This window comes from Spinacia oleracea, chromosome 1, assembly GCF_020520425.1.
Source record: "Spinacia oleracea cultivar Varoflay chromosome 1, BTI_SOV_V1, whole genome shotgun sequence".
Classification (NCBI taxonomy): Eukaryota; Viridiplantae; Streptophyta; class Magnoliopsida; order Caryophyllales; family Amaranthaceae; genus Spinacia; species Spinacia oleracea.
In genome coordinates, this window is record NC_079487.1 from 53,867,684 (window position 1) to 53,939,772 (window position 72,089).

The window sequence follows — 72,089 nt, forward strand, 5'->3', positions numbered from 1 at the left end:
GCTGTATATTAATAAATAATAATAATAATGACAATAATATTCTAAATTGATTTAAATTTAATTGAATTGAATATAATTGAACTAAATTTTGCTTTCCTGAAAATCAACCAAAAAGAACAGGTCCTATGTCTTGTTGTTACGATTACATGATATTTTAAACTAAGTTTCAACCCAATAGGACGACAAAAGGAAGTTCATATTTTTTGCAAGCATGTTTAGCAGAAACAATTATTAGTAGTTTATATGTCCAGACTTGTACTGTTTTTGTTGAATTGCCCTTTTCTTTGGTTAGTCACATTAAAAAAGCCACTGCATGAGTTGTAAACGTAGAATGAGAGCAGATTGAAGAAATGATCTCAAATCTTTATTTTACTAAAGCCTAATTGTTTGAAATTTATAAACGAGAATAGATTTAGCTACAAGGCAATTTATATATATGAGCACACGTGCACGTATTTACCGTTCAAATGTTTATAGCTGGTTCCGTGAGAATTAAGTCTTGTTGAGAACTACTTGTCTAAACAATGACTAGTTATTATTTAATATTAATGATATGAATGATAAATGATATGAACTGTTAAAATGTGTTCAGTTAGAAGGGACAATTTTATGCCATCTCCTCCATAGCAATGGCAACGGGTCAGATTCGGGTCAGAGCTTACTGGATTCGAATCCGGCCCGAATAACAAACGAACTTAAAATTAGCCTCCGGGTCCAACTCCGAATCCGATCCACTGCGGAGTCTGACCTTCGGCCCGAATTTAAGTTCGAGAAATTTGTTTTTTTTATTTCAGAATACTATATTACCAAATAAAAATTAAAGTAAAATTAGCAATCAAGAACTAAACGTATCAGTCAAAATTATAATTGGGTTCCTAAAAAATGCTTCTATATACTAATTACATCACAATTGCAATCTATGCGAAATTTTACAAAATTTAAGTCTTGAGAATGAGACGAGGGAAGGAATTCCAAAAATATTAATAAAAATAATACAATTAATTAACTTGATGTTGATGAACATTCATGGAGCTTTCTTTGAGTTCCCATTCTCTAGACCATGGTTGCACCTTGCATAATCATTAGTAGGAGAAAGGAGAGAGGAGAGAGAAAGAGAGAGGATGCTTGGTGGGAGAAAGTGACAACTGGGTTAGTGGGTCTATAGATTTTAGGGCTTAATATAGGTAAACCTGAGCGCTCCTTAGACAAGATCCGAGTCCAACCCGACTTCTATTTGGAGTCGGACTTTTGTTTAGAGAATTTTGATTGGACTTTTTCTTTCGGAGGGTCAGACTAGAGTCCTTGAGACTGAATTTCCATCCCTACTCCACCCGTAGGTTGGGTGGTGATGGCAAAGAGACAATATACAAGGAAAAACTGCAAGTAATGTGTTCATCACTTCATTTACCATGGTTCTTGGTAATGTTGGAAGGAAATTAGTAGAGAGTGTTGCTTTTACACCAACATTAACATCAAACATTAACATATTTTGAAAATGTATTTTGATTTTAACCCAATAGAATTGAAGATAAAAATTGATCTTACATATAATAATAAATGCTGTCAAAGGTAGTAAATGAATAGTGTGAAAAGTTCAATATGATGCATCAATTAAGACACGGAGGAAGTATTACACATGAAAATGAAACCAAACTATGATTATAATTTGAACTTACTGAATTTATTTTTAGCTGTAAATTAACTTGGGAGACATAAGGCCAAAGTCTTTAATTTCTTTATGCTTTAAATATTATGGATGAGGGTGATTAGGTGAGAAGCTAGCCCTTAGTTTAAAAAAGCGCGCCTTGGGCTCACCTAGGTGCAGCCTTCGGCGCCTTCAACTCTCCAGGCTCACTGATGTCAAGGCGCGCCTTAGGTAAGGTGCTCTTGCGCCTTGTGCGCCCTAACGTGATCTTTAATTTACTTTACACCCTATGTGACCTATCAACGGCCATATCTTTACAACTTAAGCTTTTTGGGTAGTGGCAGTAGCATAATATGAGTTAATTTTCATTTTTCCAACTTGTAATTACCATGGAAGGTCCTAATTCAGGCACTCCATCGACGGGATCACGCGATGCTTATGAACCGGCAAGAAAATATGGCACTCCAATAGTACTATGTTGTTTTGAGAATTGTGTTAATTTTGTTCTATACCGAATTTTAAGGTTTATTAGGAAATTATGTGCGCCTCGTATCCAAAAGGCGCGCGCCTGAGCCTTGCGCCTAGGCTCCATGACCCTCGTGCGCCTTGCGCCTTTTTAATCTAAGCTGCTAGCCTATAATCTTCAAGGCATGCTCTTGTAAGGCATGGAGAAAAGAATTCATATTGAGTGCCATATTTTTCATTATTTCTTACCAAATACGAACTGATTTTCACCTTTCAATTAGAGTACCATACTAGTAGGTCGTATTCACGTGCTTCAAGTGTACCTTGCCTAGACTAGAATAAGGAGAGGTTGAGTCAGATTTATCCAACCGTATTGATACAGTTGACAAGAGACTTTTACAGTGTTAGAATAAGGAGAGGTGGAGTCAATTGCTAAATGCTGTTTCAAAGACTCTTGACCTCAAGCAATAACTGGCCTCCTATTTCATGGTAAATAGAAAGTAAAGGATAACTTATTCAGAAATCAGTTTACTCCATAGTAGGCCAAGTCATGTTCATTTAGGAGTTTAGAACTTAACATATACTTCATTTGTTCTCTTTTACTCGCAATATTTTGACTTTTTGCACTATTCACAAACTTCTCTTTAATACTTTTTTGTGATTAATATATAAGGAAAAATAAGTCATGTGGAGTCTTGTTTGATTCATTTCAATGTATATTTTTAAAATATCATTTATTCTTAATTGAAGAATATCGATGGTTAAAGTTAAGCATCGACAAATGTGAAAAGTGAAAACATTGCATAACTTTAACCATTAAGAGAACGGAGGAAGTAAGTTTGCACTGTGAGTGTATTCTGCAGCCTGGATATCAATATCATAGTTGAGAATGATGTCGATTTCGTGCTTTTAATTTCTTACAACTATACAGGTGCTGCAATTGAAGGTCATTCCGTTTATGTTCGCAATTTGCCAATGAACGTGACAGTTACTCAGCTAGAGCAGGAATTTAAGAGATTTGGTCAAATTAAACAAGAAGGTGTACAAGTCAGAAGTAATAGGGTTAGTTGCTTCATTGCATCTATTTTATGTTTTTTTTTTTTGTATTTTTCTAATTCCTTTCTTGTACTGATTTTGTTGTTTTATTTGCTATGTATGCAGCAACAGGGATCTTGTTATGGATTTGTCGAATTTCTTTCTTCCAGTTCAGTGGAAAATGCAGTGCAGGTAAGTCACATGCTTCCAGCCCACTGGTGAAGCTTTGGTTTGTTTTTGTATATTTCCATGCAAGTTTCTCCGTGTACATGTACCTTATGTTTTAATTGTTTTGACATGTGTGATGCTTGTTCTCTTTGCCTTGATTCATTAATTGCATACCATTATTTGTATGTGCATCTCATATCTTCTGATATCCTTGTCTCACCGGCCATCCATTGCTGTTTATGACTGTGATTCAATGGTCAATCCCTTTTCAATTCTGATGAAATTCTGGTTTCTTTATGCATTCTTTGTGGGCATACAGCCTCTAATATCCGGATGTGAAATCATGTTCTGGACTCTTGCTGCATATGGGTTGATTTAATGCTAATTTATACAGGAAGCAATATTTTATGGCAATGTGCCCCTTTCTCTTATTATCTATGTTACTCAGACTCGGGTACGGGTGTCGGACACGGGTATGGATCCGAGGGTCGGACCCGGCAAAGCTAGAATTTCAAGACACGGGGACCTAGTCCTAATTTTAGACACGGGTATGGGGACACGGCAAAATAATAAAAAATAAATCAATACTCCTGTTATACTGTCATTAAAAGGGAAAAAGAAAAGAAGTGAAGTTCTCATTTTTTTTTTAAACAAAAGTTGCATTTGAAAAGTCAAAGAGTTAGATCAGAATAAAAGGACAGGAGAAGTAAAAATACAGCTGTATCTCACGTGGGTTTCCACTTTACACTGACATATTTTTTAAAGATATTTACCCCCTCACCTCCCCTTTCCAATTCAAAGACTGCAGGCCGCCTGAATTTAAAAAAAAAGAAAGCAGCAAGCTGTAACCTCTTCACTGCCCCCTCACTGTCGCCGGAGATTATCACCGGTGCAATGTCTATGGAAAAAAATCATAGCTTTAATTTCGGATTTACATTCTTAGCAAAAGCCCCATGGTTCAAACAAAAAAGAAGGTGAGTTTTACTCCTAATCAACAGATCTAGGGTTGACAAATCTTTAATTGTTTCTCCCTAGTGTCCGACTGACCAGCCAGGGATCGGGTACGGATTCCATACCCGGATCGGTGTCAGGTCGGGTTGACACGGGTATGGGCCCCAAATTGACGTGTCGAAGTAACATAGCTTATTATTGTTGTTCTGCTGCATATGAGTTGATTATTTGTGGATTTTGTTATCTTATGAACTTGAAAAGTTGCTTTTGTAATTAGGAGTATTCTTCATGAACTAGTCGTTTGCCTTTTGTATTTTCTCAATTTGTGGGACATGGATACACACATGTCAATTTTTTTCCCCACATATCCATACTCCAAAAACCAAAATTTGGCTCCTTCACAATCACTAACTCTATTCTTTATTATCTATCTACTTCACCAACTTTTCTATTTCATATATCCGTGTTATGAGGAGAGAGAGAGAGAGACCATAAATCAAAAGGGTAAATGCTTCGATTCTAAGCAACAAAAAGGGCAAGTATTGCACATAAAGAAGAACAAAGGAAGTAATTAATAAGTCTTCGATTGTGCAAATTCTTGAAAGACACTTGTTATAGTTCTTTTGGTGGCATATTTTTCCCTTTGGCAAGCTAGTAATTATACATTTAGGGGGCTTTTGGTTGGGGGTAATAATCAAAGGGAATGGGATGATATCATTCCCTCTGTTGTCGTTTGTTAGGTCTATTTCATCATTCCCTTTACCCTTTTTCATTTTTGAGTTTACCCCAAAATCCTCTACACGCATTCCCAAACCCCCCCCCCCCCCCAAAGGCTTTCCATTCCCTTTCCCCCCTTCTCCCTCTCCTCTAACCCTATATCTTCAACCCACAACTGGACCACCACCACCTCTGGTGCTGATATTACCGTCCACCGCCGCTCATTCTTCGCCACCTGCTCCGGCTTCCTTCACCACCTACGTTCGATCACGAGGCGGAGGGGAAAGGAAGTGTGAGGTGATTGATAGAGTGAACGCTGCGTTTTGGTGGCCAGAGATGCGGTACGGGTACGAGTGCAAACACGGGCATGATTGCAGGCACGAGTATTATCCGATTGATGATTTGAGGAAGGAGACGAAGAACCGAAGGTGTTGTTGAGGAAGGAGACGAAGGACCAGAAGGGCCGTTGTCTTGGTCATCGTCTCCACCATGACCGCCGCCCCAAGAAACCCCCCAAGATGGAACAGTGCCACCATGGGTAAGAAACTAAGAACCTTAGTACAGTTGTTAAATTGCTAATTCCGATGCACCTCACCATCAGAACTGCTGATTCGAAGGGATGATAACCCAAACAACATTTTAAATCAAAGGGATTTATTCCCATTCTCTTTCTTTCCCTTTGTTGATTCCATTCCCTTTACCCCATGCGAACCAAACGCCCCCTTAAGGTTAAAAGTATAGTCAATTAGGGATGGTTAGCCATATTTAGGTTAATAGCACTATGATCCAGTTCTTTTTGGCTTAATTGCAGTTTTAGGACTTATCTGGCACTTCAGTTCAATTGTTAAGTTTAGTTAAGTTCAACTTATTATTATTATCATTATTATTACTATTATTTATACTTCCTCCATTTTTTTTAATTGCACCATCTTAGCTTTTGGCACTATTCACATATTCTTATATAGTTATTTTTTGGGATTTATATGTAAAGAAAAATATATTCATGTGAGATCTTGTTAGATTCGGCTCGAAATATACTTTCAAATTATCAAATTTTTATAATTTTTTCAAATGTATAATGAGAGATATTGACCCCAAATCATTTTGGGACTAAGGCTTTGTTGTTGTTGTCATAGAAAAAAAATGCGGTATCGATTACGGTTGCGGGATCGGTCACGGAGTCTCGGTATCGGAAATGATGCGTTAGTCCCGGACCGTGTCGCGGTTGTCGCGTAGGAATTTGAAAAAGAAGCTCCATGTCAGCCCCATTCACTACCTACCCTAGTCCCCCTCCCCTAAACTGTACATGTGACATAATTAAAATGAATTCCTTTGTCTACCTTCTCTCTTGTTTTAGATTTGAAAATGGAGTTCTCTACTCTATTTCAATGGAGTTTCTCCATTTCTTTCCTTTTTCCTTTTCTTTTTGTCAAAAACATGGGGAATTCGGCTGAAAACCGAGTAGATGTGAGGTTTATGATGTTTAATGCGGACAAAATTCGTTCAGATCGGTTGAACCGGCCGAGATCGCGCCGTTTTTAAAACACCTTTACAACTCGGGATATCTCGTATCGCCGGACTCCAAAACCTTGTTAACTCGGGCGATACGAGTTAACTCGGGCGAGTTTTTACACCATGGTTGTTGTATAATGAGGGATATTTATGTTAAAATAGTGCATTGGCAAGCGTGAAATCTAAGATGGTGCAATTAAAAAAAATGGAGGAAGTATTATTTATTATTATTATATATAACTTATTATTTACTATTAATTTATTAATTACTACGAGAATAATTTGTTATTTATCATTTATTATTATTATTTAGTACTCCCTCCATTTCTTTTTGATGTATCCATTTGGAATCTGTTGTGGTTTTTAAGAAAATTGGAATATTGGTTTGTATGGGTATAAGTGTAATGATTGGGTGTAAGAGAAGTGATTGGGTGTAAGAGATTATAATAAATAAAGGAGTGAAAAAATAATAAAGAAATAAGGTAAGAGAGAGAAGTGATAGTGATGGGTGATAAAGGAGGTGAGAGAGTGGGTATATAGGGAAGGGAAAAGAATTAATATTATGGGTGGGGAAAATTAGGTGGGAATATGGGTAGAACTTTTAGCTATTTTGGTAATTAGATAGAAATGTAAGGGTATTTTAGGATAAAATGTATGTCCAAAAATAGAATAGATTCTAAATGGATACAACAATATGAAACGCTTAAAATGGAAACGGATACAACAATAAGAAATGGAGGGAGTAATTAGTAATTATTACGGATTATTAGTTATTAATTATTATTTATTAATTAACAATTACTAATTACTAATTATATTAGTAATTATTTATTAATTATTAATCATTTATTATTAATTATGTCCATTTCCGATGGAGCCAAAGATTCATTTGTTCTTTTGGCTGTGGGATGAAATGGACTAAATCAAAATGGCTCTTAATACCTCTTCGCTTCGTTTCCATGAAGTAGAAGATGGTTGTCCCGTTGTTGTCCCGTTATCGCTTTTGGGTCAATTGGAAACAACCTCTCTGCAATTGCAGGGGTAAGGTTGCGTACGTCCGACCCCCCTTTACCCCGCTTCTTGCGGGAGCCTCTTTGAGGCAATGGGGTAATGATAATGATGATAATGATGAATCATTTATTATTTATTATTGTTTATTGTTTATTAATAATTAATTATTAATTATTAACTATTAACTATCAATTCTTAATTATTAATTTATTAAGTAATATTTAGTTCAGTTCAGCTAATTTCAGTTCAATCCAGCTTTAAAGAACAGGGCATGTCTATTAATCTATAATTCAAGTTCACTCCATAAAATGCTATATTTTTCCTTCCACGGAGTAGAATTTCCTATTAAAATTTCAATTTCTGAATTCAAATTCCCACGATTTCCCAAACAACGTATTGAATTTGAAATGATATATTTAGAATTCTTTTTTCCCAAACTTGTAATTTTAAATTGAATGTATGGATTCCAACTTCCAGAATTGAAATGGATACTCCTATATGAAAATGAAATCAATATTCCAAAGTAAACCCCAAGGCTAGGGGTGCAAACGAGCCGAGCCGAGTACTACCCTGTTCATGTTCATGTTCATTTAATTTAGACGAGCTCGATCCCGAACCCGAGCTTTCAACCGAGCTCAAAAATATATTCAAGCTCGGTTCGTTTAAGAGATTTTGTGTTCGTGAATGGTTCATGAACTTCTTGTTTATTAACTGAGCCGAGTTCATAGACGAGTTTTTTTTTTCTTAAACGAGCTTTGCACTTTAAAGTTTAACCATTGGATAACGTAATTTTGAATGTGCACTAATTTAGCCATTTAAATTCAAAATATTTTTATTAAATGATAGTTTTTTTTTGGTTGTTAAAATTAAAGGCAGAATAAGATTTTTATCTATGATCATACAATTATGTATGAAAAATTTGATTATGACCCAAATAGATGAGCGTGTTCATGAACATAAATAAATGAGTTGTTCAAGAACATAAATGAACGAGCATGCGCATGTTCATGTTCATGTTCAAGCTTGTTTGTTTAACGAGCTTCAAAAGTTGTTCAAGCTCAGCTCATTTATTAAATAAACGAACATAAACGAGCTTTAATCGAGCCTGAACCCGAGTAGTTTATTGAGAGTCTCGGCTCATTTGCACCCCTACCTAAGGCAATGTTTGGGAATCAATATTTACTTTCAAATTCTTCATTTCAATTCTTGAAATTGAAATTCTAACATTCAAATTCAAATATAGTGTTTGGAAAGTTAGTGGAATTCAAATTCCAGAATTTCAAGTATACCTTATTGTTTGGAATATTCAGAATTTCAACAAATTATTTAACGCAGAAAAGAAAAAAAAGAAGCAATTATATCTCAAACCTGGTTTGCCCGACCAAAAATTATGAGCAAAAACATCAATTTTAAATCTAATTTCAGGAAAATAAACCGTAACTGTAGAAATCTCGCAAAATAAAACTAATTCCCCTTTCTCAATTCAAGATGAAATCACCATTTTTTTTGGGAGATTTCTCATGGGCTTCTCCTACAAACACGATCGCGAATGGGGCTCCCCTGCAACCTACTTCTCCCGTTTCTATATAGTTGCAACATACCCCTCTACACGGTATTTAAGAAAGTGGTACTAAAGTGGGGCCACAGCCACTTTAGTCACATTACTTACTTCATTTTAGGTGTAAAATTGTAACTTTGGGTTAAAAAATATTTCCGTTTTAGGTGTGTTGCAACTATTGTGACATTTCCAGTTTAAGGAAGTGTTGCAACTATATAGAAATGGAGGAAGTAATTCTTTTCCTTTCACCTGAGTCTTGGTCTCAAAGATAAGGAATTGGCCCTGATACAGCTTCGAAGACTGTATAATTCTGATATGCTATATCTTTTCCTCTAATTTCTCTCTCATAGAACTCCAATGAATAGAATACGGAAGAACAATCTGATTCATAAAGGTGTGAAACCTTGGTGGTGGTGGGTTAATGGTGGTGGAGGGAGTAGGTATAGGAGAGGAGACAGAAATAGCTACAGAGTTTTGAGCTACTGCATAACTAATGTGAAGATATCAGTGAGGAGAGAGAAAGAGCTACAAAGTTTTAGAAGAAGGTCGACGACCTTGACGCTCTACCAGTGACAAATGGCACACTCAAATAATTCTTTTCCAATTATTTACTTTTGAGCTTTTCATAAGTACTTTTGGAATTGAGCAAATTCCATAATGTTAAATTCTTTAGTTTCCAAACAATGGATTTGACCAATTCTAGAATTTCATTAATTTCAAATGAAATTCTGGTATCCAGACACAGCGGTATTGTGTTTTCTCTATGTGAGCAAGCTATCAAGATTTTCTCATCGCATACAATTTTAGTGTAACCAGCGTTTTTCCATATGCTGAGGGTGTTGGCTGCACTTAGGGGTCGGTGTTGGGTATGGTTATTGACCCTGGTATATGAATTTCTTACTAAAAAATGTGGGACATGAACCTTATATCTAAACTGGTCACAGTTGTGGAGGCATGCCAGTCATAAACCCGTCTTAAAGTTCAAAACTCATATTGGATTCCTTTCTTTTTAATTTTGAACCAAGGACACAGTAAGACACTATAAAACTTAACGTTGTTTTGAGCATATATTAATAGTTAAAATTAATACAATCTGAAATGGGGTTAAAAAGCTGTTTCTACTCCACCAGTTTTAGTAATAAAGACATCCTAAATAATCTTCAGCTGCAAGTTAATACTTTTTATGAATTAGAGAAATTGTATTAATAGTTCAAACTTAATACATCTTTGAGAATTATGATACGTGACCTATTATGTCAGATCAACTATGACAAATGAATGAATAGAAAATTGAAAACGTACATTAATATTCCAAACATAAACATTTGAATTAATTCTACCGCTCAGAATGGTTAACTCCTAAGTCTTAACCCCTAACCCATAACAAGCTTTTTCTAATTTCTTCATAGTTTGTACTCCCTCCGTTTTCTTTTATAAGTCCTATTTGGAATCTTGACATTATTCGAATGAAAAATGGAATCTATTACACTGTTACTTTGTCGATTGATATGTACTTCAAAACATATTCACGCGGAATCTTGTTTTATTCGTCACGGTATAAAGTTTCGCAATATCAACTTTTTATAACTTTTTATCATACATATACAAATAGGAATAATAAAAGAAAATGGATGTGAGTAATTGAGAGTTCAATTAAGGAATAAAGATAATCTATCCCTCTATCTGTCATTGTACGATTCTCTCTATCTTACAGATTTCTCCACATATTATTTTCGGGTGTCCCTTTGAGTTTGGCACATACCTTTTTTGTGTGTGTTACTTTTTCCTTTCCCTCTCTCTCCTTTATGTGCACAACTTTACCAACACATGTACGCAATTTTACCCAAGCCTTAATAAAGTGAAAGTTGGGGTGTGGGGAAATTTTTAAGGGACGGAAGGAGTAAAAGCAACAAATTTATATCGAAAAGGAACTTAAATCAAATAGACATGGATCAAATACTCGGACCTGGGTTCAATAAAGGTGTGCATCAGCCTGTTTGCCTCCTTTAAACCATTAAAAAGGAAATATTTTTTAGGAATAGGGTGCTATTATTACCATAACCTCTTAAAATGGCTCTTAAAACCTCTTCGCTTCCTTTCCAATAGAAGATGGTTGCCCCGTTGTCGTCCCGTTATCGCTTTTGGGTCAATTGGAAACAACCTCTCTGCAATTGCAGGGGTAAGGTTGCGTACACCCGACCCCCCTTTCCCCGCTTCTTGTGGGAGCCTCTTTGAGGCAATGATAATGATAATGATACTGATAATGATAATGATAATGATGATGTGCTATTATTACCATCGACATGGCCTTCAATGACGGGCTTGTTTTTGGCTACCTAAACCCTAAGAGTGATGATTTTCCTATACTATGGTGGCAGATTCTATACTTATTCAGTTTCTTTGGGCTTGCATCACTGAGTTAATATTTGTTTTCTTGCTCTTACCCCCACCTGCACTGTGTAAATATTCATTTCCATGATATGTGTCACTGTGAAATTGAGATAGTTGACCCGGCTGGTACAATCTCTAAACACTCTCTCGTATAGATTCCGAGAATATTGTGTTTCCTTAGTGTACTTTTATACTTGTATAAGTTGGACTATTCTGAACTAGAGTGTCATCGTGTATCCCAACTTTGAATTGGTTACTTGTGATTCTCCGGTTAATTGATTTGAGTTCTTTGTGATATATATAGGCTGCTCCAATTATTATCGGAGGCCGACAAGCATTCGCTGAAATAAAAAGGAGTGGTACTCGAGGTAAGTCATGCTGCAAAGTTCTTATTTTCCTTTATCTTTCTCTCCCTTTTCCCCTTTTTGATCTAAACATTTTGTTCAGGGAATTTTTAATTTTTTTTTATTATATTAAAGGAGGGGTGGGGATTGGTTATCCTCAATTTTGTTGCTTAGGGTTTTGATTTGAAATTGCATGTGTGGATGTTTAGATACCTATTCATTTGGTTTAGTTGAAGTAGGAATACCTTCCTGTAAATTCCTGAAATATGTTTCTAATGCAAATAAAATTACTCATGATTTGTAGTTGATGGTGGGAGGGATAGGCTCCCTTTTGGAAGAGGAGGATATCGTGGTGATAGTTTCAGGGGCCATGGAGGTTATGGTGGTGGTCGTGGTTTTGGTGGTGGTCGAGGAGAATATTCTAGTCGAGGAAGAGGACAGGCAGGCCGTGGTGCTGATGGCTATCAACGAGGCAGGGGAAGGTCTGGTCGTCAAAGTGGGGTCAATCGATCTAACATTGCTCCGTGACACAGGCAAGGATGCGATTCTTTTTGACAATTGCGATATCAATCAACAATTAGGGGCCTAACTAGGAGAATTGATCCGTCATTAGATTTAGAATGACTTTTGACATCAGAGTAGAGCTCTAACATTTGATATAAAAAGGAGGGTGGGAAGGAGGGGACCTTTTTATATCTGTTTTTGCAGAATTTTACCATAACTTCTATATTAGCTAGATTATTTACTTGGACATCAAATGTGTCAATGCTTGTTTACGTTAGTGAAAAAAAGGTTTGTGCTCATTGTTCCTCTCATGTAGTTGAATTTATTGTCTTTACATGCCGATTTAGTTACATAGAGAAGTTGCTGGCAATAGTTGCATTTAGGGCCTACGTTGGTGTCGGTGAGTGTGTAATTAATCAATTTTTTTGAGGGAATAATAATGATGAATCATATTAATCCTCTTTAAAAGTCAAACGATGCAACTATTTTAAAACAGAGGATTTATTTATTTATTTGCAACGGTTGAGATGACAATGGATCCTAGACCTAATTCGGATCTGGTGGATCCATATCCGTTTACAGATCTGGATCTTCAAATTTAAGACTCGGCGGATTTGTGACGGAAGGATCTGGATCCTATTTTTGAGGTCCAGATCCAGTACATGGATGGATCTGTTTTTAAAATAAATTTTATTTTTAATATATAGATTTACACTCAAATGAAAAAGGGAACTTAAAATGAGAAGACTGAGAAGAAATCAGAAGCATTAAGCATTAAAGATCCGATGGCTCGTGTGATCCCAATTTAATACCGCAACAAAAAAAAAAACCTAAACCCACAAACAATTGTAATTTTTTCTGGGCCAAATTCTAAAACTCATTAATTCATTCTCTCCTCAAGGATTCATCCATATGGCATCAACACTCTCACGCTCCTCTCGCCCTCCACCTCTCCTCCACCAGACTACCTGCCTCACAACCATCGTATTCCCACCTGCTGCAATCCACGTGCCACTGCAAATTTGATGGTGCAGGCATGTGCACCAGGCTCTAGGTGCACCGGGAACAAAAACGACATAAAAAATTTACAAAACGCGCGTTTTTTATTAAATCCCGAGAAAAAAAGAACAATTCCCTTGAACAAAAGAACATTAAAGGCTTTGTTCTTTTCAGCTATGTTTATCGCGTTTTTATTTGATTTGTTGCTCTACTTGCGATATATATTTGTCTGGATTTTATGTTTTGAATTCAAACTGTGAAGAGGAGAGAAAGTGTGAACTAGGTTTTCTAAAATGGTTTTGAGAGAGAGAAAGTAGTGAAAATTCCCAAAATTTCGTTGATTTTTCTGCTTCAACATCAAATTAAATTGATTCTTCTTCAAATATGAATTCTGCAGCTGATAATCATATTTTGGGAGGTAATTTTTCAATTTTGTAATAATAAATTGTATTTTGATGATTTTGATTTTGTAATAATCGTATTTTTTATGATTTTGACGATTTTGTTTTTGTAATAATCGTGTTTTGATGGTTTTGATGAATCAAATTATGTAATAACACGTTGATTTCGTTGAAATCGTTGATTATGAAGATTTTGATTACTCCGTATGTAATTACGTTTTTTTTTTTACTAGAAAAGAACAATTTAACGTATTAAAAGGACAATTTCATTATAGTAGTAGAAAAATAGACCATTTGCGTTTCATGATTTGTTCTTTTATGTTATCGTGTTCTTTTTTATTACTTAATTTAATTTTATCAAGGTTTTAATTTTAGTAAAATAATTAGTATAAATAAATTTATAATAATAAAATTTATCAAAATTAAATTCTGAGAGAAAAAAAAATTACGAAATTAAATTTAATTAAAATCGTTTTCAACCGAAACATAAACTAAACGGCCTAAACGTACCAAGGCAAGGCCTTAGGCCGAAGCCCAAGCCTCACCCAAGCACCAACATCCGCAGCGCCATGGGCCACGTGCACGAAGCAGCGCCCAAGGCCCGCGTTGCTTTGGCCGAGTGACGCACCCGCAGCGCAACAGCCCTTGTTGTGCCTGTTGCCTGCTCGTGGCTGGCTGCGCGCTGGGTCGTGGCTTGTGCAGCGGCACGCGAGCTCCCTTGCTCGTTTGCTGCTGCCTTGCCTCGTGCCTAGCGCTACGATGCATCGCTGCCCCTTTTGCTCGACCATCCACACAGCACACACGACACAGGCCTTGCCTGCCGCGCATGCTTGCTTGCTCATTGCCTTGTACCGCATGGGCGACGAGCTCCCTTGCTCGTCGTCGCATGCCCGCACAATGTGAAGGAAATAATGCCCTTGGTCCAAGTATGCATTCAATGATAAGTCTAATAAATGCGGTTCAGTATTAATTAACAAGTTAATAATTCAGTGAGATCAAGTGAGCTGAATGCCTAGCTAGAGGCCGCTTCAGTTCAAGTGGAATTAATGATATTAATCCACAGCTTACTCTTGACTGAACCCGTAGGGTCACACAAATAGTACGTAAACGGATCAAGTATTTAATGGCATTAAATACTCTATCTATGGATATTCGGAATCGACGGATCTTGGTTTCAGTGGGAGCTGAGATTGTCACAAGCAAGTGAATACTCCGGAAACGATGATATTGCCGGAAACGGAAATATGGATCGCATCGGAAATATAAATATTATCCAAGTCGTAGATGTTGCCGGAAACGGAAACATGGTACGTATCGGAAAATATTATCGGAAATGGAAATATTGCCGGAAACGGAAATATTGTCAGAATCGGAAATATTATCGGAATCGGAAAATAATTCCGGAAACGGAAATATTAAATATTTGTTCGAAACGGAAATTAATTCCGGAATCGGAAATATTAAATATTGTTCGTATCGGAAATGAATTCCGGAACCGGGAATTTAATCGGAAGCGTATCGTACGAATTAGCATCGGACGAGGTCTGCCGGACGAAGGCCCAGCACGAAGCCGGGCCATCGCCCAGCAAGCAAGACGCACGCCAACACGCACAGCCCATGGCAGCGCCAGGCCCACCGCAAGGCAGGCCCAGCGCGCCAAGGCGTGGCTGCGTAGCGTGGGCCAAGCGCACGCACGCGTGGGCGCCCTCGTGGCTCCGTGCGTGTGTGTGTTTGTGTCCATGCACAATTCCTAAATCTATTAGGATTTGGTGTATGATTAAATTCCTATTCCTAAAAGGATTATTTAATTAATTAGAGTCCTTGTAGGATTCTAAGTTTAATTAAATCGTATCCTACTAGGATTCCAATTCTCTTTCCAAACCTCTATAAATAAGGCCCTAGGGTCATAATTTATGGACATGGGATTGAAGTATTCTAAGGGTAAGTTTTGAAAGAAAAATAAGCCAAACACTTGCAAACACTTAACCGAATTTCCTAGTAACCTTAAGGGCGATTCTAGTTGGTCTAACTTGAGGCGGATTCGGACGTATTGTGGACTATCTACGGAGGGACGACATTTGGAGTCCTAAAGGCTTGTTCTTGTTCGGTTCGGGCGCAGCTAGGGAGGGCACGCTACAAAGTGTATGCTCCTAAATTATGCTAAATGACTATGTGTAAATAATATGTTTCCTGGCATTAAGGTTTTTCCGCATGATTTATGTTTTGTCATATGTATCATAACCTAACACAATGCAACACCCCTTAAGGGTAACACTTAGCTTCCATTGCTTCGTGCGTGCAAGATTGGTGATCGGTTTTATAACAATTAATAATTTTTATACTTTAATTTAATTGACGAATTAATAAATCATATAATTTCATTAAATTTGGGCAAAAATCGAAAATTTATTATTCAAATTAATTTCCGATTACATTTATTTAAGGGATTCAAATCTAGGTCATAAAATTTTAAAGCTTTTCAATTTTAACAAATTTTATGGAAAATATAAACAATATAATTCATGCGGATAAAACCATAAAGCCAGGAATCCAAATTAATTGCCACATAGTCAATTAGCATAATTAGGATACATACAATGTGATGCGTGCCTTCCCTAGCTGCTCCGGAACCGAACAAGAACAAGTTTAGGACTCCAAATGTCGCCCCTCCGTAGATAGTCCACAGCACGTTCGAATCCGCCTCAGATTCAATTAACTAGAATATTATCTAATGTGCACTCGGAAAGCTTATTATTAATTTTAGGCAAATTATTAAATTCTCTCTTAAACTTAATGTATGTGAAGACGTATTGAATTGCATTATAAATTGTGATCATGAACCACATATTTATAGGGTGGAAATAACGAAGTTAGAATTCTACTAGGATTCCAATAACTAAATCCATTAGGATTCTAGTTAAATTATATCATTAGAATTTTACGTTTAATCAAATACTTAAGTATTTCAGATTTAACTAAAATATCCAATTTGAGTAGAATTAGGAAAACGCGATTACTTGACGACGAAGTAATCCTAACTGGCCAAGGGAATGGCCATGGCACGCACAGCCCGCCCCTTTGCACAGCCCGCAGCACGCAGGCCCACGAGTGGCGCTGCTGCTTGCTCGCTGGCCCAAGAGCGCTGGCAGCATGCACGCGGCCCACTTGGGTCTTTCTGCTGCTCGGCCTGCTTTGCTCGGCCTGCTTGCCTCGCTGTTTTGGCGCGCGGGCTTGCTGGGCACTGGGCCTGGCTTCGTGCTGGGCCTTGCGTCTTGCAAGCTCGTTCGTCGATCGTTTCGTGCGTCGCGCTTCCGATTCGTTTTCCGATTCCGATATTCATTTCCGATTCGAACAAATATTTAATATTTCCGATTCCGGAATTTTATTTCTGATTCGAACAAATATTTAATATTTCCGGTTCCAGAATTTATTTTCGATTCCAACAATATTTCCGATTTTGGTAATATTTCGGTTTCCGGCAATATTTCCGATTCAGGCAATATTTCTATTTCCGATAATATTTTCCGATACGTACCACGTTTCCGTTTCCGGCAACATCTACGACTTGGATAATATTTATATTTCCGTCATGATCCATATTTCCGTTTCCGGCAATATCATCATTTCCGGAGCATTCTATATTTTGTCTTTTGACGATTTCAGCTCCCACTGGAACCGAGATCCGTCGTTTCCGAATGTTCATAAATAGAGTATTTAATTCACTTAAATACTTGATCCGTTCACGTACTATTTGTGTGACCCTACGGGTTCAGTCAAGAGTAAGTTGTGGATTAATATTATTAATTCCACTCGAACTGAAGCGGCCTCTAGCTAGGCATACAGCTCACTTGATCTCACTGAATTATTAACTTGCATAATTAATTAATACTGAACCGTAGACTTAGCATTGAATGCATATTTGGACCAAGGGCATTATTTCCTTCAGTTCTATCATCCTTAGCAAATTTAACCTCAAAATCACGCAATTCAGATTCATCATTAGGTTTAACAACATTAGAAATAACATATACAACATCAATTTGTTCCGAATAAAATCTCATCCTAACAGCCCAACGTTTATAATTATTTCCATCAAGAGGTTCTAACTTAGACATGTCAAGAATCGGGAATTTTGAATTGAAAGCCATAATTGTCTTCTAGATTGTTAGCTAAATAAATAATTGGAACAACTTAGCTGGATAATGCGTATGTACGAACTGAACACTTTGTCTCGTCGTGGCCGAGCCACTGCTCTAAAAGACAATTCCGCGCTACCTCCGATGCAGTAGAACACTTGCGGTTGCCCTCCAGGGGTAACACGACACCAAGGTTTGTGTGCACTCACAAGGCTCGGTTGGAGACCATAATACTTGCCAAGAAGAACAGGAAATAGTGTTTGAGAATTTGAGAGAGAATGCAGAGAACTGTTTCTGTGAATTGTGTTTTGTGAAAAACGGAAGAGGGGTATTTATAGGAATAATTGCAACAGCCATAAAACAGCTAGTAATGGGAAAACGGGAAGTAGTGTAAGTACCAAGGCCCAAGGCCCATGACCCACGGCTCGGCCCGCGCGTGTGTGTTGTGTGTGCACCCATGCCACTCTCATGCTTTCTTAAACAAATGATTCCCTCAAGTCCCCAAATATAAACAATAAATGTAGTTTGTATTTTCACCAAGTAAAAGGCCCATGGCCCGGCCCCCGTGCGCGCACGCGTGTGTGTGTTGTGTGTCCACCCATGCCACTCTCATGCTTTCTTAAACAAATGATTCTCTCAATTCCCCAAATATAAACAATAAATGTAGTTTGTGTTTTTCCCATGTGGGACTTTTCATATTCCCACTTTCCCATTTCCCACTCATTTTCTTTTGTATTCTCCCTAGGATTTCCAACAGTTATATCACAAAAAGGTCATAGGCACATCCCAAAGGAGAGTACATCTTAAGGCTTTGTTCTGTTCTATTTGACTTATTTTGACTTATTTCAGACAAAATAAATTTAGTTAAATTCAGATAAGTCCAGTCAAGTTCAAATAAGTTCAGATAAATTCAAATAATATAAGTTTTTTTTCCAGACATTTTAACACACAAATAAATTTATTTCAGATAAAATAATCTTTTATAAGTTCAGTAAAAATAAGTCCAATAGAATGAAACCTACATGTTCCCTTTCATCATGACACGAATTATTTTTTATCGAACATTATTTAAATATTTTACCCATTTTCCCTTCACTAGTACTGTGCATCGTAAATTCGTAATAGCTACATCCTTGTCAAGAGAACTCCAGTCCCGACATTCAATAATATAAACTACAATGTGATGTGCCTGTCCGGACTGGCCAAGAGGCCCAACTTCCCAAGACTGATTACCATAAACAGCAGGCCAACCTTTGTTTTACTTTTAACTACGGGAAGAAGAGGGTCGGGGGTATATTACAAAAAGTATTTGCATATGCAAGACCAAGGAAGAAAATCTTGCACAGAAGATACCTGTACAATGCTCTCTAAGTTTGACAGATTAATACACTCCATAATTTCTTGCACATAGGATACATGTACAATGCTCTACCAATTTCCTATTCAAAACTATAAATTATATCACTCCACCATATGTATTTAACTATATACGTTATTTCTATGATTTACCAGCAAGTGGACTTGGCTTCAGATAAGCGCCAGTACTTAGCCCCGAAGCTTTCTGTATATTGTGCCTGTAGGACTGTACTCCATTAGTTTGGCGGCTAAGTTGGCCTAAAAGTTGAGTCTCTCTTCTTACATTCCTTGTAGGCTCCTGTGGTACCTGAAGCTTCTCTAATGCTGTAACTAGCTCGTTCATGCTCGGTCTTAACTTTGGATCAAATGATAGGCATTTTAAACCAAGGTTAGCCACCTTTATTGCATGATCCAGGGAGTACTGCCCTTCAATTCTTGGATCCAGAACACGAAATATTTTACGTTTGTTGCTCAGATAAGGTTTGGCCCATTCCACCAGCTTCTGTTCACCAGTAGGACGGTTCTTGTCTATCACACGCTTCCCGGATAACATTTCCACGAGGACAACCCCAAAACTATATATGTCACTCTTAGGAGTCAGATGACCTACATTAACACAACACGATGCATGTTAGCAAGGTTAACATGACATGAAAACAAACATTATAACAGTAGAGTTCCTTGATCTTTATATATAGTTCTATACTAATGTTCTATAACAGGAACATTTGCTTGCCACATGTCCTCTTCTTGCTTTTCCATCTTATTCCTTTCTTTTAGGCCTCCTTCACTCCCTATGTATTATCCTCTCCAAATGAAGGAATTATGTCCTAAGACATTCCGGCAATTACTAAATATAAATAGGAATTAATTATGAAAATAATAAGTTAATTATTTTAGTAATCATATTTGCTTGCTAGAGAATAAATGTGATTAGTAGGACAATATTGATCGGGCCTACAACTAAATTACATTAATCCTATGAGGTCACGCAATGCAACACTAGTTGAATAAAAGTAAACAACTAGTGTACAGTGGTCCTTGTACCAATCGGCCATAAGGGAAAGGGTATAGAGATTTGACTCTCCTAGTTAACCTAAAACTCTAATATTATATATTGATACAATATTAAGTTTTACATACATCAAGTTAATCACTAACTTTGAAACAAAAAATAAACCCAAAACCCTTCCCAGGAAAACGCCGTTCATACCACCATCAAAAGCAAGAGAAGTTTTTCTCTTCCGTTCTAGTGTTCAACTGGTGTTCGTGGACTAAATAGAGGAGCAACACTTGGGGCTCTAACATCTTCGAAGCTTGCATACAAACAGGAGAACACGCTACAAAGGTGATTATGCTTTCATCATAATCTGATTCATATTATTGTTATGCATGTGATCCTGTGGTAGATGTTAGGAAATTGTTTCCTGAAATTCCGCTTTATGCATCTATATTATCTACAGTGGTATCAGAACCATTTCATAGCTCTAACCAAGTTTTCTCCGGTTTTGATCTTTCACCAAATTTCAAAGGTCTCTAAGTTATGTATCCATATCGATGTTCTCTCATTCTGATAAGGTGTACCTATTGAATTGCTTTCAATTTTGGTCATCTTCAAGTGCCACACACCGGCAGGCATTCATGGTCAAATTCGATAATAAAACCACTCCAGATCATGCTTCTGGATTCTCACTACCATGGTCGATGGGTGACAACATCTGTCACTCTTTCATTCTCAAATTCCCTCACGGATTTGTAATTAGGTGATTTTGCATGTATGAAATTTGTAAAATTTGATTTCTTCTTTAAGATCGGCAATATTATTCCTGTCAACTAGTTGTAGGTAAACATGGGCGATATTGATGGTGAATTTGACCGGTTACGCTCAACGGCTATGAAGGCAACACTTTGGGGGAGTTTGGATGGGTGGAACCAGAAAAGCGAAAGGGAATACAAACCCCTAACGGCCCGTTTGGTAGCCGGTACTAAATGGTGGGAATGAAAATAAATCCAAGTGTTATCCGGCAAGAAAATAACATCATGATGTTCATCGTAATGAAATTTTGTCTCAAACTTGGTGTTTTTATTCATAAATTTGCATTCCCACCTAATACCATTCCCAAATAGTGATGGATGGTAATGAAAATTTATAAAGAAAATGAGATAATGTTGAGTGAACTAGCATTACCACTCCCATTGACATCATTTATGATCGGTCACCAAATGGATGGTGATACCCTTAGTGATTGTTTGGTTGGAAAAAAATTTAGCATTCCCTTACCCCACATTTCTGTTTTGAGTTCCCCAACTTTGGTTTATCACCATTCCAACACCCCTCTTAGGACTTGGATTCCCCACCCAACTTGAGCTTCACATCTCAGCCCCAACCACCTACCAACTGAACTTCTACCAACCACCGGCCTTCAGCCCATCTCCGAGTACCCGGCGTCTACGACTCCACCGCAGTCACGGTGACCAAACAACCCAATCCTACCACCACTCACCTTCTTAACCCTACTTCATCCCTCACAACAAGTCACTAACAACTCAACCCACACTTCCACCGGCCACCACCACGGCACCAGACTCCCATAAAATACTCACCTTCATACTCTGCCCCCATAAATAGCCACCAGCAACACCTTAAAAAATTACCAAACTAACCCAAGAAAAAAATTCGAATAAAACTTCAAATCTGCTAGTTTTTTGCCATTAACATTGAGAGAAAGAGATGATTGTGAGATGGTCAAATTCGACTATTGAAGCTCTCGATCTAGAGTTTCAATGGTCAAATCCGATAACCAAAGCCAGATGATGGAAGATGGTGGGGATGGAGGAAGATAGCAGTGATGGACAATGGAAATGGTGGAGATGGAGAAAGGAAGATGGTTGGCAATATATTTTATAGTAGTTAGCTCTGTAGATGACGACTGAAGATGGTGGAAATGCTTTTCAATTTCCCTTTCTTTAGGTGAACCAAAAGCCCCTTAGTGCTTTTCACGACAAGACTAAATTATTTTTTTGTATTTAAAAGGACTATAAATTCGAATTTTAAGGTAATTGAGGTTGTAACTTTAAAGTTTAACACCATTGTAACTACAAGATTTTCTAGATAAATTATGGGAATCACGTGCCAAACTACCATAAATGTAAAATCCTTATGGAACGACGCAAGTAGATTTTTATATAGTAATGTATTTTGGAGATAAAAATACATTTACTAGTATATAATTTGGCATTTTTCACGGAACTTAATTCTATCGATTTGAAGGTCTTGCAACCTGCCAACAACTGGCACTAAAAACAACACCCAGCAGCAAAATGTATTAGCCTATAGCACCATGCAGGTAGCACTCAACAACGTAAGCTGCAAACCTGTTAATTCTGCAGTTCTTCAGTATTTCTTTTTAAACCATTTCATTAATATAGGAAATTGAAAAGATTTAAGAAACAGATTAGTATTTCCATATTGAATTTTAGGTAACTCATTACTTATTCCTAAGCATTCCCAATTATTGACATTTTCAGTTACATTTTTTAGTATTCCCCCTCACTGCATTGACTATTGAGATTTTAATGCATGTATGTATATACTCTAGTTATGTGATTCCATCATTCCCTTGTTCACACTTCACAACTGTTCAAATCACTACAAATGGCAAGGATCAAGCACAACAATGTATGCCTCAAAAACAACTTGCAAGGAACAAGCACCAAACAAGAGGAGGGAAGAAAAGTAAGAACCTAGCAACAAATTGATACAAACAGCCAACATATAAGTAAAAAATAAAATAAAATACTATGGAGTAATACTGTAATACCAATGAATAACATCATTTGCAGATCCCATGGACGGGCACAACAACATAAGACGCATTCATTGACATTATATCAAGTGGATAGGTTCACAGATGGTGAAAAACCCCCAAAACCAAAACATGGCTATTTCCTCAAGGCATTTGCAGATACATTGGAATGGAAAACAATAAATTTTTGTTTTGTTATGTATAAATTTATGTTTGACTCAAACAAGGATGTGTTTTTAACTATGTTAAAGAATCTTTTTCTATGGAAACACTACCTCATTTTATTGTCATTTATTTTGATTGGATGGAAACACTACCTCTTTTAGCAAATGAACAGATATTTTTAAAAAAATATCCCAACAAAAATTTACATCTAAAACAAATTGCACAAGGGAAAAAAAATCAACAACAACAAAGCCTTAGTCCCAAAATGTTTTGGGGTCGGCTAACATGAAACGTCGTAGGAGATCGTCATTGTCACCAATCAAACCAGAAAGGAGCGGTAAGTTAAAAGAATAAACAAGGAAGAGGGTGCATAAGGGAAAATATCTATAAATAAAATATCCGTGCATCACACAAGCTGAAAACTTAGCAGGTGCATTAATGGACTATGAGACAATTAAACTCCAAAAATATACTCAACCTCTCAACAATTCCAGAGCCATAGAACTCAACTAGTGGGACCACTGCTGACTTAAGGCATATGGAAAAGCTAGAACTTAGAGTATGATATTTGATCTTAAAGAAAGGCACATGACTTTATGTTTTAGAAAAAATCATGTACAGTGCATAATTTTAGCAATGTCTTTTTCACCCCACTTACGTTCAAGAACCAAAAACATCTGGAATAGGGTTTCAAAATTTTCAAGTATTGTACCAATGTTGAGGCTCAAGATCTTAAAAGTGGTTCCTGTGACGAGGCTTCTTTCTCTGTTTGGGGCTGCATAGGTGTTTCTTCTGTTCCTTGTTCTCTAGTTGTACCGGTAAACGAACTCTACTTGTTTCGGAAATATTACATTCATTTTACTTCGTTTTACATTTATTTGCAGAGCCTTGTTTCATGTAGCTTCCAGGGGAAAATCTTAGTAGATAAGGAGTTACTTTTTTTTTTACTTTTCCTTTAATCGGCATGGAAAACCACCAAACTTGTTCTTTATGTTACTTCGATACTTCATTTTGTCTTACGTTCCCCAGTCCAGTGTTTGTTTGAAATTGAACCCCAAGGGGATTAAAATGCCCTAGGCAAGTTTTTTCTGATGAGATACATTGAGGCTCATACTTAAGGTACATTGGGCCTCATAGTTAAGAGCAAGGTTATCAAAATCGGGATTGTACTTTGAATCGAAAGGGACTCTTAGAATCGAACGTAAAATCGTAAGATTCTACGAACAAGTGTAATCAAGATTTTATTCTCAAATTTCAATGGAAGTGCTTAGATTAAAGGTAAAAAACTTAACAACTGAAATAATTTCAATGGAGTAGCTAATTAAGCAATAATTAACAATATTTATCTATTAATGACTTTCTCAGCATGATTCAAATTTATGTGGTTTTCGCTAGACAAGAAAGAAGTGTAGAAGTGTAAGATCATATTTGGATCGTAGAATCGTAGGATCTACGAATTGAATAGCGATTTTAATAACCATGCTTAAAGCATTAAGATGCAGTGACTACTAATAATCAAAAGGATATGCGACAATGTTAAAATGCATGGCATTCGCAAATAGGAACCTTAAGACACTAACAGAACTTGGAAACTATACCTGTTGCGACATATTCTGGTGCAGCGTAGCCATGAGTTCCCATGACCCTCGTAGAAACATAGCTTTTGTCATCAGAAGGTCCATCCCTGGCTAACCCAAAATCAGATAGTTTTGCATTGTAGTTCTGGAAATTTGACAAAATAATAAATAATCAATCACAAAATCTAAGTCCTTTATTCAAACAAAATGTCATGAAGTAAGCACAGTATCTTGTATACCACGTCAAGTAAGATATTTGAAGTCTTGAAGTCTCGATAAATAACTCTGGCTTCATCACTGTGAAGAAAAGCAAGCCCCTTGGCAGCGCCAAGAGCTATCTTCATTCTTAGGCTCCAAGAAAGAGGCTGGAAATGTGCAGACCCTGTCACCCAAAAATATTATAAACGCAATCAGTAACTTACAGATTACAGCAGACATTTAGACACGAAGAGAAAAATAAACATGAGTAAAAAAACTCACTTCTAAATAGATGGTTCTCCATGCTCCCACGAGGCATGAACTCATACACCAGTAGCCGATGCTCCTCTTCTAAGCAATAACCAATCAATCTCACAAGATTTGGATGACGTAATTGCCCCAAATAGTTAATTTCCGTCTGTCAATTAAAACATTACTGTAGAAAGTCAAGTTGCTCACTCATTCGGCATACTCTAGGAACCCAAGGAAGGTACACAAGTTGCACAATTTTATTTGCAGATATTTAGAATTGAGAAACCAAGAATTACTTAGTTATATCAGACAATGATACAAGCAAGTTTTTCAGAGGAGCAAGAAAACAACAAAGGTAGAGCAGTTGAGACCACAGGGATTGTAAAGGGTAGCATTCACATAAAGAATAGAATCAACAGCTAGACAAAAGTGATGATTTTTCATACTCACCAGCCACTCTTTATGACCTTGAGGCCCTTCTTGGTTAAGCCTCTTAACAGCAATCACCATACCGGTTCCAGGCTTACTGGGAGTAAGAGAATGCTCATCAATCCACCCCTTGAACACGGCACCAAACCCACCTTCTCCCAGCACACTATCAGGACGGAAGTTCCGAGTTGATGTCTTCAGTTCATTGAAGCTGAAGTTCTTCAAATTCGAAGATTGTAAAATCTCACCCTCACTTCGAGGAGTCTGGGGCGTTGATGCAGTCGAGATTTTGCTGTTTGACCCACTACAATCATTTCCATTCTTGCTACCAGTTCTCGAGCTAAACCCTGCAACAGATCCAGAGTAATTTATTTACACAAATTAATGTTCATAAACTGTCAATCATACAATTATTATCTATGCATCATTATGGAAATACCATCATACTGTTGAAATCTACATTACCCGGCTCATAGTTATACCTTAAAGTATCTATCATATGTTGGATACTTGAAAAACTTCAATTTGGACAAAAATCATGCAAATTTCCGTATAAAAGTCATGTCCAACACTTGGTCGCATACCCGTTACCCGTGTGGTTGTATCGGGCATGTCCGAGTAACATAAGTTACAATCCAAAAATATGGATTATTCCTCTTGTGAAAACTAAAGAAAAGATTCCAAATGATGAATACGAAGTATAACAAAGGCAAAGCAATAACAATAACAAAATTTAATCTAAGGTCTACTTCATGAGTCATGACAGCACAATTTATTAAACTATAGAACATGATTGTTATCAATATTAAATACAAAATTCAACAAAATCATGCAAAACAACCGACAGAATATATAAATAAAACTTCTAAACTTATCCAATATCAGTATAAATCAACAATAATAAATAAAAAAAAAAAATAAAAAAAAAATGAAGAACATAAATTTACCAGTGTGAAGGGGGCTTTCAGCTTTGATCCGATTACTCCAGCAAGCTCCCATAGAAATTCAAGAAATTGAGCAAACTTGTGAACAAACTCCACCTAACAAAACACCCAAGTTGAGTATACACACTAATCTTGTGTTCTATAATTAAAAATAATAATACAGTAATTTAATTAAATAAAACCCAAGTTGGTTCACGAAGATCAGGTGGAAAAACACTAACTGGGTACAACTTTTATGCAGCACCCTAAAAATTAGGTAGCCATGTCTCTCGTTTAATCTCTCCTACAACTCTGAACTTTCTCTCTCTAGAAATACTTTTCTCTCCAGGCGTGGGTGTTTTGACTAGGAATGCAGTTCGGACACGAAAAAGATTCTTCTATTATTTATTTTCTTGAGTTGATTGAGATATTATGGGGATTTTCGGTGAAAGTTTGGGATTATTTTTTTTAATTCAAGAAAAAAAAGGGGGGGTTTGCCGTTATTGTTCTCATTTAGTTGGGATTGTAAAATGGAAAGTGTGGGATGTAGTGATGTAGGTGGAAAGTTCTTTGGCTGGCTTAGGGAGGTGCGTGCGCGTTTGGATCGTCTACAGTCTAAGACTTTTTAATCTACAGTCGGGTTAATCACAACCCTTGTTTTATGGAGCGTTTGATATATGTGAAAGGGAATAGAAGGTGGGGTATGGGTTGCGACTTGAGAATTGTTGATTAGAACTTCAATGCAATATTACATTTTCATTGTTTATTAAGTGGCGGATTGATGGGAATGGAGTGAGAATAAAAGATAAATTACTATCCTTCAAAAAAATAAAAAGATAAATTACTAAAATCTTTTCACAATTTTCTTTTCTTTTGGTTTCATTAATGGTTAATTGGTCATTTGTATATTCCATCTTAATTCTCATCTCATTCCTCTGCCACCATGTTGACGCTATAAGCTAACAAGCAATAGCACGTTATCTTGAAGTGTGATCAAGGTGACTAAGAGCACCATCAATTGTGAGTTACTTCTAACTCACAACACCTTCTCAGCTCACCATTGAGGAGGGTGACTCACAACAATACCATAGGAAGGGGATGCAACCTCTGAAGGGGAACCTAATGCGCGGGACCCACGTTACATCCATCTTGAATCGTCGTCGTTAATCGCTGAAATTTTTTTAAAAAAAAAATTATTACATGACACTGCTGACGCGCGTCAGCATTATTCTGCGGTCCAACCAAAATTTGACAAGTGTCCCTTGCAAGAATCATTTGGCTGGGTTTATTTGATTTCAACGGTAACAATGCATGAAACAATGGTAACAATGCAACGGCTATTATTTTTCACTCGTTAATTTTATAACTTTCACTTGATAACTTATTTAAATTTTTTTCAAATAAATAATTACACCAAAGGCATTCTTGTAATTTTATCTATAAATAGAGTCTAATATTGATATATATAGTTTTGCATCCTTTAAATTTTACCCTCTCTTTATCATTGTAAAATCAAATTTATATAGTATTCACATATAAAAATATTTCGTAATTATGGATCTTAATAATCCTAATTACGAAAGTGGTTCCTCTCAAAATAATCCAGACTACCAATCTTCCAATTCTCCAAATTTCCAAATTAATTTCCTTTTGATCCAAATAACCTTACTAATCCAAATGCTCAAAGGATGTTATTTTATAACATGCCTAACCAACCAATGCATCCAAACCAACAATTTGTACAACAATTCCCAAATCAATTTTCAAACCCAAATTCCCACAACAATTCCCAAATCAATTTCCAAATCAAAATTTTCCACAAATTCCCCAAAATTATCCATTTGGTTTTATGTTCTCAATGTCACAACAATATGGTGTAAACCAAATAATTCAAAATAGTCCAACAACTCCCGGGGGAGAAAGAAGCAGTAACCTAACCCCACCCGAAGATCCAAGCTAAGGGGTTCACAACAAGCTGATGATGATGTTGATGGTGCTAATGATGATGCTGATGATTATGTTGTTGGAACTCCGTATAAAAGCAACACCATTATGTCGAGAGAAAAATGGGGTGCAAAAGAAGATGACGCACTCATCTCGGCTTGGATAGAATGTGCAGTTGAAGATCCAGAGACGGCAACGGATCAAAGTTAATTGGCTATAATATGGAGAAACATTATGGCCTTGTATGATCAAGCTAGAGAAGATAATCCATCCACCATGCGCCCTAGAAGTTTGAGATCTATGAAAAGTCGGTGGGGAAGAACAAATAGATATGTGAGTACATGGGTTGGTTGCTATGCTGAGGCAATAAACGGACATAAGAGTAGCACCAACACTCATGATGAGATGACTGAAGCTCATGAAATATATAGAGGGACGTGTAATGGTTCACGCTTTGGTTTAATTGGTTGTTGGGAGACGTTGAGAGACTTAGACAAATGGAGACCAATAGACCTAGAAGTACCTTCTAGTGGTGGTGGCAGTTCGAAAAGATCAGAACCTGATACTCCAATTGATGAAGGTCCAATAACTCGTACTCGTCGTCGTCGTCGTCCTGATGGGGTGAAAAAAGCAAAAAGGAAAGGTAAATCTGTTGCTAGTTATGGAATTCAAAATGTTGGTAGTTCTGAAATTCAAATTTTAGAATCTTTTACTACTCAAGCCCTGTCAAAGATGAATGTGATAAAAGAAAAACACAAAGATGTTGATGAGAGGCGTATTGATTTAGCGGAACGTATGCTCGAGTATCAAAAGGAACGAGATGCCATCAAAGCTCGGAAAAAAGAGGGGGAAATGAGGTTCAAGTTATTCAGTGTCCTTCTTGCAAAACCAAATCTATCTGAAGACGAAAAAGAAAGTTATCTGAAATTAACGCAAGAATTTGCACATCCTTTAGGCTAGTTTAGACATCAATTAAGTTAGCCAAACTATCTATATTATGCTAGTTTTAATTGATGTAATGTTACCTTTATTGTTTTAAATTTCCTTTCTAACATTTTATTGTTATTTCTTAATGTAATGAAGTTCATGTTTTTATTATAATTTCTCTATTTCTATTAACTTTAAAAATTATTTCTTGCAAATAATAATATTATTAATATTAACTCCACAATGAGAAATATTCTATACACCTGCAAAATTTACTGCATGCTACATTGAAATGTCACATTTGATACATTGAATTGTCAGAAAATTATCATCTTTTACAGTTATGTGTGCCCATACATTGAATTGTCACATAAAAGAAATCTACAAACCTTATCAGAAATCTAAACTTTTGGAGTTGGTTCCCCTTTTATTGAATTATCAATGAAGAAAATCTGTAAACCTTATAAAAATCACATTTGTTATACTTTTGTGCCCGTACATCATAAACAATAGTTATTTGCTTTGAATTATTTTCTCAAGGTCTATATAAGGGGGTTTTACTTCATAGTTCAACACACAAATATAAGTATCATTTCTGCAACAAAACACTCTCCTCCTCTCAACAAAAAATATCATAAATGAACTCTGATTCAAATTCTTCTAGTTCATCTAGTTCGGGGTTATTTGACTACATGGTGAACGACTTTGTAGAGTGACATGAATCAATTACTGTAAGGCGAAAAGAAGATGAATTGATCGAGGAAGCGATCAATACATCTGTTGTTCCCCTTGTAACCTCTACTTACCAGGTCCCCTTCACTCCTGAACCTACGTACCAAAGGTGGTATGTACCAAAAGATCGAGAAGATGCTGATATACGGTTATATAATGACTACTTTAGTCCCCGACCATTGTACATAGACGATATGTTTCGCCGACGATTTCGCATGCGTAAAAATGTGTTCACATGCATTGTTAACCAGCTAAGAGAAAGTAATGTTTACTTTCAACAAAGGCCAGATGCCACCGGAAGATTAGGTGCATCCCCCCTCCAAATATGCACTGCAGCAATTTGAATGTTAGCATACGGTACATCAGTCGATGCAGTTGACGAATATCTTAAACTCGTGTCAAGTACTGCAAGGGAATGTCTCTCTCACTTTGTTGAAGGGGTCGTCTCTGAATTTGGACCGGAGTACTTGAGGAGGGTAAATACTACGGATACTGAGCTACTCCTCTGGGAAAGTCATATTCGTGGATTTCCTGGCATGATGGGAAGCATTGATTCCATGCATTGGGAGTGGAAAAATTGTCCACGTGCATGGAAAGGAATGTATCAAGGGAGAAGTAAAACAACGACTATAATCTTAGAGGCTGTTGCTTCACAAGACTTGTGGATATGGCATGCTTTCTTTGGTACACCAGGTTCTTGTAATGATATAAATGTCCTCTAGCGGTCGTCAGTGTTATCTGATATTTGTGAGGGTAGAGCTACAGAGGTTAGCTTCAATGTCAATGGAAATACATACAATATGGGATATTATCTTACCGACGGTATCTATCCAAAATGGGAAACATTTATCCCAACAATCAAACATCCACAAACCGGCAAGCACAAATTATTTACCAAGAAGCAATAGAGTTACCGAAAGGACGTTGAACGTGCCTTTGGAGTGTTACAAGATTTGCAATAATACGTCAACCAGGTCTAGCTTGATCGACTGAAATTTTATGGAAATCGTAATGGCATGTATTATCATGCACAATACGATTTTCGAAAATGAGCGAGATGGATATTTTCATTACGATGCATTGAAATTTATCAATGATCAACCTCAAAATGTAGTCGGATCATGAAACGGTAACAACAACCAACCATTTACCGGGAGAAATGGACGATTGGATAGGCTCAATTTAAGTGGTTATATGGCGAACAGAAATAATGTTCGTGATAGGGAGACCCATATTGCATTAAAAAATGACTTGGTTGAGCATATATGGGGTCGTTTCGGCAACGAATGAAAAGATTAAGAAGACCAAAGTCGTTGTTAATGTAGATTGTATTTTAAAAGTTTATGCATTTCATTGTTTTATAAATTATGTGATCTAAATTTTATTTTATTTTAATTTTCATTTCGAATTCAAAATAAATAAATTAAATAGATTATATATTTAAGTGCTTATTAATATTAAACAAAATGCTTTAATTAAAAAATAATAATTAACGATGTCATTAGTTTTATTAATTAATTATATAAGCTCAACTCTTCATTGATTGTTCCTTTAAGTCATAGTGTTCTTTTCAGTCTACATTTACTATTCGTTTACTCTTCCTCCATTGTTCTTTTTTAATAGTTACTATTCTTTTGATTCTTTATTGGTTAGAGAATAAATGGTGGGGTATTGATAAAATTAGGAGAGAGAGTGGTGGGCAATCTCACCATTGTAGAAAAATAAATGAGGTGACTCATAATAGTGACTCAAGATAGTGGAAAGTGATGTGGATGATGATGCGGAAGAGAGATAAGATCATGTATGATTGTGAGTAAGTAGGGTAGTGACTTACCACTACTCATGCTCTAAGGGTACTTGTGAGGGGGTCGAAAAACACGACGAGCCTTTAAAAAATACGGTCTGCACGCCTTTCCCTTTTGGATGTGGCAAGCATATTAAGTATAACAGGGACTAACTGTGGGCATTAGCCTCTTTTTACTAGTCTGTAGGAGTCGTCATTCAGTTTTACAACAACATTGAAGAAAACTGACAAAACCCGGTTGTCGTGATATGCCTGAAGTGTAAACATATTTGACTCACAACGGCCATAGGTTCCCTTGTGATCCTTGTTGTGGAGATCGCTCAACGTACATCCAACGAAGCAGAGATTGAGAGTTCGGGGTGAAGGAAATAATGCCCTTGGTCCAAGTATGCATATAATATTAAGTCTAATAAATGCTGTTCAGTATTAATTAACAAGTTAAGAATTCAGTGAGATCAAGTGAGCTGAATGCCTAGCTAGAGGCCGCTTCAGTTCAAGTGGAATTAATTATATTAATCCACAGCTTACTCTTGACTGAACCCGTAGGGTCACACAAATAGTACGTAAACGGATCAAGTATTTAATGGCATTAAATACTCCATCTATGGATATTCGGAATCGACGGATCTTGGTTCCAGTGGGAGCTGAGATCGTCAAAGGCAAGAAATGAATACTCCGGAAACGATGATATTGCCGGAAACGGAAATATGGATCGTATCGGAAATATAAATATTATCCAAGTCGTAGATGTTGCCGGAAACGGAAACATGGTACGTATCGGAAAATATTATCGGAAATGGAAATATTGCCGGAATCGGAAATATTGTCGGAAACGGAAATATTGTCAGAATCGGAAATATTATCGGAATCGGAAAATAATTCCGGAAACGGAAATATTAAATATTTGTTCGAAACGGAAATTAATCCCGGAATCGAAAATATTAAATATTGTTCGTATCGGAAATAAATTCCGGAATCGGGAATTTAATCGGAAGCGTATCGTACGAATTAGCATCGGACGAGGCCTGCCAGACGAAGGCCCAGCACGAAGCCGGGCCATCGCCCAACAAGCCAGCGCGCCACACGAACAGCCAAGGCCACGCCAGGCCAGCAGGCCATGGCAGCGCGCGCAGCTGCGAGCAGTGGGTTGCGAGCATTGCTGCTGCTCGCGTGGGCTTGTAGATCGCGTGGGCCGAGCGGCCGTGTGGGCTGTGCGCGGGCATGGCCTGCACGCTTGCGGGTCATGCTCGTGTAGAGTTTGTGTTCACATACGAAACCTAAAGAGTATAGGATTTGTTTAATGATTAAATTCCTAATCCTAAAAGGTAATTAATCAAATAAGAGTTCTACTAGGATTCTAATTTAATTAATTCGTATCCTAGTAGGATTCGATTACTTATTCCATGGCCTATAAATATGTGTTAAGGGCTCATAATTTATAGAGACAATTCAAGTATTCAAAGTGATTTTTGAGAGCAAAAATTCAGTCACATCATTGCCTACAATAGCCGAAAATTCTAAGTACCTTAAGGGCGATTCTAGTTGGTCAAGTTTAAGGCGGATCCGGATGTGCTGTGGACTATCTACGGAGGGACGACACTTGGAGTCCTAAAGACTTGTTCTTGTTCGGTTCGGGCGCAGCTAGGGAAGGCACGCTACAAAGTGTATGCATCTGAATCATGCTAAATGATTATGTGTAAATAATATGTTTCCTGGCTTTATGGTTTTTTCCGCATGATTTATGTTTATTCATATGTATGATAACCTAACAGTGGTATCACGAGCCTCTTATTATTTTCATAATCTAAATTGCATAAACATGGTTAAATTTTACAAATTTGCAAAGAATTTGCAAAGAGTTAAATTTTTCGGCCATACCCAGAATTCCCAAATTCGAAGCCTAACTATGACTTTTCGGAGGTTTTAGTTTTTCGAACGCAAAAGTTTGTAAATTTAAGAAGTTAAATTAAGTATTTGCGATTCTTGTTGATAAATCTTGAGTTTTTGATTGACCTACTGTAAATGTTTAACAATTATGAATGCCTAGACTTGTTAATTATACAACCTAATTTGTAATTATGATTAATTTGTTGAAATTCGAATAATTTAGAATTGATTTGTTTTTCATAATTAATTAATAATTTAATTAGGTATCCATGATTAAAATCCACCATAAAAATTGTTAATTTATGTTAAATTTTTTATTTTTATGACCTAGATTTGAATCCATGTTAATCGGAAATTAATTGATTTATAAATTTTCGATTTTTCGCCCTAAAATTATGAAATTAATATGTTTTATTAATTTGTCATTAATTTTAAATTAAAAATTTTAAATTTTTATGAAAACGCTCATGAATGTTGCACGCACAAAGCAATGGAAGCTACGTGTTACCCTTAACGGGTGTTGTACAGTGCGGGCACGAGACGATGAGCAAGGGAGCTCGTCGCCCGTGCGGTACGAATGCAGCGAGCAACGAGCGTGGCATACGCAAGGCTATGCGCCTAAGGGGTGTGTGCTACGCGTGTGGGCGATGGGGGAACGGGCGAGCAAGTGCAGCGAGCAAGGCAAGCACGCGTGGGCAGCGATGGATGCTGCGCCACACATGCGCTGCCTCGCTCAGCAGCACGCCAAGGCAGCGAAAAGCGCAGCACAACGTGCACGCGGGCAGCGTTGGCTGGCCTGTCCAGCGAGCGTTGCCCAACAGCGCGCCAAGGCGTTGGGCGAGTGGGCTGCGCGCAAGCGTGGCTCCCTGCGCTTGACACATTGATGCGTTGTTGCTTGGGCTTTGCGGTACGATCAATCGAGTGACAAGGGGTTTGTTGCTTGTTGGACTTGACGAGGTATGGGCGCAAGCCCATGGCCTTGTCTTGACCCGATTGGTTCGTTTTAAATTTTAATTTGAAATTTTCAGTTCGGAAATAATTTTAATTAATTTTAAAATTAATAATTTAAATTTTTTTCTTGGATTTTAATTTTGATTATTATAATTATTATAAATTTTAATTTATACTAATTATTTTACTAAAATTAAACCTTGAATTAATTTAAATTCGTTTAATTCAACTGAAATAAATTAAATTTATGGATTCGATTATAATTTTATATGAGGTTTAAATTTTAATTAAACTTGTATGTTTTCGGTTAGACTAGAAATACATTTTTATGTTTAAAATTAGTAAAGCATATAAAGTTATTGGTATAAGTGGAGCATTTTTAGTCATAAACTCTTGATTAGGTCTACAAATCCTTTAAGGTTAAACAACTTGATTATAATTAATAAGGACTGAATAATTGGTAGATTATTGGTGCCCTTAATTAATTGCTGCAAATATTTATGTGATGCATACAATGTGTTTTAACTAACCAATTATGTGGGCCATTCATGATAATGAATGGATGAATGGTATATATTGTATATGTACTGTTTTGCATGTTATGAAGTGACTAGTATGGCCCAAATAGGATAGAAAATATGATATGCGTACCATTAATTTGAATGTAATTGGTCTAAAGCACCAAATTTGTTTTTCAATTCAAATATGGTATGCGTACCATCAAATAGTTGTAATTAGTTTAATTATAGCTTATCCTATTTGAAGAAAATGGCGCCTCCCACGGAGATTTTCAAGACGGACTTTGAAGTTGAAGCTTCAAGATGAAGTCGAGCCATACTAGATCACATCTATCTTATGCATGCTTTAAGTAATTTATTGCTTTTAATTGTCTTAAATATGCATGAGATTGTGGCTTGACTATGTTGCATGATTAAGGATTTTAGTTCACTTAAAATCTAACCAACATAGTAAGAGCCTTAAGTTCCAAACTTAAAAATTGAGTAAAAAGGTGCCATGCCAAAATAACACTTACTTGGATATCCTTTTTTCATCGATCTTAGTAATAGTTTTCCGCCATAGCGAGGTGTTACTTATCGATACTAAAGGGGTAAGGTACACAAATAATTGTGAGTACATGTTAGTTTTGGTGAAACTCAACGATATAAGTAAGGAGTCCTTTTATGTCGTGGCAAAAACGATAGGTTTACCTAATAAGTTCTTAGACGTACCTATCAACCAAGAGTAGTTTCTAGACTATTAGCAAAAGGCTTTTGCTTACCTAAAAAGATTTTAGAATTGAGTCTAAATACATAATGTGCTTAATTCTTCAATGGATTTTAGGATCTTGGAATCATTTTATTCACACCTGCCGGAACACATAACTTGAATAAAATGCTTAATGAACATTAAATTATGCATGTATGCTAGAATTTAAGTTTATTAAGAGAAACTGTGAATGATTATTTATTTGTTTATTCTTTTCAAGTGTAGTTTTACTATGGCAAACAACAATCAAAACATCATCATGGGTTCTGAGCTTATGGTCAAGCTGAACCTAACAAATTTTCTTGAATGGGAAGCTAAGCTAGTTGAAATAGTCAGACTCAATGGACTTGAGTATGTACTGTTACATCCCATGCCAAGCTACTATTCCAGAGACATGACCCCTGAAAGATTTTCCGCCTGGGATGCGGATCTCAAAAAGGTTATGAGTCTCATGCTGAACAATATCCCTGATGAATGGGCTAGAAGGTTTGTAGCTTATGAACCTTTCACGCTCATCAAGAATCTGAGGGATATCTGTCGTGGAAGCACGGAGGACAGGGACCTGAACGTCCATGAGTTGATTGAATCAATGTCTGGTCTAAAGGTTAGTTCTCCCAACAGGTGTTATAGGATGGAGGTCCAAGAAACACATGTTCAGCTCCTTCGCACTAAACAAAGGGTAGGCGTCCCACTAAGGTTCCATGTGGATCTTATGCTTTCATATTTTGATCGCCTAAGTCTGCTAGGAACACCAATAAGCGAAAGGATGGCAGTCTCTATCTTGCTCAATTCACTGCACAGTGGGTTTGGTCGCTTCAAGCAACTATACCTAAGTGAACCAAGAGAAGAAACAGTTGCAGAATTTGTTCACCTTGTCAGAAAGGCTGAGATAATACTGGACTGTGAAGCCAAAGATTTACTCAAGGCTAAAGGGAGACCGTTGAAGAAAAGTGGAAAGTCCAAGGGCAATGCTAAATCAAAGCAGGACAAGTCCACATCAAGTTGTCTTTATTGTGATGGAATAAGCCATTACAAAAGAGAGTGTCCAAAGCTAAAGGAAGATCAGAAGAACGGAACAGTCGTTCCATCTTCAGGTATTTTCGTTATAGACTGTACACTTGTTAATTCAACTTCTTGGGTATTAGATACTGGTTGTGGCTCACACTTATGTTCCAATTCACAGGGACTAAGAAGAAGTAGAAAGTTAAGCAAGGGTGAAGTCGACCTACGAGTGGGAAATGGAGCACGGATTGCTGCATTAGCTGTAGGAACTTATTATTTGTCGTTGCCCTCTGGGCTAGTTTTGGAACTGGAAGAGTGTTTCCATGTTCCAAGTCTTACTAAAAACATCATTTCTGTTTCTTGCTTAGATGCTAAGGGATTTTCCTTTTTAATAAAAGACAATAGTTGTTCGTTTTATTTTAAAGAGATGTTTTATGGATCTGCTAGATTAGTCAATGGACTTTATTAATTAGATCACGACAAACAAGTTTATAACATAAATACCAAAAAGGCCAAAAAGGATGATTCAGATCTCACCTATCTGTGGCATTGTCGATTAGGCCATATTAACTTGAAACGCATGGAAAGACTTCAAAAGGAAGGAATTCTAGAACCATTTGACTTAGAGGATTATGGTAAGTGCGAATCATGTTTACTTGGCAAAATGACAAAGCAACCTTTCTCTAAAGTTGGAGAAAGAGCAACTGAACTATTGGGTTTAATCCATACAGATGTATGTGGACCAATGAGTACAAATGCTAGGGGTGGTTTCAGCTACTTTATCACTTTCACTAATGACTTTAGTAGATATGGTTATGTCTACCTAATGAAGCATAAGTCTAAATCCTTTGACAAATTCAAGGAATTTAAGAGTGAAGTAGAGAATCAATTAGGCAAGAAGATTAAGGCACTGCGGTCTGATAGAGGCGGTGAATATCTGAGCTATGAATTTGATGACCATCTGAAAGAATGTGGAATTCTATCAGAGTTGACTCCTCCTGGAACACCATAATGGAACGGTGTGTCGGAATGGAGGAACAAAACCTTGCTAGACATGGTTAGATCAATGATGGGTCAGGCCAAACTTCCAATAGAATTTTGGGGACATGCACTAAATACAGCCGCACTCACTATAAATAGAGCTCCGTCTAAAGCTGTTGAAAAGACTCCATATGAGTTATGGTTTGGAAAGCCTCCAAAAGTGTCTTTTCTTAAGATTTGGGGATGTGAAGTATACGTCAAACGATTAATTTCAGACAAACTTCATCCAAAATCTGACAAATGTATCCTTGTGGGCTATCCAAAGGAAACAAAGGGGTATTACTTCTACAATACATCTGAGAACAAGGTGTTTGTTGCTGGAGATGGTATCTTTTTGGAAAAGGATCACATTTCCAAAATGACAAGTGGGAGAAAAGTAGACCTCGAAGAAATTCGAGTCGAACAACAAACCTCTAGAGAATGCTCAAGATGACATTCAAGATGAAACTCAGAGATCTTTAGAAGTTTCTGGTGAGAATCATGGTCAATCTAGATATATAACCCCGCGTAGATCGCAGAGATATAAATCTCAACCGGAAAGATACTTAGGTATTTTGACGAACGAGAGCTATGACGTTCTATTACTTGAAAGTGATGAACCTGCGACTTACAAACAAGCTATGACGAGCCCTAGCTCCAAGCAATTGAAAGAAACCATGCAATCTGAATTAGACTCCATGTCTGAAAACCAAGTATGGGATTTGGTCGATTTGCCAGATGGCTACCAAGCCATTGGAAGCAAATGGGTTTTCAAAATGAAAAAGGACAAGGATGGGAAACTTGAAGTTTTCAAAGCTAGATTGGTTGCAAAAGGTTACAGGCAAGTCCACGGTGTGGATTACGATGAAACCTTTTCACCAGTTGCAATGCTAAAGTCTATTCGGATAATGTTAGCCATCGCTGCATATTACGATTACGAAATATGGCAGATGGATGTCAAAACCGCTTTCTTAAACGGTGTTTTAACAGAAACTGTGTTTATGACACAGCCTGAGGGTTTTGAGGATCCAAAGAATGCTAAAAGGTATGCAAGCTAAAGAAATCAATCTACGGATTGAAGTAGGCATCCAGGAGCTGGAATATACGTTTTGATGAAGCAGTCAGTGACTTTGGTTTCATCAAGAACGCAGACGAATCTTGTGTATACAAGAAGACCAGTGGGAGCAAAATTTCTTTTCTAGTATTATATGTCGACGACATATTACTTATCGGAAATGACATTCCTATGTTGAACTCTGTCAAGATTTGGCTTGGGAAATGTTTTTCGATGAAGGATCTAGGAGAAGCACAGTACATATTGGGCATCAAGATTTACAGAGATAGATCTAAAAAGATGATTGGACTTAGTCAAAGCACTTATATCAATAAAGTACTTGATAGGTTCAAGATGGAAGACTCCAAGCGACGCTACCTACCCATGTCTCATGGAATGACTCTAAGCAAGACTCAGTGCCCAAAAACACTTGATGAGCGTAGACGAATGAATGGGATTCCATATGCATCATTGATTGGTTCAATAATGTAGGCTATGATATGTACATGCCCGGATGTTGCGTACGCACTCAGTGCTACGAACAGATACCAGTCAGACCCAGGAGATGCACATTGGACTGCTGCCAAGAATATTCTGAAGTACCTGAAAAGGCACAAAGATGACTTCCTGGTCTATCGTGGAGATGATGAATTAATTGTTAAAGGCTATACGGACGCAAGTTTCCAAACCGACAAAGATGATTTCAGATCACAGTCTGGGTTTGTCTTCTGCCTCAACAGAGCAAAGCACCATTGCGGATTCTACAACTGAAGCGGAGTACATTGCTGCACATGAAGCAGCAAAGGAAGCTATATGTCTAAGGAAGTTCATAGGTGAACTTGGTGTAGTCCCCTCCATTAAAGGACCAATAGCCCTGTATTGTGATAATAACGGAGCTATTGCACAGGCAAAGGAGCCTAGACACCACCAAAGAGTCAAGCATGTACTTCGTAGATTTCACCTTCTACGAGAGTTCGTTGAAAGAAAAGAAGTCGAGATAAGCAAGATTGGAACTGATGACAACATATCAGATCCATTGACTAAACCTCTGCCGCAGGCGAAGCACAACTCGCACACTGCAGCTATGGGAATCAAGCATATTGGAGAATGGCTTTGATGTTCTTGTTTAATGTTTTAAACTTTTAGAGTTTAATACTTTGTAAAACATTATTGGTTAATCATTCACAATAAATGAATAGAATTCATTTTCCATTTAATTTGTGGTTTATTAAATGATGAGTCCCTTCAATTTGACGATATATTCAAGATAGACTGTTAGGACCAGTCCTGTGACTAAGAAATGTCTATCAAGTGAACTTGAATGTCAAAAGTTGAAAATGGTCCCTGGTCGTAGTTTTCTATAAAGATGGACGCATAGAAAACGTTAGACGACTAGAATGCAAGATGACTAGTAGTTCTGTTTCTTGAACTGTGTGGACATAGCAATGTCGTAATCATTTGCATAGATACTTACTTTGGGAAGACTAGTATCGGACAGACCTATGAAACTTTACTGTAAGAGATGAAAATCTGTCATAAGTAATTTTCATTAAAATTATTAGACACTAAATCCTCAATACCTGAGTGATTTGAGATTACTTGTTTGAAAACTGGTTACTTTGACGTTGACCAACCATCGCACCGTAAAAGGAGGCTATAAAGGCAACCCTCAGGTAATCACCTATCAAACGAAGTCTAATCTCAAGATCGCAAGATTGGGATTGTCCTCCCATAAATCGGGATGAGATGCTTAGAGGTTGTACAAGGCCACTCGGAGAGCTAGAAACTGTGAAATGCATGGCCGTGCTCGGATGAATCATAGGATATGATTATCTGTTTATTTGATCAGTTGAATTCTGAAACCGAGAAACACCTCTGGACATAATAAGGATGACAACTCTTACCTTATGTTCAAGAGCAAGCATCAAGCGACAAAGGAATTAGGAAATGCACACTTGTCCCTAAGGACAAGTGGGAGACTGAAGGAATAATGCCCTTGGTCCAAGTATGCATATAATCTTAAGTCTAATAAATGCGGTTCAGTATTAATTAACAAGTTAATAATTCAGTGAGATCAAGTGAGCTGAATGCCTAGCTAGAGGCCGCTTCAGTTCAAGTGGAATTAATTATATTAATCCACAACTTACTCTTGATGAACCCGTAGGGTCACACAAATAGTACGTAAACGGATCAAGTATTTAATGGCATTAAATACTCCATCTATGGATATTCGGAATCGACGGATCTTGGTTCCTGTGGGAGCTGAGATCGTCAAAGGCAAGAAATGAACACTCCGGAAACGATGATATTGCCGAAAACGGAAATATGGATCGTATCGGAAATATAAATATTATCCAAGTCGTAGATGTTGCCGGAAACGGAAACATGGTACGTATAGGAAAATATTATCGGAAATGGAAATATTGCCGGAATCGGAAATATTGCCGGAAACGAAAATATTGTCAGAATCAGAAATATTATCGGAATAGGAAAATAATTCCGGAAACGGAAATATTAAATATTTGTTCGAAACGGAAATTAATTCCGGAATCGAAAATATTAAATATTGTTCGTATCGGAAATAAATTCCGGAATCGGGAATTTAATCGGAAGCGTATCGTACGAATTAGCATCGGACGAGGCCTGCCAGACGAAGGCCCAGCACGAAGCCGGGCCATCGCCCAGCAAGCCAGCGCGCCACACGAACAGCCAAGGCCACGCCAGGCCCAGCAGGCCGTGGCAGCGCGCGCAGTTGCGAGCAGTGGGCTGCGAGCATTGCTGCTGCTCGCGTGGGCTTGTAGCTCGCGTGGGCCGAGCGGCCGTGTGGGCTGTGCGCGGGCATGGCCTGCATGCTTGCGGGTCATGCTCCTGTAGAGTATGTGTTCACATACGAAACCTAAAGAGTAGAGGATTTGTTTAATGATTAAATTCCTAATCCTAAAAGATAAATTAATTAAATAAGAGTTATACTAGGATTCTAATTTAATTAATTCGTATCCTAGTAGGATTCGATTACTTATTCCATGACCTATAAATATGAGTAAGGGCTCATAATTTATAGAGACAATTCAAGTATTCAAAGTGATTTTTGAGAGCAAAAATTCAGTCACATCATTGCCTACAATAGCCGAAAATTCTAAGTACCTTAATGGCGATTCTGGTTGGTCAAGCTTAAGGCGGATCCGGACGTGCTGTGGACTATCTACGGAGGGACGACACTTGGAGTCCTAAAGACTTGTTCTTGTTCGGTTCAGGCGCAGCTAGGGAAGGCACGCTACAAAGTGTATGCATCTGAATTATGCTAAATGATTATGTGTAAATAATATGTTTCCTGGCTTTATGGTTTTTTCCGCATGATTTATGTTTATTCATATGTATCATAACCTAACACGGGGGACGTTTACTTATACGGGGAGTGCCCAATATTAACCCACGCGGCGATCCTTACTAGTGCAATGCGACGACGAAAGGGACATGCGTTATGCTACATTACTAATCTGAGTTGGTTTTAATGCACAAATATTTACTAAACAGTCGTCAAATCAGTGATTTAGATTGATTTAAGGAGCTTAGCAATAATCAGATTTGTCCAGAGATTATCTTATTAGGCGTGATTAAATAAACAGATTAAGTGAGCAAATTTTTTATATGGTGATGAAAGCGCTGTAATGTAGATTTCAGGTTATAGTATAGCTTAGGCTATACTGCGGTCCTTTGGAACACTAACCAATTGAATTTGCTAGCTTTCCTTTTACCTTTCGAACCTTCTGGTAACTGACTGACTGTGGGGTGAGATTCTTTCAGAGTTTGGGTCAGAACTTCGGCATCGTTTGGACTGAACTGGGCAATTGTGCGAGTAGAGACTACTTAACAGTGTGTTAATACGACAGACGGTCGAGAATACGGGACAGAGAGAGAGAGAGAGAGAGAGAGAATCTTTGATCAATACTCAAGCTTAGGGTATTATGTGGGGATTGCATGTGTGTTATTTTCCGGATTTCAGAGGCCCTATTTGTAGTGTAACAGGCCCAAATAAGATAAGATCGAAGAAATGAGAGTTTTCTGAAAAGCTGTCTGCAACGCTAGAAATTTGTAGCGCTCGGATCAAGAGCGTCATTATTTTCTAGCGCTCAGCAAGCCAGCGCCAGATCTGTATCTTAACAGATGGATTAAAACTTTACTTTTGCGTGATTAGGTGAGAACCAAATTGTAGCGCCAGAAAATCATGGCACTGGCCTTGGTGGATTGGAAATAATTGTGGCGCATGTGTGCCTAGCGCTAGACATTTCTAGCGCTGGTGTTTTACTTCCACTTTTCCAGATTTATTCGATTTTATACGAATATCACTCACGGTTTTATCTCTTAAGAATATTGGTTGGGATAGAACTCCTATTCTTTATCCACGGATTAATTGTAGTGCAACGTAATCACTTGAATATTTATCTTATACGGTTACCATTATGGGAAGCATTTAAGCATAGCAGTTACTATAAATAATAGTTACTAAAAATGGAAATATGGTTTTTGGGATTGTCAGGCAGTCACAGGTTGTCGCATGCGTAGGAAAGCTTAGTCAAGTAGTGTTTGGTTTCATCATCGAACACACCGCTTCGGGCCTAGGGACAAATGTAGACGTCTACAGTTAGCCCCCACTTTGATTGAGTCTGAGCAAGACGATAATCAAAGTATTGGTATACAGAGTGCGCTTGGAATTTAGTCTAGTTAAGACTAAATCCAAACGAGGGTCTCACGATCCCCCGAATGATAACATTTGACTGAAGGGTCATCACTAGGAATGCTAACAGTTCCCTCACGAGTCATTGAGAATCTATTGACTTGAACTGACTTCTCACAGAGTCATTAAAGACGTTCGAACAGTGATGGGAGTTTTTCGAAAATGGAATACCTAACTTTGAGTTGGGATGACGGAATATGAGAATAAGATAAAAGACCATAAACAAGGAAGGGTAACGGGTAAACTTTAAACTGGTAACGGGTAAACTTTAAACTGGGACCTCTAATTGGGAGAAGATCAGGACTTCTAATTTTGGATGAGGATCGAGACTTCTAATTTGGGATGAGGATCGGGACTTTTGAGGATCGGGACCTATAATTGGGAGAAAGTTGGGATTTCTGAGGATCTGGACCTCTAATTGGGAGAAGATCGGGACTTATGAGGATCGGGACCTCTAATTGGGAGAAAATCGGGATTTCTTACTTAGGTTGAGGATTGGGACCTCTAATGAGAAGAAGATCTGGACTTATAACTTAGGACAAGGATCGGGACCTCTAATGGAAAGAAGATCTGGACTTCTAACTGTTAGGTTATGATACATATGAACAACATAAATCATGCGGAAAAACCTATATGCCAGGTTTCAAATTAATTGCACATAATCAAATAATTAGTCTAGGATGCATACACTTTGTAGCGTGCCCTCCTTAGCTGCGCCCGAACCGAACAAGAACAAGTCTTTAGGACTCCAAGTGTCGTCCCTCCGTAGAAAGTCCACAGCACGTCCAGATCCGCCTTAAGATTGACCAACTAGAATCGCCCTTAAGGTACTAGAGATTTTCGGCTAATATGGGCAACAATATGACTGAATTTTGCTCAAAATGTCACTCTGAATACTTGAAAAACTCGTCCATAAATTGTGAACCTAGGGACATATTTATAGGGGTATGGAAAGGGAATTGGAATCCTATTAGGATACTAATTAGCTTAATTAAAAATTTATTATCTTTTAAACTAATTCTATCTATTAGGATTAGGAATTAATCATTGAACGAATCCCATTAGATTTAGAATTTGTATCGAACAAAAACGCACACGAGCATGAGCATGCCGCACAGCCCACGCAAGCCTTGCGGCCCACGCGAGCAGCGCAGCTCGCAGCCCACCTGTGCGCGCGCCTTGGCCCACTGGGCCTGGCGTGGCCTTGGCTGCCTGGTGTTGGAGCGCTTGGCTTGCTGGACGCGGGCCTGGCTTCGTGCTGGGCCTTCGTCTAGCAAGTCTCGTCCGATGCTAATTCGTACGACGCGCTTCCGATTAATTTCCCGATTCCGGAATTTATTTCCGATACGAACAATATTTAATATTTCCGATTCCGGAATTAATTTCCGTTTCGAACAAATATTTGATATTTCCGTTTCCGGAATTATTTTCCGATTCCAATAATATTTCCGATTCAACAATATTTCCGTTTCCGGCAATATTTCCGTTTCCGGCAATATTTCAGATTCCGGCAATATTTCCATTTCCGATAATATTTTCCGATACGTACCATGTTTTCGTTTCCGGCAACATCTACGACTTGGATAATATTTATATTTCCGATACGATCCATATTTCCGTTTCCGGCAATATCATCGTTTCCGGAGTATTCATTGTTTGCCTTTGACGATCTCAGCTCCCACTGAAACCAAGATCCGTCGATTCCGAATATCCATAGATGGAGTATTTAATGCCATTAAATACTTGATCCATTTACGTACTATTTGTGTGACCCTACGGGTTCAGTCAAGAGTAAGCTGTGGATTAATATCATTAATTCCACTTGAACCGAAGCGACCTCTAGCTAGGCATTCAGCTCACTTGATCTCACTGAATTATTAACTTGTTAATTAATACTGAACCGCATTTATTAGACTTAACATTAAATGCATACTTGGACCAAGGGCATTATTTCCTTCAGTCTCCCACTTGTCCTTAGGGACAAGTGTGCATTTCCTAATTCCTTTGTCGCTCGATGCTTGCTCTTGAACATAAGGTAAGAGTTGTCATCCTTATTATGTCTAGAGGTGTTTCTCGGTTTCAGAGTTCAACTGATCAAATAAACAGATAATCATAGCCTATGATTCATCCGAGCACGACCATGCATTTTACAGTTTCTAGCTCTCTGAGTGGCCTTGTACAACTTTTAGCATCTCATCCCGATTTATGGGAGGACAATCCCAATCTTACAATCTTGAGCTTAGACTTCATTTGATAGGTGATTACCTGAGCGTTGACTTTATAGCCTCCTTTTACGGTGCGACGGTTGACAACGTTAAAGCAAGCAGTTCTCAAACAAGTAATCTCAAATCACTCAGGTATTGAGGATTAGTGTCTAATAATTTTAATGAAATTTACTTATGACAGATTTTCATCTCTTACAGTAAAGTTTCATAGGTCTGTCCGATACTAGTCTTCCCAAAGTAAGTATCTATGCAAATGATTACGACATTGCCATGTCCACATAGTTCAAGAAACAGAACTACTAGTCATCTTGCATTCTAGTCGTCTAACGTTTTCTATGCGTCCATCTTTATAGAAAACTCCGATCAGGGACCATTTTCAACTTTTGACATTCAAGTTCACTTGATAGACATTTCTTAGTCACAAGACTGGTCCTGACAGTCTATCTTGTATTAGGTTATGATACATATGACACTACATAGATCATGCGGAAACAACCATTAACCCAGGACAACATATTATTTACACATAATCATATAGAATAATTTAGATGCATACTCTTTGTTGCGTGCCTTCCCTAGCTGCGCCCGAACCGAACAAGAACAAGTCTTTTAGGACTCCAAGTGTCGTCCCTCCGTAGATAGTCCACAGCACGTCCGGATCCGCCTTAAGATTGACCAACTAGAATCGCCCTTAAGGTACTAGAAAATTTCGGCACTTTTGAGCAAGATGTGTGTTTTAATTTTCTCTCAAAAAACTCACTTTTGAATACTTTGAAACTTATGTATAAATTATGACCCCTAGGCCTTTATTTATAGAGTTATGGAAAAGGAATCGTAATCCTAGTAGGATGCGAATTAATTGGAATTAGAATCCTACATGAATTCTATTTAATTAATTTATCCAATTAGGAATAGAAATTTAATCATACACTGACTCTTGTAGATTCAGGAATCACGCATGAGCACAAACTCACACACACACGGCAGCCACAAGGGCTGCCCATGCGCGTGCGAGCAGCAGCCCGCGTAGCACGGCCCACGCAGCCGTGGCCCTTGGCGCGCGCTGGGCCTGCCTTGCGGTAGGCCTGGGCGCTGCCTTGGCTGGGCTTGTGGCGCGCATGCTTGCTGGGCGATGGCCCCGGCTTCGTGCTGGGCCTTCGTCCGGCAAGCCTCGTCCGATGCTAATTCGTACGATATGCTTCCGATTAAATTTCCATTTCCGGAATCTATTTCCGATACGAACAATATTTAATATTTCCGATTCCGGAATTAATTTCCGTTTCGAACAAATATTTAATATTTCTGTTTCCGGAATTATTTTCCGATTCCGGCAATATTTCCGATTCTGACAATATTTCCGTTTCCGGTAATATTTCCGATTCTGGTAATATTTCCATTTCCAATAATATTTTCCGATACGTACCATGTTTCCGTTTCCGGCAACATCTACGACTTGGATAATATTCATATTTCCGATACGATCCATATTTCCGTTTCCGGCAATATCATCGTTTCCGGAGTATTCATTTCTTGCCTGTGACGATCTTAGCTCCCACTGAAACCAAGATCCGTCGGTTCCGAATATTCATAGATGGAGTATTTAATGCCATTAAATACTTGATCCGTTTACGTACTATTTGTGTGACCCTACGGGTTCAGTCAAGAGTAAGCTGTGGATTAATATCATTAATTCCACTTGAACTGAAGCGGCCTCTAGCTAGGCATTCAGCTCACTTGATCTCACTGAATTATTAACTTGTTAATTAATACTGAACCGCATTTATTAGACTTAACATAGAATGCATACTTGGACCAAGGGCATTATTTCCTTCAGTCTCCCACTTGTCCTTAGGGACAAGTGTGCATTTCCTAATTCCTTTGTCGCTCGATGCTTGCTCTTGAACATAAGGTAAGAGTTGTCATCCTTATTATGTCCAGAGGTGTTCCTCGGTTTCAGAGTTCAACTGATCAAATAAACAGATAATCATAGCCTATGATTCATCCGAGTACGGCCATGCATTTCACAGTTTCTAGCTCTCCGAGTGGCCTTGTACAACTTTTAAGCATCTCTTCCCGATTTATGGGAGGACAATCCCAATCTTGTGATCTTGAGATTAGACTTCGTTTGATAGGTGATTACCTGAGCGTTGCCTTTATAGCCTCCTTTTACGGTGCGACGGTTGGTCAACGTCAAAGCAACCAGTTCTCAAACAAGTAATCTCAAATCACTCAGGTATTGAGGATTTAGTGTCTAATAATTTAATGAAATTTACTTATGACAGACTTTCATCTCTTACAGTAAAGTTTCATAGGTCTTGTCCGATACTAGTCTTCCCAAAGTAAGTATCTATGCAAATGATTATGACATTGCCATGTCCACATAGTTCAAGAAACAGAACTACTAGTCATCTTGCACTCTAATCGTCTAACGTTTTCTATGCGTCCAATTTTATAGAAAACTCCAATTAGGGACCATTTTCAACCTTTGACATTCAAGTTCACTTGATAGACATTTCTTAGTCACAGGACTGGTCCTGACAGTCTATCTTGAATATATCGTCAAATTGAAGGGACTCATCATTTAATAAACCACAAATTAAATGGAAAAATGAATTCCTTTCATTTATTGTGAATGATTAACCAATAATGTTTTACAAAGATTTAAACTCTAAAACTTTAAAACATTAAACAGAGACATCAAAGCCATTCTCCAATATGCTTGATTCCCATAGCTGCAGTGTGCGAGTTGTGCTTCGCTTGCGGCAGAGGTTTAGTTAATGGATCTGATATGTTGTCATCAGTTCCAATTTTGCTTATCTCGACTTCTTTTCTTTCAACGAACTCTCGTAGAAGGTGAAATCTACGAAGTACATGCTTGACTCTCTGGTGGTGTCTAGGCTCTTTTGCCTGTGCAATAGCTCCGTTATTATCACAATACAGGGCTATTGGTCCTTTAATGGAGGGGACTACACCAAGTTCTCCTATGAACTTCCTTAGCCATATAGCTTCCTTTGCTGCTTCATGTGCAGCAATGTACTCCGCTTCAGTTGTAGAATCCGCAATGGTGCTTTGCTTAGCACTTTTCCAGCTTACTGCTCCTCCGTTGAGGCAGAAGACAAACCCAGACTGTGATCTGAAATCATCTTTGTCGGTTTGGAAACTTGCGTCCGTATAGCCTTTAACAATTAATTCATCATCTCCACCATAGACCAGGAAGTCATCTTTGTGCCTTTTCAGGTACTTCAGAATGTTCTTGGCAGCAGTTCAATGCGCCTCTCCTGGGTCTGACTGGTATCTGCTCGTAGCACTGAGTGCGTACGCAACATCCGGGCGTGTACATATCATAGCATACATTATTGAACCAATCAATGATGCATATGGAATCCCATTCATTCGTCTACGCTCATCAAGTGTTTTTGGGCACTGAGTCTTGCTTAGAGTCATTCCATGAGACATGGGTAGGTAGCCTCGCTTGGAGTCCGCCATCTTGAACCTATCAAGCACCTTATTGATATAAGTGCTTTGACTAAGTCCAATCATCCTTTTAGATCTATCTCTGTAAATCTTGATGCCCAATATGTACTGTGCTTCTCCTAGATCCTTCATCGAAAAACATTTCCCAAGCCAAATCTTGACAGAGTTCAACATAGGAATGTCATTTCCGATAAGCAATATGTCGTCGACATATAATACTAGGAAAGCAATTTTGCTCCCACTGACCTTCTTGTATACACAAGATTCGTCTGCGTTCTTGATGAAACCAAAGTCACTGACTGCTTCATCAAAACGTATATTCCAGCTCCTGGATGCCTGCTTCAATCCGTAGATTGACTTCTTTAGCTTGCATACCTTTTTAGCATTCTTTGGATCCTCAAAACCTTCAGGCTGTGTCATAAACACAGTTTCTGTTAAAACGCCGTTTAAGAAAGCAGTTTTGACATCCATCTGCCATATTTCGTAATCGTAATATGCAGCGATTGCTAACATTATTCGAATAGACTTTGGCATTGCAACTGGTGAAAAGGTTTCATCGTAATCCACACCGTGGACTTGCCTGTAACCTTTTGCAACCAATCTAGCTTTGAAAACTTCAAGTTTCCCATCCTTGTCCTTTTTCAGTTTGAAAACCCATTTGCTTCCAATGGCTTGGTAGCCATCTGGCAAATCGACCAAATCCCATACTTGGTTTTCAGACATGGAGTCTAATTCAGATTGCATGGCTTCTTGCCATTGCTTGGAGCTAGGGCTCGTCATAGCTTGCTTGTAAGTCGCAGGTTCATCACTTTCAAGTAATAGAACGTCATAGCTCTCGTTCGTCAAAATACCTAAGTACCTTTCCGGTTGAGATCTATATCTTTGCGATCTACGCGGGGTAACATTTCTAGATTGACCATGATTCTCACCAGATTCTTCTAAAGATCTCTGAGTTTTATCCTGAATGTCATCTTGAGCATTCTCTAGAGTTTGTTGTTCGACTCGAATTTCTTCGAGGTCTACTTTTCTCCCACTTGTCATTTTGGAAATGTGATCCTTCTCCAAAAAGACACCATCTCGAGCAACAAACACTTTGTTCTCAGATGTATTGTAGAAGTAATACCCCTTTGTTTCCTTTGGATAGCCCACAAGGATACATTTGTCAGATTTTGGATGAAGTTTGTCTGAAATTAATCGTTTGACGTATACTTCACATCCCCAAATCTTAAGAAAAGACACATTTGGAGGCTTTCCAAACCATAATTCGTATGGAGTCTTTTCGACAGCTTTAGACGGAGCTCTATTTATAGTGAGTGCAGCTGTATTTAGTGCATGTCCCCAAAATTCTAATGGAAGTTCGGCCTGACCCATCATTGACCTGACCATGTCTAGCAAGGTTCTGTTCCTCCGTTCTGACACACCGTTCCATTGTGGTGTTCCAGGAGGAGTCAATTCTGATAGAATTCCACATTCTTTCAGATGGTCATCAAATTCATAGCTCAGATATTCACCGCCTCTATCAGACCGCAGTGCCTTAATCTTCTTGCCTAATTGATTCTCTACTTCACTCTGAAATTCCTTGAATTTGTCAAAGGATTCAGACTTATGCTTCATTAGGTAGACATAACCATACCTACTGAAGTCATCAGTGAAAGTGATAAAGTAGCTGAAACCACCTCTAGCATTTGTACTCATTGGTCCACATACATCTGTATGGATTAAACCCAATAGTTCATTTGCTCTTTCTCCAACTTTAGAGAAAGGTTGCTTTGTCATTTTGCCAAGTAAACATGATTCGCATTTACCATAATCCTCTAAGTCAAATGGTTCTAGAATTCCTTCCCTTTGAAGTCTTTCTAAGCGTTTCAAGTTTATATGGCCTAATCGACAATGCCACAGATAGGTGAGATCTGAATCATCCTTTTTGGCCTTTTTGGTATTTATGTTATATACTTGTTTGTCGTGATCTAATAAATAAAGTCCATTGACTAATCTAGCAGATCCATAAAACATCTCTTTAAAATAAAACGAACAACTATTGTCTTTTATTATAAAGGAAAATCCCTTAGCATCTAAGCAAGAAACTGAAATGATGTTTTTAGTAAGACTTGGAACATGGAAACATTCTTCCAGTTCCAAAACTAGCCCGGAGGGCAACGACAAATAGTAAGTTCCTACGGCTAATGCAGCAATCCGTGCTCCATTTCCCACTCGTAGGTCGACTTCACCCTTGCTTAACTTTCTACTTCTTCTTAGTCCCTGTGGATTGGAACATAAGTGTGAGCCACAACCTGTATCTAATACCCAAGAAGTTGAATTAGCAAGTATACAGTCTATAACGAAAATACCTGAAGATGGAACGACTGTTCCGTTCTTCTGATCTTCCTTTAGCTTCAAGCAATCTCTCTTCCAATGCCCCTTCTTCTTGCAGTAGAAGCATTCGGATTCAGAAGTGGGTTGACTGACCTTCCTCTTTGCAGATTTGGCGCCAGTTTGCTTAGTTGGGCTGGCCTTGTTGCCACCTTTCTTAGCATTCCTCTTCTTTCCAGATTTCTTGAACTTGCCCCCACGCACCATATGCACATCCTGCTTATCACTTTTGAGCGTCTTTTCAGCGGTCTTCAGCATACCGTGAAGCTCAGTGAGCGTTTTGTCCAGACTATTCATACTGTAGTTCAGTTTGAACTGATCATACCCGCTATGAAGAGAATGGAGGATGGTGTCTATAGCCATTTCCTGAGAAAATTGCTGATCCAGCCGACTCATATTCTCAATGAGTCCAATCATTTTGAGAACATGTGGACTTACGGGCTCGCCTTTCTTAAGCTTGGTCTCAAGAATTTGCCTATGAGTCTCGAATCTTTCGACTCGAGCCAGATCTTGGAACATGTTCTTCAACTCACTGATGATTGTGAAAGCATCTGAGTTGATGAACGTTTTCTGCAGATCCGCACTCATGGTGGCGAGCATTAGACATTTCACATCCTTGTTGGCATCAATCCAACGATTGAGGGCAGCCTGAGTGACCCCGTCGCCAGGAGCTTCGGGCATCGCCTCATCTAGGACATACTCCTTTTCTTCCTGCATAAGAACTATTTGCAAGTTCCTTTGCCAGTCAAGGAAGTTTTTCCCGTTCAACTTCTCCTTTTCGAGAATTGATCGAATGTTGAATGAATTGTTGTTTGCCATATTAAAAACTACAATTGAAAAGAATAAACAAATAAATAACCATTCACAGTTTCTCTTAATAAACTTAAATTCTGGCATACATGCATAATTCAATGTTTATTAAGCATTTTATTCAAATTATGTGTTCCGGCAGGTGTGAATAAAATGATTCCAAGATCCTAAAATCATTGAAGAACTAAGCACAGTTTGTCGACTTAATCCTAGAACATCTTAGGTAAGCAAAAGCCTTTTGCTAATAGTCTAGAAACTATTCTTGGTTGATAGGTACGTCTAAGAACTTATTAGGTAAACCTATCGAATTTGCCACGACATAAAAGGACTCCTTACTTATATCGTTGAGTTTCACCAAAACTAACATGTACTCACAATTATTTGTGTACCTTGCCCCTTTAGGACCAATAAGTAACACCTCGCTGAGCGAAAACTATTACTAGATTGATGTAAAGGATATCCAAGCAAGTGTATATTTTGGCATGGCACCTTTTAACTCAATTTTTAAGTTTGGAACTTAAGGCTCTTACTATGTTGGTTAGATTTTAAGTGAACTAAAATCCTTAATCATGCAACATAATCAAGCTTTTGATCTCATGCATTTTAAGACATATTTAAAGCAATAAATAACTTAAAACATGCATAAGATATTTGTGATCTAGTATGGCCCGACTTCATCTTGAAGCTTTGACTTCAAAGTCCGTCTTGAAAATCTCCGTGGGAGGCACCATTTTCTTCAAATAGGATAAGCTATAACTAATTACAACTATTTGATGGTACGCAGACCATTTTGAATTGAAAAATAACTTTGGTGCTTTAGACCAATTACATTCAAATTAATGGTACGCAGACCATATTTTCTATCCTATTTGGGCCATACTAGTCACTTCATAACCTGCAAAACAGTACATATACAATATATACCATTCACCCATTCATTATCATGAATGGCCCACATAGCTGGTTAGTAAAACACATTATGCATCACGTAAACATTTGCAGCAATTAATCAAGGGCACCAATAATCTACCAATTATTCAGTCCTTATTAATTCTAATCGAGTTGTTTTAACCTTAAGGATTTGTAGACCTAATCAAGAGTTTATGACTAAAAAGCGCTCCCACTCAAACCAATAAATTCATATGCTTTACTAATTTTAAACATAAAATTGTATTTCTAGTCTAACCGGAAACATACAAATTTAATTAAAATTTAAAGCTCATATAAATTTATAATTGAATCCAAAAATTTAATTTAATTTCAGTCGCATTTAAATTAATTCATGATTTTAATTTTAGTAAAATAATTAGAATAAATTCCATTTATTATAATTATAATATTCAAAATTAAAATCCAAGAAATTAATTCAAATTATTAATTTTAAAATTAATTAAAATTACGTGAACTGAAATTTTCAAATTAAACATTCAAAACGATCTAATCGTAACGCAAACACCCTACGCGTTGCACGCCCATGGGCCGCATGCACACAGCCATTGCTGGCCATGTGCGCGCAGCCCATGCGCTCGTCGCATAGCTGCTGCTGTCCTATCGCAAGCCTCCGCACAGCGCCCCATCGCACGCGAGCTATCGCTCGCAGTGCGCGCGCGCGAGATCGCTCGCTGGGCGCGCTGGCTCGCTCGCTGTGCGCGCGAGCCATCGCTCGCTGGGGCGTGACATCGCTCGCTGGGCGAGCGACATCGCGCGCTGCGCGCGCGAGCCATCGCTCGCTGGGGCGCGACATCGCTCGCTGGGCGAGCGACATCGCGCGCTGCGCGCGCGAGCAGTGCTGGGCGCAGCGCTCGTGGCACGCGAGCTTGCGCTCGCTGCGCGCGAGGCTGCGCGCACTTGTGCGAGGCAGCGCGCGTTGTGGCGCAGCTCGCTTGCTGCCCACACGCGACTGCCTTGGCTCGCCCTTCGCCCATGCCCATTCGTTCATTGTTCGTGGCACACGACACAAGGCAGGGCTGCTGCCTTGTGCTCGTGCACTACGCCCTTGCTCATTGCATTCGTGCCGCACGGGCGACGAGCTCCCTTGCTCGTCGTCGCATGCCCGCATTATACAACACCCCTTAAGGGTAACACGAAGCGTCCATTGCTTCGTGCGTGCAAGTTATTTGAACGAATCGCATAAAAATTTAAAATTTATATTTAAAATTAATGACAAATTAATAAATATTATTAATTTCATAATTTTAGGGCGAAAAAAATCGAAAATTTATTATCCAATTGATTTCCGATTGATATGGATTCAAGTCTAGGTCATAAAAATTTAAAATTTATCGTAAATTTACAATTTTTATGGTGGTTTTTAATCATAGGTTTCTAATTAAATTACAATTAATTATGAAAATCAAATTAATTCTAAATTATTCTAATTTTTAACAAATTAATCATAATTAATAATTAGATTGCATAATTAACAAGACTAGGCATTCAAACTTGTTAAACATATGCAGTAGGTCAATCAAAAATTCAAGATTTATCAACAAGAATCGCAAATATTTAATTTAACATCTTAAATTTACGAAATTTTGCATTCGAAAAACTAAAACCTTCGAAAAGTCATAGTTAGGCTTCGAATTTGAGAATTCTGGGTTCGGCAGAAAAATACTAATTTTGTCAAAATTTTAGAATGCCTTTTACATGCGGAATTGACACAAAAATCACTCAATTCGGATGAGTAACGAAGAAACTGCCGAAAAACTGCGTACGTATAATTAAATAAACGCAATTTGCAATTAATTAACAATTACGAAAATTAATCACCCCTTTTAATTCTTGCAAATTTGTAATATTTAACCATGTTCATGCAATTTAGATTATGAAAATAATAAGGGGCTCGTGATACCACTATTAGATTATGATACATATGACACTACATAGATCATGCGGAAACAACCATTAACCCATGACAACATATTATTTACACATAATCATATAGCATAATTTAGATGCATACTCTTTGTTGCGTGCCTTCCCTAGCTGCGCCCGAACCGAACAAGAACAAGTCTTTTAGGACTCCAAGTGTCGTCCCTCCGTAGATAGTCCACAGCACGTCCGGATCCGCCTTAAGATTGACCAACTAGAATCGCCCTTAAGGTACTAGAAAATTTCGGCACTTTTGAGCAAGATGTGTGTTTTAATTTTCTCTCAAAAAACTCACTTTTGAATACTTTGAAACTTATGTATAAATTATGACCCCTAGGCCTTTATTTATAGAGTTATGGAAAAGGAATCGTAATCCTAGTAGGATGCGAATTAATTGGAATTAGAATCCTACATGAATTCTATTTAATTAATTTATCCAATTAGGAATAGAAATTTAATCATACACTGACTCTTGTAGATTCAGGAATCACGCATGAGCACAAACTCACACACACACGGCAGCCACAAGGGCTGCCCATGCGCGTGCGAGCAGCAGCCCGCGTAGCACGGCCCACGCAGCCGTGGCCCTTGGCGCGCGCTGGGCCTGCCTTGCGGTAGGCCTGGGCGCTGCCTTGGCTGGGCTTGTGGCGCGCATGCTTGCTGGGCGATGGCCCCGGCTTCGTGCTGGGCCTTCGTCCGGCAAGCCTCGTCCGATGCTAATTCGTACGATATGCTTCCGATTAAATTTCCATTTCCGGAATCTATTTCCGATACGAACAATATTTAATATTTCCGATTCCGGAATTAATTTCCGTTTCGAACAAATATTTAATATTTCTGTTTCCGGAATTATTTTCCGATTCCGGCAATATTTCCGATTCTGACAATATTTCCGTTTCCGGTAATATTTCCGATTCTGGTAATATTTCCATTTCCAATAATATTTTCCGATACGTACCATGTTTCCGTTTCCGGCAACATCTACGACTTGGATAATATTCATATTTCCGATACGATCCATATTTCCGTTTCCGGCAATATCATCGTTTCCGGAGTATTCATTTCTTGCCTGTGACGATCTTAGCTCCCACTGAAACCAAGATCCGTCGGTTCCGAATATTCATAGATGGAGTATTTAATGCCATTAAATACTTGATCCGTTTACGTACTATTTGTGTGACCCTACGGGTTCAGTCAAGAGTAAGCTGTGGATTAATATCATTAATTCCACTTGAACTGAAGCGGCCTCTAGCTAGGCATTCAGCTCACTTGATCTCACTGAATTATTAACTTGTTAATTAATACTGAACCGCATTTATTAGACTTAACATAGAATGCATACTTGGACCAAGGGCATTATTTCCTTCATCTTGAATATTTCGTCAAATGAAGGGACTCATCATTTAATAAACCACAAATTAAATGGAAAAATGAATTCTATTCATTTATGTGAATGATTAACCAATAATGTTTTACAAAGTATTAAACTCTAAAACTTTAAAACATTAAATAAGGACATCAAAGCCATTCTCCAACATGCTTGATTCCCATAGCTGAAGTGTGCGAGTTGTGCTTCGCCTGCGGCAGAGGTTTAGTTAATGGATCTGAGATGTTGTCATCAGTTTCAATCTTGCTTATCTCGACTTATTTTCTTTCAACGAACTCTCGTAGAAGGTGAAATCTACGAAGTACATGCTTGACTCTCTGGTGGTGTCTAGACTCCTTTGCTTGTGCAATAGCTCCATTATTATCACAATACAGAGCTATTGGTCCTTTAATGGAGGCCTTGCGCTGGGCCTGGCGTGGCCTTGGCTGCCTTGTGTTGGCGCGCTTGGCTTGCTGGACGCGGGTCTGGCTTCGTGCTGGACCTTCGTCTAGAAAGTCTCGTCCGATGCTAATTCGTACGACGCGCTTCCGATTAATTTCCCGATTCCGGAATTTATTTCCGATACAAACAATATTTAATATTTCCGATTCCGGAATTAATTTCCGTTTCGAACAAATATTTAATATTTCCGTTTCCGGAATTATTTTCCAATTCCAATAATATTTCCGATTCCGACAATATTTCCGTTTCCGGTAATATTTCAGATTCCGGCAATATTTTCATTTCCGATAATATTTTCCGATACGTACCATGTTTCCGTTTCCGGCAACATTTACGACTTGGATAATATTTATATTTCCTATACGATCCATATTTCCGTTTCCGGCAATATCATCGTTTCCGGAGTATTCATTGTTTGCCTTTTACGATCTCAGCTCCCACTGAAACCAAGATCCGTCGATTCCGAATATCCATAGATGGAGTATTTAATGCCATTAAATACTTGATCCGTTTACGTACTATTTGTGTGACCCTACGGGTTCAGTCAAGAGTAAGTTGTGGATTAATATCATTAATTCCACTTGAACTGAAGCGGCCTCTAGCTAGGCATTCAGCTCACTTGATCTCACTGAATTATTAACTTGTTAATTAATACTGAACCGCATTTATTAGACTTAACATTAAATGCATACTTGGACCAAGGGCATTATTTCCTTCACTAACTTAGGACGAGGATCGAGCCCTCTAATAGGAAGAAGATCTGGACTTCTAACTTAGGCTGAGGATCGGGACCTCTAATGGGAAGAAGATCTGGACTTCTAACTTGAACTTGAAAATGAGGAGCATTTTATAGAAAACCGTTACCTAAAGTAGGGCACGGTTATTTCCCGAAATGTCGTTTCCTGTCAGTGGGCCAACGAAATAAGTTATTATTATTTTTTTGAAAATAATAATAAAAAATATTTTTTTGAAAATAAATAATAAAAAATATTTTTTTGAAATACCTTTATTTTTTTAGCGGGAAGGAAAATGGAACGTAATCAAACGGTTATTTGGCGTGAAAAGGGGCGAAATGGCCCGACATTTTTTCTGAAGAGAATATTGGTGCGCTGGAAATTCCAGCGCGTGCATGGTTGCGCTGGAAAATTTCCGACGCGTGCTTTTGAGCGCTGGAATTTTCCAGCACATATCCTCTTTAAATGCGAGCAGCAACGACAGGTATAGCAGCGCTGACACATCCAACTCACTTGCTAATTGTAGTCAGTAAATACACTATTATCTTCTTTGTTGACCACTTCTTCTTAACACCTCTGACCAGCCAATGGTCATTTCTGCTTGGAGTGATCTTGCTGAGGCTGAATGTGATGCTCTATCCTCCTGGGCAGAAAAATTCATCGTTGTTGGCTTTACTTCTCTACGCACTACTCACTAGTAGAAAAAAGTTTAATTGCATCCCCGTATTTTCCACGCCATTCTGAACATGTGACGCAAATGACAAATTTTAGCATAAAATTTAGTCATTTGTGTCGCAGCTTTGTTAAACTGCGAGGCGAATGACTCTAGGATGCCCCCCAGAGTCATTTGCGTCGCAGATTAGTAAAACTGCGACGCAATTTACTCAATCAAGTGCGTCGCAGTTTTACTATTCTGCTAGGCAAATGACTCTGGGAGCATCCTAGAGTCATTTGCCACGCAGTTTAACAAAGTTGCGACGCAATGTGTATTTTTTTTTCTTTCAAACGGGAAAAAAATACACATTGAAACATTGCCTCTACTCCCAAACGAAACTAACACTGCTTCTACTCCCAATTCCCAAACGAAACCAACACCAGCACTGCTTTGTTCTCACCGGCGGCCGTTGTTCACTGCCGTCGCCCACTCCTTCTGTAATACCTCGTATTTTTCTGTATTTTATAAATATATTTTATTAAATTTATAAAGTATTTTTATGATTTTTAAAATTTAAAACGCATTTAAATGTTATTTAAATGTATTTTATTTAATTAGAATATTTATTAGTTTAATTATTACCAAACGAATTTATTATTTAATGTTGGGAATTTAATTGGTTTCAAAAGTAAAACGATTTCAAATGAATCTAGCCCAATTCAATTCCAAGTTCAAGTCCAAACAAATTAAACAAGCCCATCCTATGTCTAATGAAGCCCGAAAGGAATCCTAAAGCCTAGCCCATCTTTGAGTTTCCTAAGCCTATAAATATAGGTGCTCACCCTCAAAATCGCTCCCTATTATTCATTAAACCTAAAAATAAAACCCTAACCCTAAATTCTTCTTTCTTTCGTCGAACTTATGTTTGGCCGTTTTTCTCCTACTTTCTTTCGTTTTCAGAAAACGATTTCTTCTTTAAAGTTGTAGATCTCGAAAAGTTCTTGAACTTTGCCTCAAAAATCGATCAATTCCGAGTTGTAGATTAAAAGTTATGAGCGTTCTAAAACTCTTCTGCACTAATTTACTCCCTCTTTTTCTCTCGCCTCTCACGCCCCTCGACCCGCACAGCCGCGTGCTGTTGCTGTGTGTTGTTCTTGTTGTTTCTGTGCGTTGTTGGCCCTCGCCCACACACACTCATCTCTCTTTTCTCTCCCTCGTGCCCGTCGTGCACCAAAGCCGAAGCCCTACTGCTGCTTCCCTTGCCTGCCGCGCACAACACACACTCGTGTGTGTTGTGTGTGTTGTTGTTGATCCGTATACTCCGTATATTTTAATTCTTTTGCGCCCAATCACATTCAAATCGTGATTGTACCGTGTTATAGGCCTGATTGGTATAATTCTCTTCTTCCTTGCCTGTTCTATTTCAATTCCGTATTTAAATTATATTATTATTATTATTGGTTTTGATTAATTAAAATGCTGGGATCGGTTATGAACACCGAATTTTGAGGATTTGTATGTTTAAATTATTGAAGAATGTTTTGAATTGAAATATTATAATTTTCAGATTTGAAGTATATATTAAAGCTTCAATTTTTATTAGTTTTAATGGTTTTAATTACAAACTATGATTGGAGTTTTAATCTAAGCCTTATGGGCGATTGATTAGCATAATTAGATGATGAATTTAATTATGATAATCAATTATATTTTTCATAATATTGTAAAGACTTAAAACGTCGACTTTTAATGGTTTTATACATGAAAATAAATTAATTTCATGCTAGGGTTATAAACGATTGATTGAGACTATTATTATATTAATGAACAATTAAGTTCTAATTAAGTCAAGTGTTTTAAAACTAAACAAAGTTGCTGGAAATTTAGTAAACATGGATAATAATTAAGTTTCTCCATTGTGTTTAGAGGAGTTGATTTCTAGTAAGTTGTGATTCGCACGGTGGCCCCCGTACTTAGGTATTCCAGGTACGTACAAGTCTAGGGCGACCACATTATTTGTCAAGGGACATTACGTGATTATTTATTGTTGTGAATCATATTACGTGAACTTGGTGAATTCATATTTGATTTGGTGGACAATCATGTGAATTATTATTATTGGAATTATTGAATTGTTGATTGAACAAGCATGTTGGGATTATTATGAGTATGGATTTCATTGTCAATCAGGTTGTTCAATATTTATGCATGTATGGTTTGTTTCACATGCAAGGGATGGATTATTTATTATTATGCTATTGTACGGGATGTCTAGCATACTTTGAGCCAATTATTCGTACGTCGTTGTACTATTTATTTACCACATGTGAAGGGTTAGCTCACGTAAGCCACCGCACATGTAGGATTCAGTTGGGAATATTTTGTATGAAATGAATTAGGATTTGTCGTGCAAGGGGACAACCCTCATGTTAATGGGCATGATGTGGAATCTCACTATGGTGAGGAGGAACATGGTAGTAATTTCACAAGTGTCTTGCTTGGTTGATCACAAGTCTTAAAGCATTAAAATAAGATTGTTTTGGTTGTTGTTTATTAATTGTGTGCATTGTTGAGTCTTGAGTTCACCTTTAATAAAATATTAATAAACGTAAAGTGCAACCTGAACAAGCTTCAAAACTCTTGGAACGTATATACCTTGAGTATGAACAATGGGGGGAGTCTTGCCGGAAAGCTCGTACTCCTACTAATGATACAAGACGTTGTTTCATTCATATTATGCGCAGGAATTCCGTCGTTATGGCCCGACACTCGGTATGGCCCGATTTTATTATTTATTATTTGGTGTATGGTTGGCTCCCATCACCTTTCCTTTATGGAATATTCTTTTGGCCCGTTCGAAGCTTATTCTAATTAAATTGTGAGTCAAGAGTCGAGTCTTGTATTCATGATTTGCTTGTTATTTATTTAATGGCTTTTGCATGTTGATTAGTACTTAGTGAGTGATGCATGTTTATAGTTTTATCTCACTCTAGCCTTGTAAGTACTCAGCTTTTTGCTGACTACGTGCTTTGTGTCTTTTGGTCATGGCCTTTGCCTTGATGACCCTATGATGATCCATCATTTGCACTTGCATTGTTGGGGAGTAGAATAATATAGCAGGTTGGTAGATCAAAGTACGATCGAAATCATGTGGCTTGGGATGATTGAGAGAGTTGCATGCTTTCGTACTTTAAAACTATTTTATCTATACTTTAATTATGTTTTGAATTTGCTGAACTTTTAATACCTTGGTTTTTGGGCCGTTATGATTCCAACTTGTAGGAGGCCTCGATAATTTATTATTTATGTTTTTGAAAAGTTAGTTGTCATTAAATTCCGCTGCGTAATTCTGGTACTAGTCTTAACCGTTATCACGGTGGCGGTAATACTTTAGTAATTCCTTTATTTTAAGTTGGAAAATGGTTTTATAAAAGCAAGGAATTATTAGGGTGTTACAAAGTGGTATACTAGAGCTTAGTTTCATTCCTTCTTTGTAGTAAGCAATACTACAAAGTGGTAATCGGAGACTAATGCTTCTTTGTAGTAATTCATACTACAAAGTGGTATTTGTGGAACTTTAGGATTTTTAAATATTATTTTCCTACAGTCAAAACGTATTATTTTGAGTACTCAATATTTTAAAGGTCAAATACCAATTATTTTGTGTCGCTAAAATGAATTGAAAAGTTTGGATTATTATTTAATTTAATTAATTTTTCCGAATTCTTTTTTTATTCGAAATATTCGAATTAAATTCGAATTATTTTTATTATCTTTGGATTTTCTCTTATTTAAATATCCGTTTTTATTTTATTTATTTATTTATTTATTCGAATCTTTTTCGAATTTATATTTTTTTATTTTATTTAATTTTCGGATTCTTTTTTTAAAAAAAAATTTCCAAAATTAATTTATGTAATTAATTAATATTACTTCAAAGTGAGGAATGGGTAGATTAAGAAGGTCATATTAGTTTAAGTATGCATTTTATATGATAATGTGATTTATTAATTGCCACGTATATGTTCTGACAATGTTTTATCTTGCTTTATGTGATTATTTGCATCATATTTCATGTTGAGCATATACTTGTGCATTGAAATTGTTTGGCTCCACGAACTATTTATTGTATCCTTGGGGGTTGAATTTTGTTGGAAACACGATTAGTGAGACTCTTAAGTGTGTGTTTTTAAGACTTAAGAATGTTGCCTTCAAAGTTTTCCAATTTAGGACAGTTAGAGAACCTTGATAGTGAGACTCCATATGTGTATGTGAAGAAGATTGAGCTTGCATACAATTATTTTGGGACGCTTAAGGATTGCCACATTTGAGCAAAATTGATGTTATGCTTGAGATGATTGTATATTGCTTACCCTATAGTACACCTTATATAGAGCTTAAGCATAAGTTCAGTGATATGCATTTTGAGAATGATACACCTAGTTGGAGGAAGTATTGTATTATAGATGGTAGATGAAGGTATGATACTGAGGTTATGACTACTATCATTGAATTAGCAGAAAGGTGCTATGAAGATGGTATGCTTGCTATTGGATTAGGTCTAGGTGACATAGATGATGATGAGTATGAGACAGTGATGACGAAGATGATGAGTATGAAATGGAAGAAAATGAGAAATTGAAAGATAATGGTGAAGTTGTTGAGGTTGAAAATCCAAATCCAGTGGTTCATGAAACTACTATTGAGTTGTCTAGTGGATTTGAAATAGAACCGAAAGCTAATAATGAGGTTAATAGAGTGTCACAACAGGATGATGAGGTTATAGATAAATATTCTGATCGGGAAGACAACATGGATGATCCTAATGATCAAGAATTTAGTCCAGAACAATACAAAGAAAGAGATGATCGTCGTGATGACATTAGTCTTTAAAGAACTGTAATCCTTAGTTATTTATTTTGTTGATTAATAAAGTAGCAAAGCTACTATTTATATCAATTATGGTTTGGAGAAATAAAAGCAATGTTATTGATGGATGTAAGGCCTTTTCATTGAAGTATTAATAAAAGCATCGAATTCCTTTTGTTATCTCTTGAGTTCAAATCTCGATTAAAAGTTTCGTGGGTATCGCAAAGGGATTATGTGTTTTATTTCTCGAATTAATTATTAACTAAGTGCATCGTGGTTAGTTTCCACTTAGCTATGTGGTTCGAACAAGTCAAGGGGGTGGCTAGTAGGTGGCTCCACTTTCCCATCATGTTCGAAATTTTATGCATTGTTGCAAAGTAATCTGATTGGTTTGTTGGTTTGTAACCTTAGTGTTGTCCATGTCAAACCCAGTCATTAAAGTGACTCTTGGATAAGCAAGGAATAGCCAATGTTGTTAGGCAACTAGCCGCAGTACTTGATCGAGGTAGAAACTAGGTCGTTTACTAGTCTCTCCTAATCAAACAAATTACCTAAACTAACCACTAAACACAAGTAAAGCGGTAAGCAAGGGTCGGAATCCACAAGGACTAAGGTGTGCTAATTTATGCTAATCGAACAACAAGCTAGGTCGGAATAGGGTTGGAAAAGTCAACTAGCCAACTAAAACTAAACTAACTACCAAAGGACAATCATGGTCAAGGAATGGGATCAAACACCAAAAATAATGAAACAAGTATACGAGCAACAATTAAGAATGATGATGCATAAGCAAAGTATGAATGATGCGTTGGTTAGAAATAGATCCCCAAATGACTCCCGCCTTGGATCAATTCTTAGAATAGTCAAATGCGAACTCCCGTCCTACACACAACTACCCTTAGGTCATGGTTAAGCACAAACCAAACAATAGTCAACTTAGGTCACGATCCCTCGATTTTCCTAAAGTCAACTACCCCAAAATCTAAGTCATACACAAGTAGCTAATTTGCATACAACAAAGTTTGAGTATACTCAAACAAACAATAATTTAATCATGCAACATCACCAAATTCAAACTCATTTACCCAAATCAATCATTGTTAGGTTTTCACCCAAACCCTAACCAAAACACTACTCCATAATCCTAAAAATATGAAATTTAACGAAATTAACAACTAAAAACATGATTCTAAACATTAATAACAACTAATCTAAACATGGATCGTTAAACTAAACAAAAACAATTAAACTAATTAAAACAATAAATAAATAAAGCAATAAATGAACAAATAAATGAAGAGAGATATAGAAATTCTCATTGATTGATTGTGGAAATCTTGAACAAAATTGTCACACTTGAATTCAAAAGCCCCAATTTTCCATTAATATTCCTCACTTTATCTCTCTAAAAGTTAAATCCTAAACCCTAAAAAATTGAGAGAAAACTAAATATTTACATGCCTCCTTACCTTAACCCCACTTATGGTATTTATACTCCCTCTAAGTAAAAAGAAGAAAAAGAAAAATAAAAGTAAATAAAAGAAGAAGAAGATAAAAAGGAGTAAGAAAGGACAAAAAGGAGAAATAAAATGAAAATAAAAAATAAAATAAAAGAGAAATAAAAAAGGAAAAAGAGAATAAATAAAAATGTGAACTCCTCCCTAAACAAATCAACAAACTTTTGCAAAAGACGGTCTTACGAAAAGACCGCCTTGTTGTCACCCCAACTGCTGGCGAAATTGCTGACATCAACAACTTTTTTTAATTTTTCGAAAATATATATGCCATTTAATGATTTGTTTTTCATTTTCATTCAATTCATTTTCTCTCTCTTACTCCTCTCAATCATTTTCTCTCTCTTCAACCCTAAAATTTAAGAAGCTGAAAGAGCCGCCGTCGCCTCCTCCTTCCTGCCGTAGCCATCACCTCCTCTCATGGCGTCGCCGACAACTTTCATCCTTTTCCTCCTCCTCGTCGCCGACTAGTTCCTCTATTTTCATTCAATTTCTTAAGCCTAATTCGTAATTATTTGGTTATTTAATTGCATCGTTTAATTGCATCAAAAACTCAGGTAGGTCGAGGATTCTTTGCGTTTCAATTGGTATTTATTTCATCATCTGGTTTCACTTGATCTTAATTTGGTTGCAGGTGTGTCTGAGACTGTGGTGTTGTTTTCTTGATCCTGGTTTTTCGCTGATGTTGTTGTTCCTGTTCATCGCGGCTTTCTGATTTAGATTTTTAATTTTAATTTTCAGCAAAGATACATGACGTCGGAGTTGGTGTTGTTGGACTTGCGGTGGTGGCGGTCTGGCTGATGGTTGTGCAGTGTTGGTGCTGCGGTGTGATGCCGAGTAGTGTGATGGAATCGCCTCAGACTGAGGATTTCGTAGCTGGAAACACTCTTTGTCCTGACCATTGTTGATGTTGGTAGATTATAGTGGTGTTTTTGTTTCGTTTTAGTTTTAGTTAAGAATTGTAATGGTTTAGTTATATTTTTTTGTATTTAGTTAAGAAATAAATGGTTTGCATTTAAGTAATTTTTAGTTTAGTTATATTTTTCTTATATTTAGTTAAGAATAATTATGTTTTAGTTTTAGTTATAATTGTAAAATAATAGTCTTCTTAGTGGAATTGGAATTGCTGGACTATTTTCTAAGTTTTAGTTATGAATTTTTAAGTTTTAGTTACGATTTTCTTTGTTTTAGTTAAGGTTTTTTGAGTTTTAGTTACGTATTTTTTTGTTTCATTTCAGGGCTTTAGTTACGATTTTTCGAGTTTTAGTTATGATTTTACGAGTTTAAGTTGCGATTTTCTTGATTTTAGTTAAGATATGAAATTTTAAGCAATCAATTAGTTATGCAATTGAATCAATTAGTTAAAAAATAAAATTAATAAGTTAAGCTTCAGAACCAATTAGTTAAGCAATGTAATCTATTAGTTAAACCATGCAACCAATTAGTAAAACACTGAAACCAATTAGTGAAGTATTAGAAGCAATTAGTGATGCACTAGAAGCAATTAGTTATGCACCGGAACTAATTAAGTTCACCATTGAAACTAATTAGTTAAGTTTGAACTTCAATTAGTTAACCAACGAAACTAATTAGTTATGCAACGAACCAATTAGTTAATCACCGAACCAATTAGTTAAGCAATTCAATCAATTAGTTAAGTATTGCAACTAATTAGTTAAGATATTATGAGTTTTAGTTAATAATAAGTTTGTTTTAAAATAATAACTATTCGACTCATATGTTTAACTATTTGTTTTTATACTTTAACTATTTTGTTATTCAATTAGTTATGATTTTATTACATTTAGTTATGTTTTACACTAATTTAGTTAGTACCAAAAAAAATTGTAATTTGTAATTTTCGAAAAAAAAAAATCAAAATTTTATTTTTTTCGGGATTTTTTTTTAATCCTGAAATCCAATTAGTTAAGCTTGAAATCCAATTAGTTAAGCTTGAAGTACAATTAGTTAAGTCTGAAGTACAATTAGTTAAGCCTGGAAAAAAATTTGAAAAAAATTTGAAAAAAAAAATTGGAAATTTTTTTTTTGAATTTTTTTTACATGCTGACGTCAGCATGACGTCAGCACATGCGCCACGTGGCTGCCAACTGGGCTGCCAACATGGCTGCCAACAAGGCGGTCTTACCGTAAGGCGGTCTTACACAAAAGTTTCTCAAACAAATCAGACCCACGCCCAAAACAAGAAAAGAAATCAGCCCCCTCTTCCTTGTCTTCTCTTTCGTCTTTTTCTTCATTCCATAACCAAACCACCAGACCCCCTCCCTTCGTCCTCTTCTTCGTCCATCATCAGCAATCTCCATCTATCATCATATTCGATCAAGGCTGTCGATCTTCACTCGCTGCTCTCTATTTCGATCCCCCATCACCACCGTCCATTTAATCATCATCCATCATCATCGTCCTTCACCATCGTCCTTCACCATCAATCATAAGCGACTTAATAACCATCCAAATTCGCAGCTAAATCAATCATCAAATCGCAGCCCTTAGTTTCGAACAGTACGGCGGTGCATCGAGCGGCCAACAACCACGAGCCACGTGACTTCATTAATTCCGTACACACAAACGCGCTCAATTGTTCGAACGAACACAAATGGAGGTTCGGGCGAACCCGAGTCTGGTTTGGGCGAACGCAAGGTGGGTTTGGGCGAACTTCAAATGGACAGTAGCTTCTGTAAATTGGGTTCGGTCGAACTCAATTCGTGTTCGACCAAACATATTTGCTATGTTTTCTCTGTTTCTTGGCTTCAGTTTTTGACTGATTTTGATGTTGTTGTTGGTTGTGTGTTGCATAGTTGTTGTTGATGACGATGGTGATTGGGTGACGGTGGTGTTTGCGGTGGGAGAGATATTGCAGTTGTTGATGTTGGTGTTGTTTGCTGCGAGGTGAGGGAAGGTGGGTAGTAGGAAGCAGGAACAACATTGGTGGAAGGAGGATGGAGAGTTGCATGGGAGGAGCTGTGGCATAGGAGGTTGTGCTGATGGTGGGGTGATGGATAAGCTTAAGTGTAGTGTAGGATAAGGCTTTGCCTTCTTGGTTTGTTGTTCTTAAGGCCGGAGTTGACTTTTCTTGACCCGTATCTTGAAGCTTGTATTCCGATCCCCGAATAACATACACCTACACAAATAGACAAAGAAAATTAAAGAGACCAAAAATATAAAAGTTAAATAAAGATAAATAATAATAATAATAATAATAATAATAATAATAATAAAAAAAAAAAAAAAATAATAACAAAAATAAAAATAATAAAAATAAAAATAAAAATCATCGAAACAAAGAAAATAAATAAATAAAGAAAGTAAGACTAAAAACTAGTAAGAATTGCTAAATACGCTAAACCAAGCTATAAATAATAGAAATAAGAAATCAAGTAAAATAAAGACTAAAAATGCTAAAAATAGAATAAAATCGATTCAAATAATGCCTAAATTACTACCCTATGAGTGACATAAATGTCACTCATCAAATGCCCCCAAACTTGAGCTTTTGCTCGTCCACGAGCAAAACAATGAAACACAAAGGGAAATAGGATAGGAATTTTGAGCAAAACGAGTTATTAAGAAGCTAATCAACATAGAAAATAGAAATTGAGACAGAATATACACTAACTCACTGTCGTAGGAATCACGATTGCATTTAAGCACATGCAATAAGCTCTTTAAACCCCTAAATCGCTTTAGAGGGCGAGTGAGATCTCGCAAGGGTTTCCCACAAGATTAACCCATAACTCATATTAAGCACAATTAAGACAATTCGCCCAAAATCATCTCATCAAGCATGGTTCACCAAACAAGGTCGATTTAAACAAACTTTTAATGCATAACCATCATCAAGATGCATCCATGAATTAGGAATATAGGGGATAGACTAATCTAAGGGGCAAGAGAATCACAATCAAAGCACCGAATCATCAATTAGGTTCACTAAGGCATGCAAAAGTCACAAATTGTTCTCAAATGGATAAATATGATCACGACCACCTAAAATGCACATCCACTCCCCCAAACTTGACTTTTGCTAAGAGAATCTTGGATTGTAAGATTAAGGGACTTGAGTAATGGGTCTAGAGTCTCGATTCTTGAGCCGCAATGACATTCATCATCACTAGGGAAAACTTTACTTAATAAATCTTCAAGCTCCCACTCAATCATCTAAACTAACCCACTTTCTCAAGGACTTGTGGTATTTACCACTTATTGACTCTTTTTTTTTCGTTTTGTAAATTTTAATAGGCTTATTATGCCTTGTGGGCTCATTGGCGCCACTTATTGACTCGAACTTGACACTTAGGCTTTCGCCTTGTGGGCTCATTGGCTCACTTATTGGACTCAAAACATTAATCACAATCTTTTTGCTCTACAATCCAATTAACTTTTAGCATAGCTTATTCGGGGGAATGAAGTGCACCAAAGGGAATTAAGGTAGTAAAGAACATCCAAAAGAGAACAAAATTAACTCTTTTTAAACCAAAGCTTATCATTTAGAATCATCGAAAACTTTTTCAAGTAGAGACTCAAGCAACAAAGATTAAGCCATCCCTAATCACCCTAACTCACACATGCAAATATCCAACGGAAGTACATCGACTCAATTATCCAAATGACAAGTAAGGGAATCCACATTAAAAATCATCGAGATTCTTCCTTTGGACGAGCAAATCATTTTTTTTGTGCTTTTATTCAATCACTTGAGGCTTTTTTTGGATTTTCTAAGATAGTTTTTCGATGTTTTTGATTTTTTTTCAAAGTTCGAAAGAAAAGATAATTAAAAAGAAAAAAAAAGAAAATATTTTTGGATTTTAAATTTTATTAAAGAAAAAGTAAATAAAGAAACTAAAAGAATGAAGCCTCCCCCAAGTTAGCGAAAAGCTATCCCCCCAAGCTAGAATTAAGCATTGTCCTCAATGCTTGAAACAAATACGCAAGGGAAGGGAGGGGGGAAACAAAACACTCATTCAACCAATATACATAGTTTCGCAAATCACAACACATTAGAGAAAGAGAAATGGAGGCAACCAAATCAATATTTTCAACCATCCAACCTCATGCCCCAACAATTCATACACCCAATCAACCAATGGAGTAACGAAAAGAAGGAGAGGAAGGACACTACCGGATAGTAGGTGGGTGTAAATACCCGCAAATGATCCAATTTCTCCATTTGAAATCAACTTTCACCGAAATCGTGATTTGTTTCCATATGCTATCGAGAATGAACGTTTATTCCACTTAAGTACCTAAAACAAAAATTGAAAAGAAACATAAGTAGGAACAAAAATAAAGAAAATGAAAGCAATAAAGCACGGGTTACTTCCCGAGAAAGGCTTGTTTAAGGTCCCAAGCACGACCTTTCTAGTAAATAACTCGACAAAGAATGCAAGAGTTTGTCAAATGCACCGGCACACATTTTAAGGAATAAAATATATGCAATTCTCAAAATAAAAGCATGCACAAAGATTAGTGCCATATGCCAACAAGGAGAAGGATGCCGAAAAGAAGTAGGGTCAAAAGGGAAAACAAGAAAATAAGAAGAAGAAAAATCAAAAGAATTAGAAAAAGAAGAAATAACCGGCAAACTCTCCTCAACAAACTCTTTTTGGGGGGCAATCTCACTCTTTTCCTTAAACATGATCGAATTGGGAACTTTTAGAACAATGGAGGCAAGATTATAATCTAATGGAGGTGGTTTGAGAAAAGAAAAAGGGTATGAGATGGGAAATGAGAGAACTAGGCCAAGCTTTCTTGAAAATGGGACATAAGGGGAAGGGGTAGAAACAAGGGCTTCACAAGCAACTTCTCCCACGTCACAAGAATTCAAAACATAAGCTTTTTCAACCAAAGGGTCCTCAAACAAGGAATTCTCCTCCAAATCACCATCATTCGCCTCAAAAATATCCTCAACCACCAAATGAGATGTCTTAATTTCACATTGACCAAAGAATTCACTCAAGGAAGGGGGGATACGAGAGGATGGGTGCTCTAAAGATAGCGGAAAGGGAGTAAAATTAAGGTCACTTGAGATAGAAGTAAGAGACTCAAGAATCGAATCATCAATCAATAAGGGCTCATGATTCTCTACACCATCAACTAACCAATCACCAAAAGAGGCTACCTCACTCTCCTCAATTTCATACTCCTCATCTTCATTATCCAAACAATAATCAACAAGATTTAGACTACTCTTTCCCAATTTATTTTCATTTTCAACATTCATCAAATCATCATCAATAATAGCAAAATGATCTATGGGTTTCCGTATAGCATTGATTTTAGCCTCAAGAAAGGTCATGTGATCGGCTATTTGGTTAGCCCTAGAATTAAACTCTTTGATGCAATTCTCAAGAAGAAGCTCTAAGTTAGGTTCCGATGAATCCGAATGCATAGATTTTTGAAAATCAACAAGGGAAGAAGAGTCACAATCAAGAATATGAGCGAGATCATGCGAATTTTTGCAAATAATTGAAGGACTTTGATAAGGAGCATCAAAAACATTTACATTAGAATGCAACTCATCAACATGAGAATAAAGGGAAAGGGGGTTAGAATCATGCATATTTGGCTCGCTATTGAAATCATGCGATATTTCAAGAGAATTCATGCAAAAACTAGAATCAACATTAGAAACATGAAAATCCCTAACACATGTCCCATGTGTTAGGTTATGATACATATGACACTACATAGATCATGCGGAAACAACCATTAACCCAGGACAACATATTATTTACACATAATCATATAGCATAATTTAGATGCATACTCTTTGTTGCGTGCCCTCCCTAGCTGCGCCCGAACCGAACAAGAACAAGTCTTTTAGGACTCCAAGTGTCGTCCCTCCGTAGATAGTCCA

At 37.4% G+C, this 72,089-nt stretch overlaps 3 protein-coding genes and 1 pseudogene across 5 annotated transcripts in view; 3 read left to right on the forward strand and 1 right to left on the reverse strand.

Annotated features, from left to right (window-relative positions):
* LOC110794256 (nuclear transport factor 2) overlaps nt 1-12,635 on the forward strand; it is a 22,551-nt gene extending 9,916 nt beyond the window's left edge. For both annotated transcript variants that reach the window (XM_021999208.2, XM_021999209.2), the window contains exons 6-9: nt 3,042-3,172; nt 3,272-3,337; nt 11,758-11,821; nt 12,102-12,635. In XM_021999208.2, coding sequence (XP_021854900.1) covers nt 3,042-3,172; nt 3,272-3,337; nt 11,758-11,821; nt 12,102-12,325 — 485 coding nt within the window. In that variant the 3' untranslated portion in view covers nt 12,326-12,635. The remainder of the gene's footprint in view (nt 1-3,041; nt 3,173-3,271; nt 3,338-11,757; nt 11,822-12,101) is intronic.
* A 6,530-nt stretch (nt 12,636-19,165) lies between these two features.
* On the reverse strand, nt 19,166-27,063 carry LOC110794255 (receptor-like cytoplasmic kinase 176). Of its 2 annotated transcripts, none has more exons than XM_021999206.2 (7): nt 26,786-27,063; nt 26,568-26,660; nt 25,642-25,967; nt 25,222-25,357; nt 24,981-25,123; nt 24,763-24,886; nt 19,166-19,799 (listed from the first exon to the last, which is right to left on the reverse strand). In XM_021999206.2, the coding sequence occupies exons 2-7, from the start codon at nt 26,617-26,619 to the stop codon at nt 19,336-19,338; spliced, it is 1,245 nt and encodes a 414-aa protein (XP_021854898.1). In that variant the 5' UTR covers nt 26,620-26,660; nt 26,786-27,063; the 3' UTR covers nt 19,166-19,335. The 2 variants fall into 2 exon arrangements, with proteins under 2 accessions (XP_021854898.1, XP_021854899.1); XM_021999207.2 differs by having other exon boundaries at nt 26,747-27,061.
* A 1,658-nt stretch (nt 27,064-28,721) lies between these two features.
* LOC110794257 (glutathione S-transferase T2-like) lies at nt 28,722-29,447 on the forward strand. Its single transcript, XM_021999210.2, has one exon. The coding sequence runs from the start codon at nt 28,722-28,724 to the stop codon at nt 29,445-29,447; it is 726 nt and encodes a 241-aa protein (XP_021854902.1).
* A 914-nt stretch (nt 29,448-30,361) lies between these two features.
* Nucleotides 30,362-31,108, forward strand: LOC130464386 (uncharacterized; annotated as a pseudogene).
* Nucleotides 31,109-72,089: the final 40,981 nt, after the last annotated feature.

What these genes read in the sequence shown, in the direction of transcription:
- LOC110794257 (XM_021999210.2), top strand. Translation starts at nt 28,722, where the DNA reads ATGGCCTTGTATGATCAAGCTAGAGAAGATAATCCATCCACCATGCGC.
- LOC110794255 (XM_021999206.2), bottom strand. Translation starts at nt 26,619, where the DNA reads ATGGGAGCTTGCTGGAGTAATCGGATCAAAGCTGAAAGCCCCCTTCAC. An exon ending in AAGGTCATAAAGAGTGGCTG is followed by an intron (nt 25,358 to 25,641) that starts GTGAGTATGAAA and finishes TTTAATTGACAG; the next exon opens with ACGGAAATTAACTATTTGGG. An exon ending in CAAATATCTTACTTGACGTG is followed by an intron (nt 24,887 to 24,980) that starts GTATACAAGATA and finishes TCAAATTTCCAG; the next exon opens with AACTACAATGCAAAACTATC.